This window comes from Triticum aestivum, chromosome 1B, assembly GCF_018294505.1.
Source record: "Triticum aestivum cultivar Chinese Spring chromosome 1B, IWGSC CS RefSeq v2.1, whole genome shotgun sequence".
NCBI classification, from domain to species: Eukaryota; Viridiplantae; Streptophyta; class Magnoliopsida; order Poales; family Poaceae; genus Triticum; species Triticum aestivum.
The window spans coordinates 652,050,810-652,122,898 of record NC_057795.1 but is presented as its reverse complement, the minus strand read 5'-3'; positions in this window follow the sequence as shown (position 1 = coordinate 652,122,898).

The following is a 72,089-nucleotide window of genomic DNA, read 5'->3' as shown; positions in this document are numbered from 1 at the left end:
AGTTACAGAAGTATTCGAAATATCCAGATTGCTACAGACTGTGCTGTTTTTGACAGATTCTGTTTTCTTTGTGTTGTGTGCTTGTTTTGATGATTCTATGGTTTTCTTTGATGAGTTTTTGCCAAAGGAAAGTTGTAATACAGTATATATAATGGAAAAATAAAATAATAATAGGTTTGCAACTATACTTATAGTAGTGGTTTGCTTTCTTATACTAGCGGATCTCATGAAGGTTTTGTTGGAGTTTTGTGTGATTGAAGTTTTCAAGTTTTGGGCGATCTTACGATGGATGAAAGAATAAGGATTTGCAAAAGGCTAATCTTGGGGATGCCCGAGGCACCCAAAGATAATATTCAAAGAAATATCAAGCAACTAAGCTTGGGGATGCCCCCGAGTGGCATCCCCGCTTTCTTCCAACAACCATCAGTATTTTACTTGAAGCTATATTTTTATTGGTCACATATTATGAGTTTTGCTTGGAGCGTCTTGTATGATATCAGTATTTTCTTGTTTTGCTTTGTGTTTTAAGTCTTGAATCCTTGCTGGGCACACCCTTTTGAGAGAGCCAAAAATTATGCTATGCTTGCTCCTATGCTTCACTTAAATCTTTAGAGCCATGGATTTGCTCTAGTGCTTCACTTATATCTTTTTGAGCACAGTGTGATTTGTTATTTCTGAATAAATGCTCTCATGCTTCACTTAGATTTATTTGGGAGTTAGTAAAATTTTAATAAATTCTCTATTTCTTCACTTAGATTATTTTGAGAGAAAGAAAAAAATTATGCTCATGATCTTCACTTATATTTGTTTGAGATTATCAAAAGCAACATATAAAAATAGTCCCAACTGATAGATATCCAAGGAGGATATAATAAAAACGTTCATGGAGATCATTGGACAAAATAAACTTGATTCTTAGTAATGGTTTTGAGATATGAAATATGATATGTGAGTCATGTTGATGAGTAACTGTGCTTTAGTAAGAATATTGATGTTAAGGTTTGTGATTCCCTACGCAAGCACGGAAGTCAATAGTTATGCAATGAAATTGTGACGCCCCCGATTCAATCGTACACTAATCATACACGCAAACGTGTACGATCAAGATCAGGGACTCACAGGAAGATATCACAACACAACTCTAAAACATAAATAAGTCATACAAGCATCATAATACAAGCCAGGGGCCTCGAGGGCTTGAATACAAGTGCTCGATCATAGACGAGTCAGCGGAAGCAACAATATCAGAGTACAGACATAAGTTAAACAAGTTTGCCTTAAGAAGGCTAGCACAAACTGGGATACAGATCGAAAGAGGCGCAGGCCTCCTGCCTGGGATCCTCCTAACTACGCCTAGTCGTCGTCAGCGGGTTGCACGTAGTAGTAGGCACCTCCGGTGTAGTAGGGGTCGTTGTCGACGGTGGCGTCTGGCTCCTGGACTCTAGCATCTGGTTGTGACAACCAGAAAGAAAGGAAAGGGGGAAAAAGGGGGGAGAAAGCAACCGTGAGTACTCATCCAAAGTACTCGCAAGCAAGGAACTACACTACATATGCATGGGTATATATGTAAGGAGGCCATATCAGTGGACTGAACTGCAGAAAGCCAGAATAAGAGGGGGATAGCTAGTCCTATCGAAGACTACGCTTCTGGCAGCCTCCGTCTTGCAGCATGTAGAAGAGAGTAGAATGAAGTCTTCCAAGTAGCATCTCCAAGTAGCAACTCCAAGTAGCATCTCCAGTAGCATCGCATAGCATAATCCTACCCGGCGATCCTCCCCTCGTCGCCCTGTGGAAAAGCGATCACCGGGTTGTCTGTGGAACTTGGAAGGGTGTGTTTTATTAAGTATCCGGTTCTAGTTGTCATAAGGTCAAGGTACAACTCCAAGTCGTCCTGTTACCGAAGATCACGGCTATTCGAATAGATTAACTTCCCTGCAGGGGTGCACCACATAACCCAACACGCTCGATCCCATTTGGCCGGACACACTTTCCTGGGTCATGCCCGGCCTCGGAAGATCAACACGTCGCAGCCCCACCTAGGCACAACAGAGAGGTCAGCACGCCGGTCTAAACCTAAGCGCACAGGGGTCTAGGCCCATCGCCCTTAGCACACCTGCACGTTGTGTACGCGGCCGGTGAGCAGACCTAGCAACCTCCATTACAAAGGAAGTTGCGTTAACGCAGTCCAACCCGGCGCGCGCCGCTCAATCGCTGACGTCACGAAGGCTTCGGCTGATACCACGACGTCGGGATACCCATCACTACTCCCGCGTAGATGGTTAGTGCGTATAGACCAAATGGCCAGACTCAGATCAAATACCAAGATCTCGTTAAGCGTGTTAAGTATCCGCGAAAGCCGAACAGGGCCAGGCCCACCTGTCTCCTAGGTGGTCTCAACCTGCCCTGTCGCTCCACCACAAAGTAACAGTCGGGGGCCGTCGGGAACCCAGGCCCACCTCTACCGGGATGGAGCCACCTGTCCTTTCAGCCCCCTCATCAGAATCACTTGCAGGTACTCAACGAGCTGACCCGACTTTAGTCACCATCTGTATAGTATGTATGTATGTATAGTATATACCCGTGATCACCTCCCGAGTGATCACGGCCCAATAGTATAGCAAGGCAGACTGACAAGAATGTAGGGCCAATGATGATAAACTAGCATCCTATACTAAGTATTTAGGATTGCGGGTAAGGTATCAATGACTGTAGCAACAATGACAGGCTATGCAACAGAATAGGAGTAACCGACCAGTAACATGCTACACTACTCTAATGCAAGCAGTATAGAAAAGAATAGGCGATATCTGGTGATCAAGGGGGGGGGGCTTGCCTGGTTGCTCTGGCAAGAGAGAGGGGTCGTCAACTCCGTAGTCGAACTGGGCAGCAGCAGCGTCGGTCTCGTAGTCTACCGAAGAGAAGAGGGGGAAGAAACAATAAATACAGTGCAAACATAAGCAAGACGACGCAAGACATGACAAGGAGCGGTGCTAGGTGTGTCCTAACGCAGTATGAGGTGATGCCGGCGAAGGGGGAAAACATTCGGGAAAGTATTCCTGGTGTTCCGTGTTTTCGGGCAGAGGAGCCGGAGGGGGAAAGTTGCGAGTTTGATATGTTAGGGGTGTGAGCAACTTTCATGTACAAAGTATTTTCATCCGGGTTACGGTTTATTTTATATTAATTTTAAAAGGTTTAAATCATTTTTTAGGATTTATTTAATTACTTAATTCTAACATTATCCAAAACAGTACATGCTGATGTCATCATGACATCAGCATGATGTCAGCAGTCAACAGAGTTGTTGACTGGGTCGCTGACGTGTGGGTCCCACATGTCATAGGTATAATAACCAAATTAACCTATTAATCAGTTTAATTAGATAACTAGGTACCTAATGTTTAATTAGTTTAATTAAACAGGATTAATTAAGTTAATTAATTTAGTTAATTAATTAATTAATTAACATTTTTATTTACTTATTACTATTTTTTTATTTTTAATTAATTATATATATCTTTATAAATCGTTTTCGTTCTGGGTCTAGGCCCACCTGTCATTGGCACATGGGGGGTGGGGCCTAGCTTTCATAGGCCCAGCGGCCTTAACGGGCGCTGGGTAGACGGGTTTTAGGCGTTGGGGCTGACGCCCATCCCGTTTGGGCGCGGTTGGGGAGCGGCGGCCACGATGGGGCGGACGGGGCTCCGGCGAGCCACCGAAGAGGCGGCGACTAGCGCTGGGGTGAAGGGCAACGGCCCTGTGGGCACCGACGGTCGCGGTCGCAGCCGGAGCAGGGCGGCGCGGGTAGTGGAGAGGGCCATCGCGGCAGATGGCACACGGCAGCGGAGCAGCAGTAGCTGCAGGCAGTGGTGGCGAGGCGAGTTGCAGGGCGAGGGCAGTAGGGGGGAGGCCACACGCGGGGCACGGACGATGCGGCGCATGCGCAGAGCACCAACGAGGAGGGTGGCCGGAGTAGGGCGTGTGCGGGGCGTGGCTGGCGTGCAGGTGACGCAGCGCAAGGCACGACCGACGAGCTGAGGCACGTGGGCCTGCGCGAGCGCGCGGTCGGGGGAGAGCCGCGGTCGGCGTGGTGGTGGGGGCGCGCGCGCGGAGGCGCGGCCAGATCCGGTGAAGGGAGAGAGGGGAGGGGCGCAGCTCACAGGAGGGATGTAGGGGACGGGGCAATGGGGCTCGGGGAGGATGCCAGGGACGTCGTCGGCGTGGAAGCAGACCGGTGGGGGGGGGGGGCGTGGTCGAGGCGGAGCGATCCGGCGAGGGAGGTCCGACGGGGTGGCCGCGAGGTCCAGCGGCGTCAGAGGCGGGGCGGCATCGCGCGTGTAGAGGTGGGGATCGGTCCCCCGATCCAATCGGGGGCAGAGGAGGGGATGTGGATCGAACCCCTCCCCGATCCAGATGGGGATCGAGAGGAGTGGGGGAGGAGACGTGGGTGTGGGGGGGAAATGGGGTGCGGTAGCTAGGGTTTCGGGAGTGGGGAGGGCCATATAGGCCAGGGGGGACTAGGCCGGCCAGTTGGGCCGAATGGCCCAGGGGAAGGGGGGGCCTCTCAACTTTGTTTTGTTTTGTTTTAATTTCTGTTGAGTCGTTTCTTTCTATTTATTTCTCCCTACTTTATTTTAGTTACAATTTATTGTTTAGTTTTTTTGTGAAATATATACTTGGCATCTAATTTGGTATTTCAATTTAGTCCACTGCCACAAAAAGTCTAGTCCCCAAATAATTTAGTGTTATATTTTATTTAATTAGTGAAGGCATTTACATAATTAGTTTTGCTACTATTTAAATCATTATGGTGTACTTAAGCATTTCATAAAAGTTTGGTTTCACCACCCCATTTACCTATGATTTATCCGACACATTTAGAATATTTTAGTTTCATTTTTGGAAAACTTTTGTTGTTTGGCTTAATTTCAAATTTGAATTTGAATCGTTTTCGAACTAACACGAGATTAGCGACAGTAACGGAGGTGACGTGGTGTCATTAGCAGAGGTTACTGTAGCTTGATTATCCGGGCGTCACAATTCTCCTCCACTACAAGAAATCTTGTCCCGAGATTTAGGAGCAGGAGTAAGGGGTGAGGGATCTAGTTACGAAATGCTAACGGATCTTCTCAGTCTTGGTTGCTCTTCTCGAAGAGGTCGACCCATTATATTGATGTCTTCCTTTCTCTGCTTCAGGTCATCATGATGAAGTCATCATCCTTTCTTTGGAAATTTCATCGTACTAACGAAAGATTAAGGGGGTATACCGAAGAATGGATCTCTGCAGGGTAGACTATCTGGTAGACAACAACGAGGAAGGTGGCGGAAAGTAACCCTCGAATTGAAATTTAAGACAATATCGAGAGCAAAGCCAGAAGGTGCAAAATAGAAGTTTCAAGCGCATAGGCAATCGTTCGTTGCCTGAAGCGAAGTGTGAAAGGGGTTCAGAGCAATGGGAATAAGTATTGCGTCTGATACCAGATTGATGATCTCATCGGAAGGTGGCTCATGAATTACACACGAGGCCACGCGTGAGGAATAACTTTGGGAACAGGGGGTGTACAGGAGAGTCAGGTTTCGATCCTGTGGAACTGTGGGTTATGGGCCCACCATTTGGGTTAAAAATAGGAGCGGTGACATCTCGCACGGTCACAATAGCAAGGCATGTCAGAGGGTAGCCTATCAGTTATGTCGGCACAATGTCGGTACCAGGGGCGAGGGACGAAGAGAACCATTTTCCTGCTCGTTGAACAAGGCAGACCAATAGGCAAAGTTCTCGTCCATCGGTGGTGACTGGAATGCTATCGACAATTTCAATAGGGTCTTACTAACACGGTTGTACACCAAGGTGTTTACATAAGCAGAAGAATATTACTGCTTAGATCCTATGGATCACAAGGAAGGTTAAACAAATCAATGGAAAGGAAAATATGATTATCAGATTAAACAGGACAATGGAAAGGAAAATGTGTTTAAACACATATTTCAAGTGTATATCCTTCCCAAGGACAAGCAGAGCATGGTACCCATGACAGGATAGAAAGTAGAAAACCATTTAGGTAAGTGGGGAGGAATCTCATGGTATTACCGATACAACGGTGTTAGAATAAATGATAAAGAAAGTTTAGCATTGTGCTTCAAATGTTCTTGCTGAAGAAAGGAGTACCATATACATGCTTCGAGATAGCATTGACATGGTCAATAGGTGAAATTCAGACTTTGGAAACAAAAAGGATCCATCAGGAACAACTTATAGAATAAGTCTTACAATTTCCTCATGGAGGAATGTTTAACCTTGTTAAAAAGGAAACTATAACCACAGGTCCTCCGGCCAGGTGTGCTAAGCAAAGAAACCACCTTACCAGGTTATGTAGAGACCAAAGTTATAACTTTTGGAAATATGCCCCAACCATCATATCTGGCCGAGATTCAGATCTGATCGGTGTTAGGATATCTCCGACTTAGTATGCCTGAGAAGAAAAGGGTGCAACACAATTGACGAGATGACAAGTAAGATTCTCGGGAAATGAACTATGAAGTGATTTCCGTTAACAAGAGTTCATCATTAACCCAAGGAGAGGACAAGGAGGTGTCTGGTGAACTCAACGGCAATTCATCGAGATTTCCAAAAGATGGATCTCCACAATTAAGTGAACAAGGAGATAACATTTGTCAGATCAAATGATATAAGGAAGTATGCTCGATGAAAACATAAACAATTAAATATTGGATGAAAGGGGCACCCGAAATATGGGCTGGGTTGCACGACCAACGTCGAAATGGAAATTTAGCAACCAGCACACTACATTGGAATTATTGTCCATTAACTCTGAAGTAACGAGGTTGCTAGAGATATTAAATTCTCATAACAGAGTTCACTCAACACGGGGACCAAGAGGAGAATTATGATGGTGAGAAGCATCACTGTATCAAGAATTCCTTAAGAGGTGGTGAAACTCTCACGACATTCTTGACATAAAAGATGGTAATACTCCAATGTAAAGAAGAACAATTGCTGGATAGCAAGGAACTCAAGGTATAACACAAAACAAGAACAAGTTTGTGTTGGAGGAAAAGTAGCAGAGTGGTCGATAATAACACTAATCATCAAGGGCAAGGATTGTATTTCTCATCATGAATTCCATTGATATCCTGGAAGAGCTCAGAATGCTGATGATGAGCATGACACATTTGTCGAGAGAATTCATGAAGATGTAATCAGTTGGCGATGAAATCAAGTCAAAGGAATGATGAAGCAAAAGGTTATTGAAACCATGGGTACGACACAAACTCTAAACCAAGCTTGCTGTCCAAAGCGAAATGATATGATGAGGAAGATCGACGTAAGCTTAGCTCATCGTCAAAAATTGTGCTCTGGGAAGAAGGAACAGGTAGCACAGTTAAAATCGGCACGACAAGGATATAGCCAAACAGGCTAGGAATGACGTGATTGAGTTCAAACTCGTAAGTAATGAAGGTTACCAAGAGTTGCTTAATCGCGAAGCGGACTCGATTCAGTTATCGGTGTCTTTGAGTGTTAAATAACTCAGAGCCCGTGAAAAATTGGAACCAATGAGAATGTAGCACTTGATGAAGAACTCATAAGAAGTTATGCAGTTCCGTGATAATCTCGAGATACCAGGGGGTAATACTCGATGACAGATCAAAGTAGAGGTTGGACTGGGCTATTGCTCTATAGAAGACCAGTGCTTAAACTTGCACGAGAAATGGTATTTAAAAGAGAACATGGTCGGAACCACGATTGCAAAAGGCCAGATCCCAGATATAAGATGAACTTATACCAAAGGGATAATTAATTTAAGAGAAGCTTTAATGATACGATCTACATCGTGTCCATGGGCATGAACACAAAGGTTCAAGGTCGACTCCCACTTCCTCAATGCATAACCTTCCATTCACTTCTCTCAGTTAAGAATGTTTAGAGTTTGAAAGTTTAACTGACAGAATACCAGAAGGTTATGACCCATGAAGACTTTTGGGTTCACAAAAATTAAGGAAGGCATACGTTCAACCCATCGGGGCATCTTAGAAACATATACCACAATCTTCAGGATTAAGTAACACAAGCTCGAAAGTAGAGCATTGTTCAAAGGCAGATGATACAATTTACCAAAGGCATTATATACCCAGGGAAAGGCTCTCAAGGTTAGTCAACATGAAGGACACTGTTGGATAAAATCCAACAAAGGAACCGATGGTCCACAAGGGATCTGATGTGAGCATCGGTACTCAACCAGAGGAAGAAACAATGCAAGGAGATCAAACTATAGAAACAACTGACTAATCCAAAGTTCAAATGCAAAAGAATTATGATTTCCAAATCAGGGGATCAGAAGCAACGCTCTGATCAAGGATGGATAAGTTGAGTAGGCTTAGGGGTACAATCGATGGCAAATTGATTGGTCGATAACCAGCCCATGTTCAAAATAATGTCTGAGCCGGAAAGATAATTTAGAAGGGTTGATAGATGATTGTGTGCATTCGCACACATGTTGAATCAAATAGGATCAAAATGACGGTGTCAAAAGATACTAGTGAATATTGCCAGATATATGGTAAGCATCCATAAAGCAAGTAGACAAGTATTTTGCAGAACAATAAAGATGCTAAGGATTTTCGGAGGATTGAATAGTATTTCAAAGACTTTTGTGAAACACCTGAACAACTGGGGATGAGCGGATACTCGGTAAGTGCGGGTATTATCCGTAGGGGTATTCAGGTGACAAGGAACAGCAAGGCAGTAAGCTCAAAGGATTATCGAAACAACGACGAGTATTTCGGGGTATCTTGTAATAACAAGACCAACTGGGGATGAATGTAAGAATAACAACTGCAAGTAGTTATCCATAAGGGTTGACGATGGAAGGGGAATTGCAAACGCGATGAACACAAGTTCTCGAGTTAACAGCGGAGAGTATCTTCAGGGTCTTCTGGTGCAGCCGACGATCATCAGTAATAAGGGGCTCTCTGGGTGAAAGTGATAACGAGATCCTAATGTTAGATTTAGCAAAGTTCATTTAACCCGAATAGAAGAGAGATTAGAGTCCTAGAGTAAGATCGAGGAGTAAAAGATCCTAATACCACCCAATGGCGACGTGGGCCCGTAAGGCACACAGCCAAGTTAGTAAAAGTTTTGCAATGACTAGACTCAACTTCGGCCAAGGAGTTGGAAAGGGGGATTCCTACAGGCAGTCGGCTCTGATACCAACTTGTGACGCCCCCGATTCAATCGTACACTAATCATGCACGCAAATGTGTACGATCAAGATCAGGGACTCACGGGAAGATATCACAACACAACTCTAAAACATAAATAAGTCACACAAGCGTCATAATACAAGCCAGGGGCCTCGAGGGCTCGAATACAAGTGCTCGATCATAGACGAGTCAGCGGAAGCAACAATATATGAGTACAGACATAAGTTAAACAAGTTGCCTTAAGATGGCTAGCACAAACTGGGATACAGATCGAAAGAGGCGCAGGCCTCCTGCCTGGGATCCTCCTAACTACTCCTGGTCGTCGTCAGCGGGCTGCACGTAGTAGTAGGCACCTCCAGTGTAGTAGGGATCGTCGTCGACGGTGGCGTCTGGCTCCTGGGCTCCAGCATCTGGTTGCGACAACCAGGTAGAAGGGAAAGGGGAAAAGGGGGAGAAAGCAACCGTGAGTACTCATCCAAAGTACTCGCAAGCAAGGAGCTACACTACATATGCATGGGTATATGTGTAAAGGGCCATATCGGTGGACTGAACTGCAGAATGCCAGAATAAGAGGGGGATAGCTAATCCTGTCGAAGACTACGCTTCTGGCAGCCTCCGTCTTGCAGCATGTAGAAGAGAGTAGATTGAAGTCCCCCAAGTAGTCTCTCCAAGTAGCATCTCCAAGTAGCATCTCCAGTAGCATCGCAGTAGCATAATCCTACCCGGCGATCCTCCCCTCGTCGCCCTGTGGAAAAGCGATCACCGGGTTGTCTGTGGAACTTGGAAGGGTGTGTTTTATTAAGTATCCGGTTCTAGTTGTCATAAGGTCAAGGTACAACTCCAAGTCGTCCTGTTACCGAAGATCACGGCTATTCGAATAGATTAACTTCCCTGCAGGGGTGCACCACATAACCCAACACGCTCGATCCCATTTGGCCGGACACACTTTCCTGGGTCATGCCCGGCCTTGGAAGATCAACACGTCGCAGCCCCACCTAGGCACAACAGAGAGGTCAGCACGCCGTTCTAAACCTAAGCGCACAGGGGTCTAGGCCCATCGCCCTTAGCACACCTGCATGTTGCGTACGCGGCCGGTGAGCAGACCTAGCAACCTCCATTACAAAGGAAGTTGCGTTAACGCAGTCCAACCCGGCGCGCGCCGCTCAGTCGCTGACGTCACGAAGGCTTCGGCTGATACCACGACGTCGGGATACCCATAACTACTCCCTGCGTAGATGGTTAGTGCGTATAGACCATATGGCCAGACTCAGATCAAATACCAAGATCTCGTTAAGCGTGTTAAGTATCCGCGAACGCCGAACAGGGCCAGGCCCACCTGTCTCCTAGGTGGTCTCAACCTGCCCTGTCGCTCCGCCACAAAGTAACAGTCGGGGGCCGTCGGGAACCCAGGCCCACCTCTACCGGGATGGAGCCACCTGTCCTTTCAGCCCCCTCATCAGAATCACTTGCGGGTACTCAACGAGCTGACCCGACTTTAGTCACCATCTGTATAGTATGTATGTATATATAGCATATACCCGTGATCACCTCCCGAGTGATCACGGCCCAATAGTATAGCAAGGCAGACTAACAAGAATGTAGGGCCAATGATGATAAACTAGCATCCTATACTAAGTATTTAGGATTGCGGGTAAGGTATCAATGACTGTAGCAACAATGACAGGCTATGCAACAGAATAGGAGTAACCGAACAGTAACATGCTACACTACTCTAATGCAAGCAATATAGAAAAGAATAGGCGATATCTGGTGATCAAGGGGGGGGGGCTTGCCTGGTTGCTCTGGCAAGAGAGAGAGGTCGTCAACTCCGTAGTCGAACTGGGCAGCAGCAGCGTCGGTCTCGTAGTCTACCGGAGAGAAGAGGGGGAAGAAACAATGAATACCATGTAAACAGATGCATATCGATGCATGACAAGACAAGTAACGATGCTAGGCGTGCCCTAACGTGGTATGAGGTGATACCGGTTAAGGGGGAAAACATCCGGGAAAGTATTCCCGGTGTTCCGTGTTTTCGGGCAGAGGAGCCGGAGGGGGAAAGTTGCGAGTTTGATATGTTAGGGGTGTGTGGCGGACGAACGGGCTGCGTATCCGGATTCGTCTCGTCGTTCTGAGCAACTTTCATGTACAAAGTATTTTCATCTGGGTTACGGTTTATTTTATATTAATTTTAAAAGGTTTAAATCATTTTTTAGGATTTATTTAATTACTTAATTCTAACATTATCCAAAACAGTACATGCTGATATCATCATGACATCAACATGATGTCAGCAGTCAACAGAGGTGTTGACTGGGTCGCTGACGTGTGGGTCCCACATGTCATAGGTATAATAACCAAATTAACCTATTAATCAGTTTAATTAGATAACTAGGTACCTAATGTTTAATTAGTTTAATTAAACAGGATTAATTAAGTTAATTAATTTAGTTAAGTAATTAATTAATTAACATTTTTATTTACTTATTACTAATTTATTTATTTTTAATTAATTATATATATCTTTATAAATCGTTTTCGTTCTGGGTCTAGGCCCACCTGTCATTGGCACATGGGGGTGGGGCCGAGCTGTCATAGGCCCAGCGGCCTTAACGGGCGCTGGGTAGACAGGTTTCAGGCGCTGGGGCTGACGCCCATCCCGTTTGGGCGCGGTTGGGGAGCGGCGGCCACGATGGGGCGGACCGGGCTCCGGCGAGCCACCGAAGAGGCGGCGACTGGCGCTGGGGTGAAGGGCAACGGCCCTGTGGGCACCGACGATCGCGGTCGCAGCCGGAGCAGGGCGGTGCGGGTAGTGGAGAGGGTCGTCGCGGCAGATGGCACACGGCAGCGGAGCAGCAGTAGCTGCAGGCAGTGGTGGCGAGGCGAGTTGTAGGGCGAGGGCAGTAGGGGGGAGGCCACACGCGGGGCACGGGCGATGCGGCGCATGCGCAGGGCACCAACGAGGAGGGTGGACGGAGTAGGGTGTGTGCGGGCGCGGCTGACGTGCAGGTGACGCAGCACAAGGCACGACCGACGAGCAGAGGCACGTGGGCCTGCGCGAGCGCGCGGTCGGGGGAGAGCCGCAGTCGGCGTGGTGGCGGGGGCGCGCGTGCGGTGGCGCGGCCAGATCCGGTGACGGGAGAGAGGGGAGGGGCGCAGCTCACAGGGGGGATGTAGGGGACGGGGCAATGGGGCTCGGGGAGGATGCCAGGGACGTCGTCGGCGTGGAAGCAGACCGGTGGGGGGGCGTGGTCGAGGCGGAGCGATCCGGCGAGGGAGGTCCGACGGGGTGGGCGCGAGGTCCAGCGGCGTCAGAGGCGGGGCGGCGTCGCGCGTGTAGCGGTGGGGATCGATCCCCCCGATCCAATCGGGGGCAGAGGAGGGGAGGCGGATCGAACCCCTCCCCGATCCAGATGGGGATCGAGAGGAGTGGGGGAGGAGACGTGGGTGTGGGGGGGGAAATGGGGTGTGGTAGCTAGGGTTTCGGGAGTGGGGAGGGCCATATAGGCCAGGGGGACTAGGCCGGCTAGCTGGGCCGAATGGCCCAGGGGAGGGGGGGGCCTCTTCAACTTTGTTTTGTTTTGTTTTAATTTCTGTTGAGTCGTTTCTTTCTATTTATTTCTCCCTGCTTTATTTTAGTTACAATTTATTGTTTAGTTTTTTTGTGAAATATATACTTGGCATCTAATTTGGTATTTCAATTTAGTCCACTGCCACAAAAACTCTAGTCCCCAAATAATTTAGTGTTATATTTTATTTAATTAGTGAAGGCATTTAAATAATTAGTTTTGCTACTATTTAAATCATTATGGTGTAGTTAAGCATTTCATAAAAGTTTGGTATCACCACCCCATTTACCTATGATTTATCCGACACATTTAGAACATTTTAGTTTCATTTTTGGAAAACTTTTGTTGTTTGGCTTAATTTCAAATTTGAATTTGAATCGTTTTCGAACTAACGCGAGATTAGCGACAGTAATGGAGGCGACGTGGTGTCATTAGCAGAGGTTACTGTAGCTTGATTATCCGGGCGTCACAGAAATTTATATCCTACTTATGGTGTATTATTCGGTGTTACTTATGCTTAATGCTTGGGTATGAGTTTTTTCGCTTTTTGGTTGGTCGCTTCTCAATCTTTTTGCTAGCCTTCATTTGGCACGAAGTATGATCACTGCTTGTGCACCCAAAACCCTTTAAACCAATTTTTCCTTATGAGTCCACTATACCTACCTATATGCGGTATTTCCATGTCGTTCTAAGAAAATTTGCATGTGCCATCTCTAATTTTCAAAATAAGTTTCCCTTTTGTGTGCTCTACCGCTCGCGAGGCGATGAAGGGTGACCAATATTTTCCATGCTAGATGTGTTATTCTCACGATGAGTGTTTATTCACTTGGCATTGCACGAGAGTACGACAAAGGTATTATGGATGCCCAGTCCCGAAATGAATAATGAATTTACTTTATGTTGTCAAATAATAAATTCCATGGAAAGTGTTGGTATGGAGGGCACCCGTGGATACGGTTAGCCATGGAAAGTGAAAGTAATGGTGGAAAAAGGGATAAACTTTCTTTTTCTGTTTGGGACCGCCTATTATGTATCTAGCATGGAAAGTGTTGGGGATCTCTAAGTTGTTTTCGTTGGTGGGAAAGGAATGCCTCTCAAAAAAAAATTATCTCTCAATTTAAGCTTTGAGCTCTGGCACCTCTACAAATCCCTACTTCCCTCCGTGAAGGGCCTTTCTTTTACTTATGCAATTTTTATTTTGAATTTGAGTCTCCATCTTCTCTTATAAAGCACCAACTAAGGGGCACTATGATCGTATTTGAGCATTGGGTGTAGCTAATATCCGAGTGTGTTTCATGAATGGATCAATGATTGAGCATAATGGGCTAGGGATAACTTGCTTTAGTGTTGATATTTTGGAAGATATGGTTGCTTGTTGGTATGCTTGAGTATTAAAGTCTTCATGTCAAAATTAGACTATTGCTTTGAATCATATAAAAGGTCCAAATGTCCATACTATAAAGAAAAGAAATGTGGTGAACATGTTAGGCAGCATTCCACATCAAAAATTCTATTTTTATCATTTACCTACTGGAGGAGGAGCATGAATTCAGCTTGTGGATGCTAATACGTCTCCAACGTATCTATATTTTTTATTGTTCCATGCTATTATATTATCATTCTTGGATGTTTTACAATCATTTTATAGTCATTTTATATCATTTTTTGGTACTAATCTATTGACATCGTGCCTAGAGCCAGTTGTTGTTTCCTGCATGTTTTTTAGATCACAGGAAATCTATACCAAATGGAGTGCAAACGCAGCGAAACATTTTGAGGAATTTTTTTGGGCCAAAAGACATCTAGTGCACTAAGGAAGCACCTGGGGGGTGCCTCAAGGGGGCAGCACCCACGAGGGTGCGCCGGGAGGCCCAGGCGCGCCCCGGTGGGTTGTTCCCACCTCGGGTGCCCCCTGAACCGCCTCTTTGCTCTATAAATACTCCAATATTCCTAAAACCCTAGGGAGGTAGACAAAAATCAATTCCAGCCGCCGCAGAGTCCAGAACCACCAGATACAATCTAGACACCATCACGGAGGGGTTCACCACTTCCATTGGTGCCTCTCCGATGATGCGTGAGTAGTTTTTTGTAGACCTACCATCCATAGTTAGTAGCTAGATGGCTTCCTCTCTCTCTTTTGATTATCAATACAATGGTCTCTTGGAGTTCCATATAATGTAAGACTTTTTGTGGTGTGTTTGTTGGGATCTGATGAACTTTGAGTTTATGATCAGATCTATGTTTTTATCCATGAAAGTTTTTTGAGTCTTCTTTGATCTCTTATATGCATGATTGCTTATAGCCTCGTATTTCTTCCCAGATATTAGGGTTTTGTTTGGCTAGCTTTATCTATTTATCTTGCAATGGGAAGAGGTGGTTTGTGATGTGTTCTATCTTACGGTGCTTGATCCCAGTGACAGAAGGGGAAACGACAGGTATGTATCGTTGCCGTTAAGGATAATAAGATGGGATCTATTATGGGGTCTATTTCTACATAAATATATCTTTTATACATCATGCCATCATTCTTATTGCATTAATCTGTTTCTCCATGAACTTAATACACTAGATGCATGCTGGATAGCAGTTGATGTGTGGAGTAATAGTAGTAGATGCAGGAAGGAGTCGGTCTACTAATCTTGGACGTGATGCCTATATAACGATCATTGCCTGGATATCGTCATGATTATTTGAAGTTCTATCAATTGCCCAATAGTAATTGTTTTCCCACCGTTTGCTATTTTTTCTCGAGAGAAGCCACTAGTGAAACCTACGGCCCCCGGGTCTCTTTTCAACATATTTGCCTTTGTGATCTATTTCCCTTTGCACTTATTTTTAGATCTATTAAACCAAAAATACAAAAATACCTTGCTGCAATTTATTTGTTCTATGATATATTTATCCTATCTACCACTTTTACATCATGTTATTTGCCTATCTTGAGGCGCCATACCCGAAAGGGATTGACAACCCCTTTAACACGTAGGGTTGCGAGTATTTGTTATTTGTGTGCAGGTGATGTTTACGTGGTGTGAGGAGGTTCTCCAACTAGTTCGATAACCTTGGTCTCATCACTGAGGGAAATACCTACCATCACTATACTGCATCATGTCTTCCTCTTTGGGGAAATACCGACGTAGTTCTAGTAGACATCAAGTATGTGGACTTGCTGAAAAGCTCTTATATTGACTCTTTTCGATGTTATGATAAATTGCAATTGCTTCAATTACCGGGATCATTGTTTGTTAGTTTTCAATGAAGTTTCTGGTTCATACTTTACATTGTGAATAGATTATTACTTTAGCATGAGAAATCATATGACAATATATGTTGTTCTTCTAAAGATGATCATGATGCCCTCATGTCCGTATTTTATTTTCTCGACACCTCTATCTCTAAACATGTGGACACATTTTTTTCGATGTCGGCTTTCGCTTGAGGACAAGCGAGGTCTAAGCTTGGGGGAGTTGATACGTCCATTTTGCATAATGCTTTTATATAAATATTTATTGCATTATGGGCTGTTACTACACATCATGTCACAATACTTTTGCCTTTTCTCTCTTATTTTATAACGTTTACATGAAGAGGGTGAATGTCGACAGCTGGAATTCTGGAATGGAAATGGAGCAAATATTAGAGAACAATTATGCACAACTCCAAAAGTCCTGAAACATCACGGAGATTAGTTTTGGAATATATTAGAAATATTGGGCGAAGAAAGCACCAGAGGGGGGCCACCAGTCAGCCACGAGGGTGGAGGGCACGCCCTATCCCCTTTGGCGCGCCCCTTGCCTCATGGGCCCCCTGGCAGGCCCCCGACGTCCATCTTCGGCTATATGGTGTCTTTTACCCTGGAAAAAATCATAGAGATGCTTTCGGGACGAAGCGCCGCCGTCTCGAGGCGGAACCTGGGCAGGACCAATCTAGGGCTCCGACGGAGCTATTCTGCCAGGGGAACATCCCTCCGGGAGGGGGAAATCACCGCCATCATCATCACCATTGATCCTCTCATCGAGAGGGGGAAAATCTCCATCAACATTTTCACCAAATCCATCTCCTCCCAAACCCTAGTTCATCTCTTGTATCCGATATTTGTATCAAAACCTCATATTGGTACCTGTGGGTTGCTAGTAGTGTTGATTACTCCTTGTAGTTGATGCTAGTTGGTTTATTCGGTGGAAGATCATAAGTTCAGATCCTTAATGCTCATTAATACTCCTTTGATTATGAACATCAATATGCTTTGTGAGTAGGTACGTTTGTTCCTGAGGACATGGGAGAAGTCTTGTTATAAGTAATCATGTGAATTTGGTATTCGTTCTATATTTTGATAAGATGTATGTTGTCTCTCCTCTAGTGTTGTTATGTGAACGTCAACCACATGACACTTCACCATTGTTTGGGCCTAGGGGAAGGCATTGGGAAGTAATAAGTAGATGATGGGTTGCTAGAGTGACAGAAGCTTAAACCCTAGTTTATGTGTTGCTTCGTAAGGGGATGATTTGGATCTATATGTTTCATGCTATGGTTAGGTTTACCTTAATTCTTCTTTTGTAGTTTCACATGCTTGCGAGAGGGGTTAATCATAAGTAGGAGGATTATCCAAGTAAGGACATCACCGAAGCACCGGTTCACCCACATATCAAATTATCAAAGTAACGAACGCGAATCATATGAGCATGATGGAAACTAGCTTGATAGTAATTCCCATGTGTCCTTGGGAGAACTTTGCTTTATATAAGAGTTCGTCTAGGCTTGTCCTTTGCTACAAAAAGGATTGGGCCACCTTGATGCACCTTGTTTACTTTTGTTACTTGTTACCTGTTACGAATTACCTTATCACAAAACTATCTGTCACCGATAATTTCAGTGCTTGCAGAGAATACCTTACTGAGAACCGCTTGTCATTTCCTTTTACTCCTTGTTGGGTTCGACACTCTTACTTATCGAAAGGACTACGATAGATCCCTATACTTGTGGGTCATCAAGACTCTTTTCTGGCGCCGTTTCCGGGGAGTGAAGCGCCTTGGTAAGTGGAATTTGGTAATGAAACATTTATATAGTGTGTTGAAATTTACTATCATTTGTTACTATGGAAAATAATCCTTTGAGGGGCTTGTTCGGGGTATCTTCACCCCGGACAGAAGAGCAAAGAGTTTCCCCTTGATAACCCACAAGTATAGGGGATCGCAATAGTTTTCGAGGGTAAGTATTTAACCCAAATTTATAGATTCGACACAAGGGGAGCCAAAGAATATTTGTAGGTATTCGCAGCTGAGTTGTCAATTCAGCCACACCTGGAGATTAATTATCTGCAACAAACTGATCAGTAGCAAAGTAATTTGATAGTTTTGATAGTAGTGGCAGAAGCAATGGTAACAGTAACAGTGATAGCAGTGATATTGTAGCAGTAACGATAGAGTAGCAACAGTAGTAACTTAGTAGAAATAATATAAGATAAATTCGTAGGCATTGGATAAGTGACTTGTTGGATGATATTCATCTTGTGATAGTTATAACCTAGAGCGTTACGGCACTAGCTCCAGTTCAGCGATATAATGTAGGCATGTATTCCGTAAATATTCATACGTGCTTTATTAAAAGAACTTGCATGACGTGTTTTGTCCTACCCTCCCGTGGCAGTGGGGTCCTTATTGGAAATTAAGAGATATTAAGGCCTATCCATATTGGAAACTAAGGGATATTAAGGCCTCCTTTTAATAGAGAACCGGAACAAAGCATTAACACACACTATAAAAAAAAGACACATTCATGACATTTTGGGACGAAGGGAAAAATATTTGGTCATACTTATGACACTTCTATGACTATAATTGTGACAAAACCCGGTATCATCATAGATGTGGTGGGCTCCTACTTCTATTGACAAAAAATCATGACAAAAAATGGGCTTTTTGTCATGGGCGGGCCGGAGACGCAGTTGCATGACATTCTTTGGGCCGTCCATAACGGAAAAACCATGGTAGAAGCGAGGGAGAGGAAAATTCCAGGGAGTTCCCGGTTACGGTGGGTGGTCGGGGCCGAGCGATGTGTGTTTCTCTCATACACGTACGCGCATGTGTGCGAGGAATTGGGCTCTAACTGAACCCGAGCGAGGTGTCGCCTAACTGAACCCAAGCGATTGCACTGCAGGCTATGCGTTACTGAACCCGAGCAATCGAGCGATTCCTTTTCTACTACTGGTAACTAAAGTCGATCGATGCTGCATCTGGATGAATAGTGAGCATTGCTGGGGGGTTTGGATGAACAGTTCCTGGTGGGGGTGGATGAATAGGACCCCGTGGTGTTGCCTCCGGATGAACAGGACCCGATCGAGCCGGTTGGGGCTGGATGAACAGGACCCCGTGGAGGGCTGGATGAACAGGACGACCCTGTGGAGGGTTGGATGAACAGGACGACCCTGTGGAGGGCTGGTTAAACAGTAGCCGGTGGAGGGCTGGATGAACAGTAGCCCGTGGAGGGGTGGTTGAACAGGACCCCGTGGAGAGGGCTGGTTGAACAGTAGCAGGTGGAGGAGCGCGCGGCGGAGGCTGGATGAATAGGAGCCCGTGGATGAACAGTCGCAGGTGGAGGATGGAGGAGTGATACGTCTCCATTGTATCTACTTTTCCAAACAATTTTGCCCTTGTTTTTGACTCTAACTTGCATGATTTGAATGGAACTAACCCGGCCTGACAATGTTTTCAGCAGAACTGCCATGGTGTTATTTTTGTGCAGAAATAAAAGTTCTCGAAATGACCTGAAAATCCACGGAGCAAAATTTTGGAATTAAGAAAAAATACTGGCGAAAGAATAAAGACCAGGGGGCCCAAACCCTGTTCATGAGGGTGGGGGCGCCCCCCCCCCACCTAGGGCGCGCCCAACTGCCTCATGGACCCCCTGGAGGTCCACCGGCCTCAACTCCAACTCCATATATTCACGTTTGGGGAGAAAAAATAGGAGAGAAGGATTCATCGCATTTTACGATACAGAGCCGCCGCCAAGCCCTAAAGTCTCTCGGGAGGGCTGATCTGGAGTCCGTTCGGGGCTCCGGAGAGGGGAATCCATCACTGTCGTCATCATCAACCATCCTCCATCACCAATTTCATGATGCTCACCATTGTGCGTGAGTAATTCCAACATAGGTTTGCTGGACGGTGATGGGTTGGATGATATTTACCATGTAATCGAGTTAGTTTTGTTAGGGTTTGATCCCTACTATCGACTATGTTCTGAGATTGATGTTGCTATGACTTTGCTATGCTTAATGCTAGTCACTAGGGCCCAAGTGCCATGATTTCAGATCTGAACCTATTATATTTTCATGAATATATGTGAGTTCTTGATCCTATCTTGCAAGTCTATAGTCACCTATTATGTGTTATGATCCATTAACCCCGAAGTGACAATAATCGGGATACTTACAAGTGATGATCGTAGTTTGAGGAGTTCATGTATTCACTAAGTGTTAATGCTTTGGTCCGGTACTCTATTAAAAGGAGGCCTTAATATCCCTTAGTTTCCAATAGGACCCCGCTGCCACGGGAGGGTAGGACAAAAGATGCCATGCAAGTTCTTTTCCATAAGCACATATGACTATATTCGGAATACATGCCTAATTACATTGATGAATTGGAGCTAGTTCTGTGTCACCCTATGTTATAACTAATGCATGAGGAATCGCATCCGACATAATTATCCATCACTAATCCAATGCCTACGAGCTTTTCACATATTGATCTTTGCTTATTTACTTTACCGTTGCCACTGTTACAATTACTACAACACGACTACTGTTACTTTTGCCACTGTTACCGTTACTTCCATACTACTTTGCCACTAAATACTTTGTTGCAGATATTAAGTTATCCAGGTGTGGTTGAATTGACCACTCAACTTCTACTACTTGAGAATATTCTTTGGCTCCCCTTGTGTCGAATCAATAAATTTGGGTTGAATACTCTACCCTCAAAAACTATTGCGATCCCCTATACTTGTGGGTTAGCAAGACTATTTTTTGGCGCCATTGCTGGGGAGCATAGCTCTATTCTTTGAGTCACTTGGGATTTATATCTGCTGATCACTATGAGGAACTGGAAAGACGAAAGAACTAAGATTTTTCCCCAACTATGATGGGAGGCAAGGAACTGCCATCTAGCTCTGCACTTGATTCTCCTTCTATTTTGAGTAAGCTTGCGACACCTAAACCTGCTTCTGCAATTAATTCTGATATGTCGCATGTTATTGATAATGCCACTTCTGCTATGCATGATACTTATGATGAAACTACTTCTATGCTTGATAGTACTATGCCATTAGGTGAATTTCTTGATGAACAACTTGCTAGGGCTAGAGAGAATGAAATTATTAAAACTGATAATATTGATGAAAGTGATGATGACGATTCTCCCCCTAAATATGAATTGCCTGTTGTGCAGGAGGCTTATGTTATGGATGAAGAAACTACTAGAGATTTTCTTGCTTGCAATGATAGATCTGATCTTAAGAAGTTACTAGCTAAGCTTAAAGAAAGGTCTTTGAATGCTAGAATGAAATATGACCCTGCTTTGGCTACTTCACCTATCTGTGTTACTGATAAGGATTATGATTTCTCTGTCGATGCTGAGATAATTACTTTGGTTGAATTTGACCATTTTTATGGCTATGAATCTAAAACTATTGTGGCAGATCTTAGTAATTGAATTATATAGCCACCATATTCACTAACGATGAGAAAATTCGTTACTACTATATCCTTAAGCTATTTCCGTTCTCATTAAAGGGTGATGCTAAATCATGGTTTAATTCTCTTGATCCTGGTTCTGTGCATAGTCCCTAGGATATGATTTATTACTTCTCTGCTAAATATTTCCCTACTTATAAGAAACAAGCTACTTTAAGGGAAATATATAATTTTGTGCAAATTGAAGAAGAGAGTCTCCCACAAGCTTGGGGGAGGCTTCTCCGATTACTTAATGCTTTGCCCGATCATCCTCTCAAGAAAAATGAAATACTTGATATCTTTTATAATGGACTAGCTGATGCTTCCAAAGACCACCTGGATAGTTGTGCTGGTTGTGTTTTCAGGGAAAGAACAGTTGATCAAGCTGAATTGCTATTGAATAATATGTTGACTAATGGAAACAATTGGACACTTCCTGAGCCAACTCCTAAGCCATCTCTGAAGAAAAGAGGTGTTCTATTTCTCAGTGCTGAAGATATGCAAGAGGCCAAGAAATCTATGAAAGAAAAAGGTATTAAAGCTGAAGAAGTTAAGAATTTACCTCCTGTTGAATAAATACATGGCCTTAATATACCACCTGTTGAAGAAATACATGGTCTTGATAACCCGACACAGGTAGTGAAGGTAAATTCTCTCTATAGATATGATAAAGTTGAAATCCCGTCTACTAAGTTTGCTAGCCAATGCTTGGATGAGTTTGATGACTTTATGGCTAAACAAGAAAACTTCAATGCTTATGTTGGTAGACAATTTAAAAGTAATGCTTATATGATTGGACACTTGAGTGATTATATGTCTAGAGTTAAGGGTGAACTTAAACTCATTAGGAAACATGCTTCTATGGTTACCACTCAAGTAGAACAAGTGCTTAAGGCTCAAAATGATCTGCTCAATGAATTAAATGATAAGAAAAATGATGATGCTATTAGAGTTATGAATAGAGGTGGTAGAATGACTCGGGAACCTTTGTATCCTGAGGGCCACCCTAAGAGAATTGAGCAAGATTCTTAGGGAAATAATGTCGATGCATGATACGTCTCCATATCTATAAGTTTTTATTGCTCCATGCGACTTTATCTATTGTTTTGGACTATATAGGGCTTTATTTTCCACTTTCATATTATTTTTGGGACTACCCTATTAACCGGAGGCCCAGCCCAGAATTGCTGTTTTTTGCCTATTTCAGTATTTCGAAGAAAAAGAATATCAAACGGAGTCCAAACGGAATAAAACCTTCGGGAACATGATTTTCTCACCGAACATGATCCAGGAGACTTGAACCCTGCTCCAAGGAACAGCCGTGGAGGTCACGAGGGTGGAGGGCGCCCCTCCCCCTCCCCCCTCCCGGGCGCGCCCCCTGCCTCGTGGGCCCCCTGTTGCTCCACCGACGTACTCCTTCCTCCTATATATACCTACGTACCTTCATCAGATCAAATACGGAGCCAAAACCCTACTTCCACCGCCGCAACTTTCTGTATTCGCGAGATCCCATCTTGGGGCCTGTTCCGGAGCTCCGCCGGAGAGGGCATCTACCACGGAGGGCTTCTACATCAACACCATAGCCTCTCCGATGAAGTGTGAGTAGTTTACTTCAGACCTTCGGGTCCATAGCTAATAGCTAGATGGCTTCTTCTCTCTTTTTGGATCTCAATACAATGTTCTCCCCCTCTCTTGTGGAGATCTATTCGATGTAATTTTCTTTTTTGCAGTGTGTTTGTTGAGACCGATGAATTGTGGGTTTATGATCCAGCTTATCTATGAACAATATTTGATTCTTCTATGAATTCTTTTATGTGTGATTGAGTTATCTTTGCAAGTCTCTTCGCATTATCTGTTTGGTTTGGCCAACTAGATTGGTAGTTCTTGCAATGGGAGAAGTGTTTAGCTTTGGGTTCAATCTTGCGGTGTCCTTACCTAGTGACAGAAAGGGTTGCAAGGCACGTATTGTATTGTTGCCATCGAGGATAACAAGATGGTTTTTTTTATCATATTGCATGAATTTATCCCTCTACATCATGTCATCTTGCTTAAGGCGTTACTCTGTTTTTAACTTAATACTCTAGATGCATGCTGGATAGCGGTCGATGAGTGGAGTAATAGTAGTAGATGCAGAATCGTTTCGATCTGCTTGTTTTGGATGTGATGCCTGTATACATGATCATACCTAAATAATCTCATAATTATTCGCTTTTCTATCAATTGCTCAACAGTAATTTGTTCACCCACCGTAGAATACTTATGCTCTTGAGAGAAGCCACTAGTGAAACCTATGGCCCCCGGGTCTATTCTCATCATATCAATCTCCATTACTTTATTACTTGCTTTGTTTTTACTTTGCCTTTTACTTTTTACTTTACATCTCTATATCAAAAATACCAAAAATATTATTTATCATCTCTACCAGATCTCACCCTCGTAAGTGACCGCGAAGGGACTGACAACCCCTAATTGCGTTGGTTGCGAGTAGCTATCGTTTTGTGTACGTACGAGGGACTCGTGCGTGATCTCCTACTGGATTGATACCTTGGTTCTCAAAAACTGAGGGAAATACTTACGCTACTTTACTGCATCATCCTCTCCTCTTCGGGGAAATCCAACGCAGTGCTCAAGAGGCAGCAAGAAGAATTTCTGGCGCCGTTGCCGAGGAGTTTGCGCAAAAGTCAACCATACCAAGTACCCATCACAATCCCTATCTCTCGCATTACATTATTTGCCTCTTGTTTTCCTCTCCCCCACTTCACCCTTGCCGTTTTATTCGCCCTCTCTTTCCCAATCTCATCCTCTCTTTCTCTTTTGCCTTTTTCTCGTTTGTCTTTTTGTTGCTTGTGTGTTGGATTACTTGTTACCATGGCCGAATCAAAAGGAACTAAGGGATTTCTCCCGAGTTCTAGTGCCTTGGATAACCTTTCTATCCTTTCTAAGCTCATAAACAATCATGCTACAGAGAGACCCACCGGGATCACCAATAAGAATTTAGATGATTTTGATGATGATGACTCCGGAATCTTTCGCTATTTACTTGATGAATCTTTAAAAGTTTCTTGGGATAGGTTATTAAGGATTCGGGCTAGTTATGTGCCACAATATCAAATCGATGTTTACTTAGAAAGTTTCTATGTTGGCTTGCCCGACTCTTTCAAACAAGTTCTAGACTCTATTTTTGAAGAAGGTTTTATTGAAGGGGATGCCATAGATACCTATGAAAAAATAAAAACCATATTGAGCACCTTTAAATGATAAAGTTGAATCAACTACTCTCTTGTGCTTTTATCAGAATGAAATTATTAAAGAGATGAAGTCTAGCTTGGATGCAAATTTCCGTAACGTGCTTAATCTCACCTCATCCATTAATGGCAATGTTCTTAATCTGAATAGAAGGATGAATGACTTAGAAAGGAGATCTTCTCTTGCTACTTACACATCCGGTGCCAAAGATGGCAAAACTTAGATCTATCTTCGCTTTTATGCCTAGCTAAGGGCGTTAAACGATAGCGCTTGTTGGGAGGCAACCCAATTTTATTTTGTGTTTTTTGTTTTTGCTTCTGTTTAGGAATAAATATTTCTTCTACTTTCTGTTTATATGTGGTTTTATGTTTTAATTAGTGTTTGTGCCAAGTAGAACCTATAGGATAAGCTATGATGATAGTTGATTTGATTCTGCTGAAAAACAGAAACTTTGCGCTCACGAGAAAAAATTCAATAAATCACAGAAACGTGCTTTTTCATTGATTCTTTTTGCTGCTGATCAACAAACAAATTTTCCAGTACGTCCTATTTTGGTAGAAGTTTTAGAGTCCCAGAAGTTTGCGTTAGTTACAGATTGCTACAGACTGTTCTTTTTTTGACATATTCTGTTTTTCGTGTGTTGTTTGCTTATTTCAATGCATCTATGGATAATAAATTAGTTTATAAACCATAAGGAAGTTGGAATACAGTAGGTTTAACACCAATATAAATAAATAATGAGTTCATTACAGTACCTTAAAGTAGTCTTTTGTTTTCTTTCACTAACGGAGCTCACGAGATTTCTATTGAGTTTTGTGTTGTGAAGTTTTCATGTTTTGGGTGAATTCTTTTGATGGATTATGGAACAAAGAGTGGCAAGAGCCTAAGCTTGGGGATGCCAATGGCACCCCCAAGATAATCCAAGGATACCAAAAAGTCAAAGCTTGGGGATGCCCCGGAAGGCATCCCCTCTTTCGTCTACTTCCATCGGTAATTTACTTGGAGCTATATTTTTATTCACCACATGTCATGTGTTTTGCTTGGAGCGTCTTGTATTATTTGCGTATTTGCTTGTTAGTTTGCCACAATCATCCTTGCTGTACACACCTTTTGAGAGAGCCATACATGATTTGGAATTTGCTAGAATACTCTATGTGCTTCCCTTATATCTTTTGAGCTTGATAGTTTTGCTCATAGCGCTTCACTTATATCTTTTGAGCCTGATAGTTTTGCTCATAGTGCTTCACTTATATCCTTTGAGCGTAATAATTTTTGCTCTAGTGCTTCACTTAGATCTTTTAGAGCACGGTGGTGGATTTGTTTTAAAGAAACTATTGATCTCTCATGCTTCACTTAGATTATTTTGAGAGTTGTTGATAACATGGTAATTTGCTTAAAATTAATATACTTGGTATTCAAGATTTGTGAAACTTTCTTTTGAGTGCGTTGAATACTAAGATAAGTTTGATCCTTGATAATTGTTTTGAGATATGAAGGTGATAATATCGAAGCAATGCTAGTTGGGGTGATTATGAATTTAAAGAATGCTTGTGTTGAAGTTTGTGATTCCCGTAGCATGCACGTATGGTGAACCGCTTTGTGATGAAGTCGGAGCACAATTTTACTTATTGATTGTCTTCCTTATGAGTGGCAGTCGGGGACGAGCGATGGTCTTTTCCTACCAATCTATCCCCCTAGGAGTATGAGTTTAGTGCTTTGGTTTTTGATGACTTCTAAATTTTTACAACAAGTGCATGAGTTCTTTTGATTAATGTTGAGTCCATGGATTATACGCACTCTCACCTTTCCACCATTGCTAGCCTCTCTAATACCGCGCACTTTTTGCCGGTATCATGCACCTACCATATACCTTCCTCAAAACAGCCATCATACCTACCTATCATGGCATTTCCATAGCCATTCCGAGATATATTGCCATGCAACTCTCCACCGTTCCGTTCATATGACATGCATTACTTTTTTCATATTGCTTTTTGCATGAACATGTAGTTGACATTGTACTTGTGGAAAGGCCACCTTCATAATTTTCATACATGTCACTCATGATTCATTGCATATCCCGGTACACCGCCGGAGGCATTCATATAGAGCCATATTTTGTTCTAAGTATCGAGTTGTAATTGTTGAGTTGTAAGAAAAATGAAAGTGTGATGATCATCATTATTAGAGCATTGTCCCAGTGAGGAAAGGATGATGGAGACTATGATTCCCCCATAAGTCGGGATGAGACTCTGTACTTTATGAAAAATAAAAGAGGCCAAAGAAGCCCAAATAAAAAAAAGTGGCCATACAAAAAAAGGAGAAAGGCCAAATAAAAAATAAAAAAATGAGAGAAAAAGGGAGAAGGGACAATGCTACTATCCTTTTTCCACACTTGTGCTTCAAAGTAGCACCATGATCTTCATGATAGATAGTCTCATATGTTGTCACTTTCATATACTAGTGGGAATTTTTCATTATAGAACTTGGCTTGTATATTCCAATGATGGGCTTCCTCAAAAGTGCCCTAGGTCTTCGTGAGCAAGCAAGTTGGATTCACACCCACTTAATTTCTTTTTGAGCTTTCATATACTTATAGCTCTAGTGCATCCGTTGCATGGCAATCCCTACTCTCTCACATTGATATCTATTGATGGGCATCTCCATAGCCCATTGATACGCCTAGTTGATGTGAGACTATCTTCTCCTTTTTTTGTCTTCTCCACAACCACCATTCTATTCCACCTATAGTGCTATGTCCATGGCTCACGCTCATGTATTGCATGAAAATTGAAATTTTTTGAGATTTCTAAAGTATGAAACAATTGCTTGGCTCGTCATCGGGGTTGTGCATGATTAAATACTTTGTGTGATGAAGATAGAGCATAGCCAAACTATATGATTTTGTAGGGATAACTTTCTTTAACCATGCTATTTTGAGAACACATGATTGCTTTAATTTGTATGCTTGAAGTATTATTGCTTTTATGTCAATATGAACTTTTGTCTTGAATCTTTCGGATCTGAATATTCATGTCACAATTAAGAAGATTTACATTGAAATTCTACCAAAGTATCACTCTGCATCAAAAATTCTTTTTTATCATTTACCTACTCGAGGACGAGCAGGAATTAAGCTTGGGGATGCTTGATACGTCTCCAACGTATCCATAATTTTTGATTGCTCCATGCTACTTTATCTACTATTTTGGACTATATTGGGCTTTATTTTCCACTTTCATATTATTTTTGGGACTAACCTATTAACTAGAGGCCCAGCCCAGAATTGTTGTTTTTTGCCTATTTCAGTATTTCGAAGAAACAGAATATCAAATGGAGTCCAAACGGAATAAAACCTTCGGGAACGTGATTTTCTCACCGAACGTGATCCAGGAGACTTGGACCCTGCTCCAAGGAACAGCCGTGGAGGTCACGAGGGTGGAGGGCGCCCCTCCCACACCCCCCCCCGGGCGTGCCCCCCTGCCTCGTGGGCCCCTTGTTGCTCCACCGACATACTCCTTCCTCCTATATATACCTACGTACATCCGTTAGATCAAATACGGAGCCAAAAACCTAATTCCACCGCCGCAACTTTCTGTATCCGCGAGATCCCATCTTGGGGCCTGTTCCGGAGCTCCGCCGGAGAGGGCATCTACCACGGAGGGCTTCTACATCAACACCATAGCCTCTCTAATGAAGTGTGAGTAGTTTACTTCAGACCTTCCTGTCCATATCTAATAGCTAGATGGCTTCTTCTCCCTTTTTGGATCTCAATAGAATGTTCTCCCCCTCTCTCATGGAGATCTATTCGATGTAATCTTCTTTTTGCGGTGTGTTTGTTGAGAACGATGAATTGTGGGTTTATGATCCAGCTTATCTATGAACAATATTCGATTGTTCTCTGAATTCTTTTATGTATGATTGAGTTATCTTTGCAAGTCTCTTTTCATTATCCGTTTGGTTTGGCCAACTAGATTGGTAGTTCTTGCAATGGGAGAAGTGTTTAGCTTTGGGTTCAATATTGCGGTGTCCTTACCCAGTGACAGAAAGGGTTGAAAGGCACGTATTGTATTGTTGCCATCGAGGATAACAAGATGTTTTTTTATCATATTGCATGAATGTATCCGTCTACATCATGTCATCTTGCTTAAGGCGTTACTCTGTTTTTAACTTAATACTCTAGATGCATGCTGGATAGCGGTCGATGAGTGGAGTAATAGTAGTAGATGAAGAATCCTTTCGATCTACTTGCTTTGGATGTGATGCCTGTATACACGATCATACCTAGATAATCTCATAATTATTCGCTTTTCTATCAATTTCTCAACAGTAATTTGTTCACCCACCGTAGAATACTTATGCTCTTGAGAGAAGCCACTAGTGAAACCTATGGCCCCCGGGTCCATTCTCATCATATCAATCTCCATTACTTTATTACTTGCTTTGATTTTACTTTGCCTTTTACTTTTTACTTTACATCTCTATATCAAAAATACCAAAAATATTATTTATCATCTCTATCAGATCTCACCCTCGTAAGTGACCATGAAGGGATTGATAACCCCTAATCGCGTTGGTTGCGAGTAGCTATCGTTTTGTGTAGGTACGAGGGACTCGTGCGTGATCTCCTACTAGATTGATAACTTGGTTCTCAAAAACTGAGGGAAATACTTACGCTACTTTACTGCATCATCCTCTCCTCTTCGGGGAAATCCAACGCAGTGCTCAAGAGGTAGCAATGCACCTAGTCCTTCGAAAAATAAGAAGAAGAAAAATGATAGGACTTTGCATGCTTCTAGTGAACCTGCTATAGACACACCTGAGAATCTTAATGATATTTCTATCTCTGATGCTGAAACACAATCCGGTGATGAACATGAACCTAGTGATAATGTTAATTATAATGTTCATGTTGATGCTCAACCTAGCAATAATAATGAAGTAGAGATTGAACCTGCAGTTGATCTTGATAACCCACAATCAAAGAATCAATGTTATGATAAGAGAGACTTTGTTGCTAGGAAGCATGGTAGAGAAAGAGAACCATGGGTTCAGAAACCCATGCGTTTTCCTCCTAAACCATCCAAGAAAAAGGATGATGAGGATTTTGAGCGCTTTGCTGAAATGATTAGACCTATCTTTTTGTGTATGCATTTTACTGATATGCTTAAAATGAATCCTTATGCTAACACTATAAAAAAATACACTTCCGTGATGATACGTGTTTGTCACAGCAGGTCGCGTTTTTTGTCATGCATGTACATCCATGACAAATTTATGACAGAATCAAGATAGTCATACCTGTGCCGTCGTAGAAGTGTTCCATGACATTACCAAAATTATCATCGCGGAAGTGTCCACTTCCATGACGATAAATCGCGCGTCACAGAAGTGCTTTCGTCAAGGGTGACCGACACGTGGCATTCACCGTAACGGAACACAGTTAAGCTATCGGGTCGGATTTTGGATCCGATAACCCGTTAACAGCCACGACCAATGTCGATTTTCCACGTGTAAAATTCTCATTGGCTGACGGATCCACGTGTCAGCTCCGCGTTGGCACATGTGTCACTCATTCCATGGTCGAGATGGGCCTATGATATGTTGACACATCGACCGGCCCAAAAGTGGCCCACAAAGTTTAAATGGGCCAGACCAACCGAAGGCCCATAAGATTTAGCGGACCATAATGGGTCGGCCCAGCTAAAGGCCCACAAAATTTAGCGGACCATAATGGGTCGGCCCAGCTAAAGTCCCACAAGATTTTGCGGACCACAATGGGCCGGCCCAGCTAAAGGCCCATAAGATTCTGTAGACCATAATGGGCCGGCCCAGCTAAAGGCCCAACATTCTCTGTCAAATCGGCCCGTCAACGGCCTAGTCTAAACTTGTCATCAATGCGGCCCATGGTCACTTTTGGCCCGTTAACAGTCCGCTAAGTAATTGGGCCGAATTACGGCCCGGTGTATTTCCGGCCTGTTAAAGGTCCGGCTTCATTTGGGCCCATTTACAGGCCATCAAAACTTTCGGCCCATAAACGACCGTGAAGGATTTGGGTCATATTCGGCCATGTCTGTCATTCGGCCTGTTAGAGGCCCACTATAGATTTGGGCCACTTTCGTCCTATTGCCATTTTCGGCCTGTTAACGCTGGACGTAAACCATGGGCCATATGTGGCCCAACTTCATATCGGGCCCATTAACGGCCCATATAAAAATGACGATAATCTAGCCCGACCGAAGTTCCGGCCTGTTAAAGGCCCGTGTATTAGGTCGGTGCATTTACGGCCCTTCCGAATTTTAGCCTGTCAAATATCCGCTTCGTAAATGGGCCACCATTTCGGCCTGCTAAGTCGAGTGGGTTATTTGGCACAATCAGGGCCCAATCTCACTTTCGGTCTATTAAAGGCCCATGTTTTTTATGGGCTCGAGATATTTACACCTGTAAACGGCCTATTTTTACTGAGGGCCCAAATTATGGTTAGGCCTGTTAAAGGCCCACTATGGGCACATGCCTACCAGAAAAATTTGAAAGCTTATGCTAATTTAAGCCTAGATATTTTTAGTGGGCTACATGCCAATTTCGGCCCGTAATCGTTTTTAGCCCAATTGGAATGGGCCCGACGAATGTTGGCATGTTGGGCTCCTACGAAGCTTTCAGTCGAATACATTACTAAGATAGACCTACACTATACAAAAATAGCGCCGTAATTACTGTAGCCTGTGGCAGCATCATAAATTTTGTATCACAACAAAATATATTCCAATCATACAACAAAAGGCATGTTGGCATAAAGTTTACAGTCTTTCCAAATAAAAGCACCATCAGATGTATAGAAGCACATATCATTTAACATGAGTGCTAATGTTTCAGGTTGTAGAATCTGATGGAGCAACACGATCTCCACCTTTTTCCGCCATTGCTCTTCAACAACGAAACGAATGTCTGATAGTCTAGTTTCAAAACCATTCGTATCTTGACGACATTTCTCAACCACTATTCTTGTTTCCGAAACAACGTCCATTAGGGATTGGACTTGTGTCTGGAGCACAGATATATCACTCTGTCTAGCAGGAAGATTTTGTTCAGTAGACGATTTGGACGAGGTTACCTTGACAACCAACCCAGAATTACGCAGGAAGGTGCTTTTTGCACTGTTAGTGGAGAGATACTGACGCACTGCAGCAAGAGGTGACATTGTGCCTGTAGTAGCCTCGTCACCTTCAGGTGGTTGTGGCTATTCAATAATTTGTTCCATAGCTTCCTGAAAGTTTCAACTTGTAGATTAGTGTACCAGATAAGTTACTAATGAGACAAAAACAAACAAAGTAGGTTAAACGTTTATACATAACTTATTTTGGTGAACTACTGTAATACATTAGCATGTATTGTAGTGCCAACTACATAATAAAATCACTTCCGAAACATATGTCCATGTAGCATGCCTACTGTATTGTCTATTTCCTCACATTCGTTGACATCTAAGGATAAAGAGACATGGTTTAAAGTAGGATGAACATAGTATGACATCATTCATATCATGGGCAAACAGATATAAAACAAACATGCTATTTTATCATTGTGTGCGCACGTGAACATAACAACTAGATTACAAATCAAGACCAAAAGAATATCCTTCATCTCTTTTAAACCATGTAAGGTGAAATGATACGTTAAGACAACTGTGTAAAAAAGTGAACAGAGTAACTGACATTGGCTGCAAACCAAGTAGTTAAATGAACACATCACATTACCAATCAGTTCAAGGTAGGAGGAGTAAGGACTTACAACAGCGGCTTGAGCTGGTGTGCTCATGCCCTTCATCTTGCTGGTGTGGCAATCCTTGAAGATTTGCACTGCATTCGGTTCAGGTTCTTTTTGGTCTGCACGGGCTTTCCTCTGTATTTGGCACAAATCAATATAGATACGATAATATGGCACAAAAAAAGAAGGAAGTAGCAGTTATTTACAAGAGCCTCGCAGTGTGCAATATAGCAACAAGATCCTGTTGTCTGTTGGAATTTCACTTTAGAACGGTTGGTTTTGTTCTTCAAACGGTTAGCCTAGAAGAAGATACACTTCTAAGGCACATACATAAATACAAGTTCAATATGTGGTCTGATCAAATACATATAGCCTACCTGATACTTTGGATCAGACCAGTGTTTAACGAGGGCTGTCCTGTCTTCATCTGTAATATATTCCACTAGAGATGTTTGGGCGATTTCATTGTTAGCCTTGCCTTCAAAGTGAGATTTTCTAAGGTGGTACCGATACTGTCGCAGAGCAGACTGAAAAACATGAGTGCATGCTAGTTTAGTTGCATCATCTTTAGGATCCAACTTGAACCTCATCTGTTGAAAAAAGAATGTGAGTCTTATTAGGAGGAAGCTAGAAGGTATGGGACATAGCAAGACAATATTACTAGTTGCGATGAATAACATTAATTACGGATAAATGGTCAAGGAAGGTGTTAAAATGGGTATTTTCTTTCTCATTCCTGTACTAGATCCACGTTGGGAGGATACGCGCATGACACCTAACGACAACGGCTGCCTCTGATACTAACTTGGCTGACTCTGTAGCATCACATGGCCTTTTTAAACCTGCCTCAAAATGGATCTCCATTCTTCCTCCTTTAGATTTTGTTAATCTGTCAAGCATTATCTCTGATGTCTGTTTCCGCTTGCGCCGTGGTGCTAGTTCAACAATGAATATGGAAAGTGTTAGTGTACATCAAACTGTGAGAGTACATATAAAGGAGCATGCAACTGCAACTTGACTCAGTCAGGTACCATCTTCGTGTTGATGCTCATGAGGTTCATCTGATCTTGCCAAGTCCTGTTGTGTCTGCAGTGCTTCGGAAGTAGTGTTAGGTGTGAAGGCAGCTTGGGAATTGGCCAGTTCCGAAGCAAACGAATGAGTAACTGGTTGAGATGCTGGTACAGTTGAAGCGGATGCTGCAGCTGGTGGAGCAGGTGATACTGTGTTTGTAGATTTAGCCGGTGGACTTGGACCTTCTACTGCACTATAAGTACCAGCAGAATCTCAATGGCAGAACATTTTCCATTTCACTCGACAAGTAACAACACTCCCTACTATATTATTTTCCTTGCTCTTTTTTGACTTTGCCATGTCAAGCTATACCCACAACACAAAAGAATAAAATCACTCTTCAGAACTCATTGATGCATGATACAAACAAGCAATACTTTGATGTAAGACAACCGTATGAGGATGGAATATGTAAGAAAAACAGGACGACATGACATATTCACAGCTACGATGTGCAAACTAAGCAGAAGGATTTTCAAGAAAATAGAAGTAATGCAAGCTAGACACCATATGAAAGATGCAACCAATATTACTCTGCCAAGTTAAAAGTGTCTTGTCATAAGTGGCAATTCGAAAAATTAGAAGCAGTACAACATAGAAATCAATGCAAGATGCAACCACTATCAAACTGCCATGTTAAAAGCGTCCAATCATGAGTTACTGATGTGGATACACAACAACAGTACTTTGATGTAAGAACATGGTATGATAGATAGATGCAGTGTATTCTAGACACATAAAGCCATGTCATATGCACATGTATAACATATAAACTCAGCAGGTGCAATTTAATCTAAATAGAAGAAATACAGGCTAGACAACATATGCAACATGAAACCAATTATGATACTATCAACTTAGAGCAAGCACCTGCGATGGTGCAGTGCGGGAGATGAACTCATCATGTAGATTTGGGACTTCAACTTCATTAGCAGTAGCAGTGGCAAATCTAGAGAGTCTCTGTTTGCGTCGGTGCGGAGTACCACCAACATCCCCTAACTTACTCTTTTCCTTTCTATTTTCTGATATTCCTTATGAAGTCAAAACCATAAGAAGATAACTGGTTGATGCATGATATAGATGAACACTACTTTGATGTAAGGCAAGCGCAGGATAGGAGGATGGAATATATACAAAAAAAGACATCATTTCATATTCACGCGTACGATAGGAGGATGGAATATGTATGAAAAAACAGTAAGCGGAAGGCATTTCAACAAAATTAGAAGAAATGAAAGCAAGGCACCATATGAACATGCAACCAATATCACTCTATCAGGTAAAAAGTGTCTCGTCGTAAGTGCCATTTCAAGAAATTAGAAGTAGTACAAGCTAGAAGACAATGCAAGATGCAACCTACATCACAGTCCCAAGTTAAATGTGTCTTATGGGTAAGTGATCATTGCAGGTATAAGTTGTAAGCTACGCAGATGCAATTCTACATAATCAGAAGCAATACAAACTAGACATCATACGGAAAACACAACCACGTATAACAGTTCCAAGTAAGAGCAAGCACCTGTGATGGTGGAGTAGGGGAGATGTGCTCATCATGTACACGTATGTTCTAGAAACAGGAACACGTGTCATATTCACAGGCATTATGTGTAAAGTAAGCAGATGCAATTCAAGTTAGAAGCAATACAAGCTAGACATCATACGCAACATGCAACCACATATAATAGTGTCAAGTTAGAGGAAGCACATGTGATGGTGGAGTAGGGGAGATGTGTTCATCATCTACACAGCTACGTTGACTGTCCAGCCTTGTGTTGTCTTGCGAATCTTGTTGGGAGGATGGCGGAGTAGAATCTTTAGAGACCCCCTGTTTGAGTTGCTCCGAAGGACCACCATCATCCACTCCCGGACTAATTTCCTTCAGCTGTAATGATTTTGCATTGTGAAGTCAAACTGATAAGAAAAAGGAATAAAATTGGCTCTTCAGAACTCATTCATGCATGATACTGACGAACACTACTCGGATGAAAGGCAAACACATGATGCGAGGATGGAATATGTATGAAAAACAGGATGGTGTGACATATTCACACCTATGATGTGGTAACTAAGCAGAAGGCACTTCAACAAATTAGAAACACTCATGCATGATACTGACTAACACTACTCGGATGAAAGGCAAACACATGATGCGAGGATGGAATATGTATGAAAAACAGGATGGTGTGACATATTCACACCTATGATGTGGTAACTAAGCAGAAGGCACTTCAACAAATTAGAAACACTGCAAGACACCATATGGAAGGTGCAATCAATATCACTCTGCCAAGTTAAAACTGTCTCGTCATAGGTGGAATTCATCAAACTAGAAGCAATACATGCTCAAAATCATATTCAAGACGCAAACCAATATCACACTGCTAACTTAAAGGTGTCCCATCATAAGTGACTGATGCAGGATACACAAGAAGAGTAGTTTCATGTAAGAACATGGTGTGATAGACAGATATAGTATGTACCAAAAACAGGAAAGCGTGTCATATTCACATGTATCATGTGTAAGCTAAGCAGATGCAGTTTACACTAATTAGGAGCAATGTGAGATGGACACCATATGCAACATGCAACCAGATATCACACTACCAAGTTAGAGCAAGCACCTTGGATGGTGGAGTAGGGGAGCGGAGACTTGGACCATGTAATGCACTATCAGTACAATGAGAATCGGTACAGATGCTCCGTTTACGTTGCTGCAGAGGACCACATCATCGCATTCCTTACTCTTTTCCTTCCTCTTTCTTGATTTTTCCTTGTCAAGTCAAACCCACAAGAAAAAGGAATAAAATTTGCTCTTCAGAACTTATTGATGCATGATACTGACGAACACTACTTTCATGTAAGGCAGCCACATGATAGGAGGATGGAATATGTATGAAATACAGGACGGCGTGACATATTGACATGTAGGATGTATAAAGTGTAAACTAAGCACAAGGTGCTCGAACTTGTTACAATTGATGCAATCTAGAAACCATACGAAAGATGAAACCAATATCACTCTGCCAAATTAAAAGGGTGCCCTAACAAATGTATTTGACGAAATTAGAAGCAATACATGGCAACAGGCTAGAAATAATATGCAATATGCAACGAATAAAGGTGACTCATCGTAAGTTATTGATGCAGGATACAGAAGAGAGGTAGTTTCATGTAAGAACAAGGTTAACACATAGATGTAGTGTGTACCAAAAATAGGAAGGCATGTCATATTCACAGGTATAGTGTGTAAACTAAGCAGATGCAATTTACCCTAATTAGAAGCATTACAAGCTAGACACCATATGCAACATGCAACCACATATCACACTGCGAAGTTGGAGAAAACACTTGTGATGGTGGTGTAGGGGAAGTGCTGTCTTCAGGTACGGAGCAACATTCAATATCTTCATTTAGGCTTGCTCTTTGTTGAGAATCATGTGGAGAGGATGAAATTGCGTTCTTTATAAGAGTATTGCGTCTCATATTAACCCATGCGCATGACTGTCTCATCATAAGCGATAGACGCAGGATACACAAGAACAATTGAGAGAGTCCCGGATTAGGGGGTGTCCGGATGGCCGGACTATGACCTTTGGCCGGACTCCTGGACTATGAAGATACAAGATTGAAGACTTCGTCCCTTGTTCGGATGGGACTTTCCTTGGCGTGGAAGGCAAGCTTGGCGATTCGGATATGTAGATCTCCTCCCATTGTAACTGGCTCTGTGTAACCCTAGCCCTCTCCGGTGTCTATATAAACCGGAGAGGTTTAGTCCGTAGGACGAACAACAATCATACCATAGGCTAGCTTCTAGGGCTTAGCCTCTCTGATCTCGTGGTAGATCAACTCTTGTACTACCCATATCATCAATATTAATCAAGCAGGAGTAGGGTTTTACCTCCATCGTGAGGGCCCGAACCTGGGTAAAAACATCGTGTCCCTTGTCTCCTGTTACCATCCACCTAGACGCATAGTTCAGGACCCCCTACCCGAGATCCGCCGGTTTTGACACGGACATTGGTGCTTTCATTGAGAGTTCCACTATGGCGTCGCCATCAGGAAGGATGCCACGTCCCGTCTTTAAAGACGGCACTCTTGCTAAAGGAGGTTTGGCTATCGGCCAAACTCTCCAGCTAGGCGGTTTTCTTATGACCACCTGTTCGGCCGCCGCGCCGATGATGACTTCTCGGGTCATCGAAAGCAATCTCCATGTCGACTCGGAACTCGCCGAGCTGCTAGATCCGATGGAGCTCTCTTCCTTAAACGATCTCTTGGATCACATCGCCGCACTGGGCGTCGCTACGGACTACGATCGGATTGGGCTTTAACCCGATCCAAGGGAAATTGACTCTCCCTAGGCCACCCACCACGTCGCAGTGGTGGAGGAACAATGCGGCGAATCTATACCAATCTTAAGGACCAAATATGTCCGGATTCCCGAACCCCCCAAGCCGGATACCCGCGGAGGGGAGGACGTCACTCAAGCCCTGAACCTAAAGTCAGGCAGCTGGCCAGATTCATTGGACATCATCCAAGAACCCAAGCTTCTGAATTCGGAAACTCCTTGGCCCCTGAGCCTCAGATCGGGCGAGGTTCCGGATTTAACTCCACCCGCCCACCCTAACATAAGGGATCTATCCCAAGTTCGGCAAAAGCCCATGGAAACAGTACATCATTACTGGGCCAGATTCCTCCTAGCTATGAACAGGATAGAGGACTGCCGCGAGGAGGATGCAATTTCATCCTTTTGCAATGATTGTACGGACATCGGAATCCTCAACGCCATAAGTTGTTGTGATATTACACGCTTCACTGACTTGGCATCCATGGTATGAAAATACTGTGCGAGGGAAAGCGTCCGGAAAACCGAAATAAAATTCTGGGACGTTCCGGCCCTGAATACAACCCCAGTCCGAAATAAAAGGGCGCATTATCGCCATGCATGGAGGTTAATCACCAAAAAACAAAAACCCTCTATAGGGTATGGAACCGTACTGGAGGCATGGCCTAATGGACCCTGTAAAATTCATAGTACAGAAGCCGTCACACCAACTCATAGCCTTAGAGCATGTTGGATACTCCGGCAGGTAGCCAGAAGTGGCGAGGAGCTTCTAACTCCAGAATCCACAGAGCACCACCCCAAGAATACCAGTACGGTATCAACAGTCTTCAAGACTTTCACATCAAACAATGTGCGGAAACGAACACTCCGCAGCCTTACCGAAGTCTACCAGGTAGCAACAATAAACCCATGGAGTGACACGGCTATTACCTTTAATGCCATTGACGAACCTAACTTCCGAACAGCCCGAGCACCAGCCGCATTGGTCCTCAGTCCGATAGTGGATGACTTTCGACTTACAAAGGTACTCATGGATGGTGGCAGCGGATTGAACCTCATTTATGAGGAAACCCTTCGAAAAATGGAAATAGACTGGAGCCGCATTGAGCGAAGCAACACAACCTTTAGAGGAATAATCCACAGTCAGGAAGCGTGTTGTACAGGAAAAATCACACTCGATGTGGTGTTCGGCACGCCGGATAATTACAGGTCCGAGGAGGTCACATTTCATGTGGCCCCGTTCAGCAGCGGATACCATGCTCTGTTAGGGCGAGAGACATTCACAATTTTTCAAGCTATACCCCATTACGGGTACATGAAGCTCAAAATGCCCGGACCCAACGGAATCATCACTCTTGCTAGTAACCCGGACATAGCACTCCGCGCCGAAAACAAGACAGCCGCACTGGCCCTTGAGGCATTATCCGAAGCCCTAGTGGCCGAGGAACTAACTGTGCTGCGCTCCATGGTGGACAGGGATGACGTGATACTCGACAAAAGATCCAAGTCCACCTCCTTTAAACCGGCAGACGAAATAGTCAAATTCCAAGTCCATCCAACGGACCCTACAAAAACGGCCTTCATCGGGGCACAATTAAACCCTGATGTAGACGCCGCACTACGAGAATTCCTATGCAAAAATTGGGACATCTTTGCCTGGCACCCTTCAGACATGCCAGGAATCCCACGCAGGCTGGCCGAGCACAGCCTAAACATCCTAAAAGGATTCAAGCCTGTTAAGCAGGCTCTTCGGCGTTTCTCTGAACCTAAGAGACAAGCCATGGGAGAAGAGCTAGCCAAACTACTGGAAGCCGGATTCATCAGAGATATAAAACATCCGGACTGGCTAGCAAACCTGGTGATGGTACCAAAGAAGGACAAATCCTGGCGCCTATGCATCGATTTCAAGGACCTCAACAAGGCTTTCCCAGAGGATCCCTTCCCCCTCCCCCACATTGATCAAATCATCGATGCTACCGCGGGACACGATTCATTGTGTTTCCTCGACGCATACTCTGGCTACCATCAAATTAAGATGGCAGAGCTAGACCAAGCTGCAACGGCATTTATCACCCAATACGGCCCATTCTGCTTCAACACAATGCCCTTCAGGCTCAAAAACACTGGCGCAACATATCAGCACATGATTCAGACATGTCTGGCCAACCAGATCGGCAAAACAGTTGAAGCATACATGGATGACGTGGTCGTCAAAACCAAGCATGTCGAAACTCTGATAGACGACTTGAGGCTCACGTTCGATAACCTCCGAACATGTGACATCAAGCTTAACCCGGAAAAATGCGTTTTCGGTATACCAACCGGAAAGCTCTTGGGCTTCATTCTATCCGGTAGAGGAATTGAAGCAAACCCAGCCAAGATCCGAGCACTGTCACAATTGGATATTCCAAAGGACCTCAAACAAATACAAAAATTGACTGGATGCGTAGCGGCTCTAAGCCGCTTCATCTCCCGCTTGGGAGAAAAGGCATTACCCCTTTATCGCCTCCTCCGGCGCACCGAACACTTCGAGTGGACGGATGCTGCCACAACCGGACTTGAAGAAATAAAAGCCATGTTGGCAACAAACCCGGTCCTGGCCGCGCCTAACATCGGTGAACCAATGATATTATACATTGCGGTAACTCATCAAGTTTTAAACGCAGTGCTCGTCGTCGAACGAGAAACGGACGGACACAAATCCCCCCTTCAAAACAAGTCTACTACGTGTCCACTGTCCTCACTGCATGCATGTCACGGTATCCGCATTACCAAAAGATAGCGTAAGCAGTGTTCATGGCGTCCCGGAAGCTACGACATTACTTTCAAGAGTGTTGAATAATAGTAGCCTCCGAAGTGCCTCTTAATGATATTATAAACAACCGCGACCGACGGGCCGGATTGCCAAATGAGCCATTGAGCTCCTCCCGTTTGACAGAACCTATAAGCCACGGCGAGCTCTCAAGTCGCAAGTTTTGGCCGACTTTGTCGCTGAATGGACTAAAGTCGACCTCCCTAAAGAGTACGGCACATATTCCAACTGGATCATGCACTTCGACGGCTCCAAAATGCTAGCGGGTCTAGGGGTTGGTCTCATTCTGACGTCCCCAACAGGAGATACAGTTCAATATGTACTCCAGATAATGTATACAGACTCTAACAATGCAGCCGAATACGAGGCCCTTCTACATGGTCTCCGGATTGTAGTCTCCATGGGCATTCAATGCCTAGAGGTGCATGGGGATTCGAACCTCGCGATATCCCAAATAAATGGAGACTTTGATGCCAAGGATCTGAAAATGGTAGCGTATCGCAATGCCGTCCTAAAAATGTCAGATCGGTTCGAGGGGCTCGAATTTCACCATATAGCCCAGGAAAATAATCAGGCAGCAGACGTCTTGGCACGCATCGGCGCAAAGCGCGATGCAGTTCCCCCCAACATTTTCTTGGAGAGGCTATTCAAGCCATCCGTCCAATGGGAAGGGCAGTCCGGAAATAACAACCCGGACTCAGCCGCACCACCTGACACCGAACATTCTGACACAACGGGAGGCTCTGCCAACGAAGTAACATCCTCAGCCCACGTAATAATGGCAGTCATTACCCCGTGGACAGAACCATTCTTAGCCTACCTAACTAGGCAAGAACTCCCCGAGGACCAAAGCGAGGCACGCTACATAGTGCGGCGATCTAAATCCTACAAAGTCCATGAAGGAGAGCTTTATAGGAAAAGCACCACCGAAGTCCTTCAAAGGTGTATCTCCGAAGAGGAAGGGCGGAACCTTCTGGCTGAAATTCATGCCAGACTCGGCGGGCACCACGCCGCAGCCCGGGCCCTTGTAAACAAGGCCTTCCGTACTGGATTTTATTGGCCGACGGCTCGGGCAGATGCTCAGGACTTAGTCCAATGATACGTCGGTTGCCAATTATTTGCTAACCAAAGCCACATGCCACCTACCGCCCTCCAAACTATACCCATTGCTTGGCCCTTTGCGGTCTGGGGGCTTGACATGGTTGGACCCCTTAAAGGAGGAACCCACAAGCAAAAATATCTACTGGTCATGATGGACAAATTCACCAAATGGATAGAGGCCAAGCCTGTTAAGACGGCCGAATCCAGACCGGTGATAGACTTCATATCAGGGGCCGTACACCGTTACGGCGTCCCTCACATCATCATACTGATAACGGCACGAACTTTACGGCCGACGAGGTTAAACTCTGGTGCAAAAACATGGGCATCAAGCTCGACCACGCTTCAGTCTATCACCCACAAACTAACGGTCAAGTCGAGCAAGCAAATGGTCTAATCATGAGCGGCATCAAACCCAGGTTAGTGCGATCCCTCAAGGAATCTAACACGCACTGGGTAGAAGAGCTCGACTCCGTACTCTGGGGGCTGCGGACCACGCCAAATCGCACTACCGGATTCACACCATTCTTTATGGTATACGGCGCAGAGGCAGTCCTGCCTGCGACATAATTCATGACTCACCTCGCGTGCGCATGTACGAAGAAAGAGAAGCCGAGCTCGATCGGCAGGACAGTTTGGACGCATTGCAGGAGGAGCGCAACATGGCAAAAGCCCATTCCGCATTCTATCAACAGCAGCCTCAAAGATATCAAAGCAGAGAAGTACGGGCCAAAACTTACAATGTTGGCGAACTAGTTCTACGCCTGCTGGACAAGAAAAAGGACAAACTCAAGCCCAAATGGGAAGGTCCCTTCATAATCGACCATATCCTAACTGGTGGAGCGTACCGTCTGTGAAACGCATCGGATAACCGACTCGAGCTGAACCCATGGAACGCAGCACGCCTACGAAGATTCTACGCCTAGCGCCGGACTCTGTGTTCGTCTCCTTCCTCTATCTATTTTTTACAGATTAGCTGCCTTATATTTCTCTCGTTCTCCCTCCTTTTTTCTTACAAGCCTTTAAGGGCTCGGTTGCGCATTGTTCGCACATAATTGACACGCTACCCGCGCTCATTATACCTGGGGGCTTCTTTATCAGAAGCTTGTATATACGGGCCTCATGCCCAACACATGTGTCACACTTCTGCATGTACCTTTTATTCACCATTATATGCATCGATATGACTTAAGTTTTGACCAAGCTGGGTTGCCTAGCTCCTGTGCTTACCCCTACGTTCCCGATTGTTCCGCTAGGTGGTAAAGGGAGCACCTCTGCGATTGTTACTGCCGGGTCAATCGGATGTGTACCTCAGACTAGGTGAAGCCGAAAGCTACCGTTCTTAAGGGAATATTCGGTCAGTGAACTAAAATATGATTTTTCACTTGTTTATTTATCCGCCCCCAGATACTTTTCTGCTTTCTTCGCAGTCCGGACATGCACTTTAGGGCATGCCTCCCAGGGAAAGCAACCCCTAACGGAACTATTCTCTCCGGAAGATGTTTCTTACTAACCATGTAATATAACATAACTAGTTAGGCACTTGTCTGCTAAAGCACTAATTACCCCTACGCCTGGTCTCCACGCATGCCCCGGTTCTTACATAACCGAGAGGGTATTCGGACACACTCTGGACTATTGGGTCGAGAGGTTGAAGCGAAAAGGTCCGCAATGACAAATGATCTACAATCCGGCTAGAAGGCATTTTACATGTCATTTTCAATTACATAGTCAATTTGACTGGGTATATTCTTCTTCAATACCATCCAACAGGGTGTCCAATTTACAGTCCTGTTGGGAATACTTGGCGGCCAGCTCTACCTGGCCGTACACTAAACTGACAAGGATCTCCTTCCCATCGGGCCCCATAGGTCTGACCTTGGCCATGTGGTTTGGGTCAGCCTTCGTGTACCGCGTCTTCACCATGGCCTAGGCCTCCTGGCGCCTTGACGGCAGGCCGATATCTTCCATAATCAGAAGCGCTACCGCGCTCCCTTTAGCTTCTCTTCGAGCTCTCCAAGGCCTTTGGGCATGGAGACGGATGGCCACAAAGCCTGGACAAGGCCTTGCATCGCCTGTCGAACTCGTTCGTGCAGTTGCGATAGCTCGGGAAGAAGGTCACCCGTAGAACCGGGAATTTCCTCCGTAGGCCGACCTGTGAGCATACCTACAGACATAACTCTATCAATCGACTTCCGCGCCAAACTCTTTTTCAAAGGTTCGTTCAAGCACTTACTAAAAATGCCGCGTCGAAGCCGCCGATTCTCCTTTACGGAATCCGACAGCTGAGCACGAACATCCTTTAGTTCCTCGCCCAGCTGGGTGTTGGCATCTTGAAGCTTGTTCTTCTCTTGCCTCACCCTCGTAAGCACGCTCTCACTGGCCTTTAACTGGCGCAAGAGTTGCTGCTTGTCCGGATCCACTCCGGCGCCATCTGCACTGTTATTGTCAGAATTGCACACATGCCGCACTTCACAACATACTCATCTTTCGAAGCATATATTACTAGAGGGGGTCTCCTTGGCCTTCCCTGTTGTGGCTAGTGCGGCCTCAAGTTGGGCCTTGCACTCTTCCAGCTCCTGGGGCAGTTGCGTATTCTTTTCTGTAAGATCTAAATCAGTTATTTTAGCTGTTTCAAGTCTCGGGGGCTACTGACATATATAACCATCAGATTTTCTCACCCGTATGTCTTTTACATATTGCTCTGTTGCTCCGGCTAGACCATTTTGAGCGGCACGGAGGTACGCATCTCCCGTATTAAAGGCATCCAACGCCTCTTGGGAAAAACAAGCGTCACGAAGAATAGTCCGGCGGCGCCTGTGGTTCATGGCACTCTCCACCTCGGAATTCGTGGCAGACAGCCTATCCGCATCCTCTGTCGGAGGAGCATCCGGTGCACGCCCCGTGTTCGCCTCCGCTTCTGGACCCGGCCTTGAAGCCTGGCCGATGGATATAGTCCGGCGAGCGCTCTTCTTCCTGAAGAGAGCATGAGGGTTAGTATGCCTTGAGGGCATAAACCATGGGCATTAAAATTGCACGCCGTACCGTTGCGCCGGCGTCTCGATCCGGTCCGCACTTCGTTTTAGCCCGCTGGGCCTCAATGGCCCTTGTTGGCTAGCCGCCGCGGGCTCGGCCCTCCGCCTCAAGGACTTCCCCTGCAGAAAATGCCATTTGTATACGGTGATCAAAAATACGCACGGATGGAACCTCTTGAAAATACTAGGGACTTCGGTCTCGGTTACCTTTGAGGCTGGAAGTAGTCCGGGATAATCGGCCGTAATGGCCACTAAGGTGTTGTCCTTATTCAATTGATGAAACACTCCATCAATCAGCTCCACAGCCAAGTCCGCGTCCTCTTGGGAGTCCGGATCAAGGGACCGTTCCGGGTCCTCAGGTTGTGGAGGAGGGTTGTTTATCTCCTTTACAGCCTCGCGTAGCTCTTGTGTTGGAATTACCAGACTAAATTACTTAACTATGGGAATATGAGACGGATAGACAAGTTAAAAGTATTCGCTTACCCAACTCGGAGGATTGTACATAGAAAATCCGCCCCGTGGGTTGACGTGGAGGAGTTCCTCCTCTTCTCCCTAGTACAAAGTGGACAAGATCTCTATTAGAGTGGTAGCTGATTCTGGCCCCTTACGGCCGCACCGGGTTGCGTCGTCCTCCCCGTTGAAGTCCCATATAGGGTGGCCTCTATACTGAAGCGGCTGCACCCCTCGCATAATGCATGTGGCCATGACTTCGATCATGGTCAGTCCGGAATGAGCTAACAACCTTATCCAGTTCATCAGGTAAAGGACGTTCCTGTCATCTTCCTTCTGATGGCTCTGTGGGCGCCAACTTAGGCGCTTCTTCAAAGGAGCATTATTGAACTCAGGGAGGCTGATCCGAACAGGGTCCGGCAGGGGGACATCTTCTATATAGAACCATTCTGAAGGCCAGTCTTCAGACGTCTTCTTTGGGGTTCCGGATAGATATCTGGTCCCGGCGATGCGCCATAGTTCGGCTCCGCCCACTTGATATATCGACCACTCATAAGAACGGGGCACAAGGCAGAACAACTTCTTCCACAGTGCGAAATGAGCCTCGATGCCCAGAAACAGCTCGCAGAGGGCTACGAAGCCCGCAATATGCAATATGGAGGCAGGCATAAGGTTGTGCAACTGGAGGCCATAGAACTCCAGCAGCCCCCGAAGAAATTGATGAATTGGAAATCCTAGCCCTCTTATCAAATAAGGGACAAGGCATACCCGCTCTCCTCTGGAGGGATTAGGGACGCTCTCCGCTTGCTCTCCACCATTATAGGTGGCAAGCCCGGCTCGAACCGGGACCATGTATCCTGGGGGGAGAAACCCATTGGCTTGGAGCGCCACTAGGTTGCTGTGCGGGACAAAGCATCTCTCCCAATCTCCAGGCCGAGGGCTGGGAGCACGAGAGGAGGAGCCACGTCGACTGGCCATGATGGAATGGATCTCTGTCGAAAGAGCTCCGATGAATGCTCGCGGAGGAAATATGGTGTGAGTTGGATCTAAATCCTCGTCTCTTTTATGGGCAGCTCATTTATGCAGCTAGGGGGATAAATGAAAAAATACCCTGGCTTTTTGCATTCGTTTGACACGTGGAGGATGGCCATTATTGGGCGCGGAAGCTAAGAAGCACAACATTCACCAGAAGCCGGACATTTTTCAACAGCTATATGGAATTTGGAGAAGAACCCGCCTTGCAATGCCGAAGACAAATCTGCGCGCCGGACTCATCGTCATTGAAGCCTGGTTCGGGGGCTACTCAGGGAATCCCGGATTAGGGGGTGTCCAGATGGCCGGACTATGACCTTTGGCCGGACTCCTGGACTATGAAGATACAAGATTGAAGACTTCGTCCCGTGTCCGGATGGGACTTTCCTTGGCGTGGAAGGCAAGCTTGGCGATTCAGATATGTAGATCTCCTCCCATTGTAACCGACTCTGTGTAACCCTAGCCCTCTCCGGTGTCTATATAAACCGGAGAGGTTTAGTCCGTAGGACGAACAACAATCATACCATAGGCTAGCTTCTAGGGCTTAGCCTTTCTGATCTCATGGTAGATCAACTCTTGTACTACCCATATCATCAATATTAATCAAGCAGGAGTAGGGTCTTACCTCCATCGAGAAGGCCCGAACATGGGTAAAAACATCGTGTCCCTTGTCTCCTGTTACCATCCGCCTAGACGCATAGTTCGGGACCCCCTACCCGAGATCCGCCGGTTTTGACACCGACAACAGTAGTTTGATGTAAGAACATGGTGTGATAGGCAGATGTAGTATGTACCAAAAACAGGAAGGCGGGTCATATTCACATGTATAATGTGTAAGCTAAGGAGATGCAATTTAACAAATTAGGAGCATTGATGAGGGATACACAAGAAAAGTAGTTTGATGCAAGAACATGGTTAATAGAAAGACGTAGTATGTACCAAAAACAGGAAGGCATGTCATATTCACAGGTATAATATGTTAACTAAGCAGATGTAATTTACCCTAATTAGAAGCACTAGGAAAAGTGCCCGTGCGTTGCAACGGGAGAAAATAATACCACACGTCCTAACCCAATAAATTAAACCAATGACATTACAATGATTTATATACCACACAAAAGGTGTAAAAAGGTGTAATCAAAAGAATAGTTTATAAGTCGGCCATGAAACATATTTTTTGAGTTTCCTGTGTGTGCCCTGATCAGTGTGTGTATTAGTGCAACAATGCCTAATCCTTATCCAGATATGGATGGTGTTAGTCTCCTTTTTAGTTTTTATGTTCTAAAGGCAAGAGCTCCTCTCTCCGAGCTGTGTGGCGAAACAGGACGCGAGCAAGATGCACCGTTGTTGCACTCTCTCTACTCTCCATCCCTCCTCTCTTCTCCCTATCTCATCATGACATCGATGATATTCAGAGTTGAGGAATATCTTGATGGTCAGCAAGTACCAGTGAGCCTCAAATATTTTCTACCTTAAGAAATATTTCTTTCCAATATTCACTCACTTTTAGTCAGTCTATCTGATAATGTATTCGTAAGATGTGGTAGTCATGAATATTAAATTATGACAGTAACAAAAAACAACAGCAAGTAATTATAGTATGTGCTCATTGCGTAAAGAAAATGTAATCGGTGTTAGCACGCCTAGCATCGAGTCAAGGTTTTGTGTTTTGTTTTGAAAAATTTACTGTCCTTGAACAGATGGGCGGATTTTGGAATTTTGTACTTTTTTGGAAAATCTCGGACGAAAAGGACAATTAAATTTGAATTTTTGGATGAAAAATGGACAAAATATGAACGAAAAACGACAAAAATTGTATAGTTTTTAATCCTGCGGCAATGGGCTAACGCAGAATCAAACTAAACAACACCGATCCCAATGAAATTGTACAATTTTTTTTTGAATCCTGCAGCAATGGACTAAAGCAGAATCAAACTGAACAACACTGATCCCTTGATTGATATACACCCACGAGTAGCTCTGAACAATTCGATTTAGCAGACTACCCCAAACTTCAATCAGCAGGAATACCATAGTAATTACCATTCATCTTGGTCTGGTTAGTACTATATCAATCTCAGCAGGAATGCCTAGGCACGTGCATCTACACCACATTTTGGTCCCGTTCCAGCCGCCCGGATGAGCACGTCCGCATCCAGCAGCTTCCGATACAATTTTGATTAGAAAAAGCAACACGCACCCAAATTCCCCACCGAGAGCTATCTCATCACCACTGCATGCCCGTTCGGCTGTTCCATAGTTCCACTATCCACACATCACCGTTTCTCTCATCCGCTCAGGCGCCGCTCCGCCTCCATCTTCCTCCTGTGACCACACCACCCAAAGCAGCTCGCCCTTCTCTTCTCCATCCACCTAACACCACCCAAGCGCTGCTCTCCTCTTCTCGGCCGTGGTGGCTGCAGCTGGCCAGCCACTTCCCTGCTGTGTTTGCTGCAATGGCTGGGGCGGTGGCGGCCTGCTCGTCGGTGCACGGGGACCGGGGCGGAGTTCCTGTGCCGTGGTGGTGGAGCCCCTCCCGGTGGTTGGCTGGGGGCAACGGGGCCAGTGTGAAGTGGCTCGGTTGCTCATCAGATCTGACGGCCGGCCAGCACGCATGGGGGCTAGCCGGGGCGCCTATGGCGGAGGCGCGATGGGCAATCTTCTGGTGCTGCTGCCCGTTTGCCGTTGGCCGCGGATGTGGACGTGTCGAAGCTGCCTCGCTGAAAGCCCCAAAACACTTTTCTCTTCCGTTAGCTCGTCTCTTCAGATCGGCTGTCTCTCCTTCTCTAGGATTATTAGCTCAAATGGCAATTTATCTGGCCCTCTGCTTCAGAAACGCCCTACCTGTAGTTGTGCCCGTCTTCGTCAGTCTCCAACGGAGATGTCCCTGCATGTCAGGTAGTGTCGTCCTGCGGTGGCGCCGCGGTCACCGCGTAGCTGGACTGGAAGGTGACCGGCGAAAGCCTTGCACGACGGAGCCTCCGCGACTGACTTGGACGCCCGACGCCGGCGGCGACGGCCTCGTGGCTCTTGGAGACACCAAGCCACACCTCTCCCTCTCTTCCAGCCTCCTCTCGCGCCCGCCAAGGCACGTCTTGCCCTCTCCTCCAGCCTCCTCTCATGCCCGAGTGCATCTCCCGAGCCAGCCCCGTCCGCCTCCGACCACCGCTAGAAAGCAGAGCCGTCGTCCGTGTGCTCCGGCCAGCTTTCCGTCGCGCCCAAGACCGCCTCGAGTCTCCTGCCGAGGCCTCCACTGCAACCAGCCTTTAACATGGGTCTCCTGTCCGGCTCGGCGTGGACGCCCACCGCGACGCAAGCGGCAAGCGGCGGCACGTGCGGCAAGAAGCGCGGTGGTGAGCCAGTCCAATAAGAGATTAGGGTCGTGGGCATAATTTCTAACAATGCAGGGGGTTTTATGCAAAACTTAAATGTTTTTCCAGGGTGTCTCGTAAACAGGGACTGTGAGTTAATTTCAAAGAAACATAGGGTTTTTTTCGCAAAATCACGCGCGACGACGTAATAGTTAGAAGCATTACAAGGTACACACCATATGCAACATGCAACCACATATCACACTGCCAAGTAAGATCAAGGACCCGCGATGGTGGTGTGGGGGAATTGCGGTGATCAACTAGAGAGCTACGTTGACTATCTTCATTTAGCCTTGCTGTTTCTTGAGAATCATGTGGGGAGCATGACACTACACTCTTTAAACGAGTAGGGCGTCTCACAGTAACCCACCCGGGTGACTGTCTCATCATAAGTGATTGACGAGGGATACAAAACAACATTAGTTTGATGTACGAACATGGTTAATAGACATATGTAGTATGCATCAAAAACAGGAAGGCATATCATTATCAAAGGTATAATGTGTAAAGTAAGCAGATGCAATTTAACCAAATTGGAAGCAATACAAGCTAGACACCATATGCAACATGCAACCACATTTGACAGCGCGAAGTTAAAGCAAGCACCTGGGATGGGTGTGTGTGGCAATTGAGATGATCAACTGCAGAGCTACGTTTACTGTCTCCAACTGCTGACACTGCACCCATTAGAGCGCTGAAACGCTTAGTGCTTATCTTTGAATTACACTGGAGCGACTTCTATCTTTTCTTTTCTGCATTCATCAACACTGCGTCAGAGTCTGAAATACCCATGCATAAGAAAACAATAGTGTGAGTATGAGTGAAGTGTGTGCACAATTAGTACAGCGCAAAGGTAGCAGATAGCAGGTCGGTGAGAAATAAATGACGGGAGACATATGATAGCTCTAGAACATGCATGGCACACTCAATTACTACAGGATTCTCTGAAAATAATAGTCAACTGAAAGCAAATAGGTCAGTCCATTTTTTCTGCAACGTCCAATGTACAAAGAACGGGCAGATCGCCTTCATCTACCTCCAGCCAATCAGTGTTGAAGATCTTCCTCGAAACGCCAGCGACCACCGGCCCAGTACTCCTCCCCTGCGTGCGCCCTCCCCTCAACCTCACCGCATGGCCGTTCTTGGTACGGCCCCCCATCCATTCAAGCCCCGTCGACCTCCAGATTGGGCGCAAGCAGCACCTGCACCCCACACCCCAATGATAGACACTGATGCGCCGCTTCGCCAGGGAACAGGCGGACTAGGTGCTCCGCACGCGGGGTGCTGCTTCTTTTAATTGCGGTTCGACTGACCCTGAATTGAAATCCAGGAGGGCTACTGACCTCTAGCAAAGGTGAAATAGTAAAAGGGAGGAAACCTTGTGCATTTAGTATCACAAAGAAGATGCAGTAAGAAGCGCTCAACTAGTTTCTTTCGTGGGATGAATACGGTGTGAGCGGAGACGTAAGATTTGCACGAATAAGGGAAGAGGAGTACCTCTTTCTGCTAGCAGTGTTGTGTCCTCCTTCTGTTTTTCCGATGATCTTGTTGTTCGCCGGAAACCAGAAGTTGTGGAGGACGGTGCAGCCTTAGACGAACCCATGGCCAAGTTGTTGAGTGTGGTGCGGTGGCCGTCTGTCGGCGGCGGGGAAGCAGATCCGAGGCGGCGAACGACGGCGTAGCGGGAACAGCTCCGGAGCGGTGGACGGTTGCGACAATGGAGCCGCAGCAGTGAGGCGCAGGACGGCATGGTCGGAGTGGTTCTGGTACGGCGCACGTCAGCGTCGGCGTCATGGAGGCAGCTCTGCCTCGGCTTCAGCTGCTAAGTCCTTGAGGGCGTTGCGGTTGCGGTTGCGTTGGACGACGACGTCGGGGTACCGGCTCCGGCGTGATGGAGGAGGGCGGCGGTGGATTGGCCGCTATGTGGTGGAGGATGGAGGAGGCTGGGGTTTCGCGGCTGGTGGAGAGGGCATTTTCGCGCCCACGGAGTATGAATGGGGAAACGGAGGGAGGTGGGGAACTAAGGGGGAACAATGTTTCGGTTTGAGACGCGCTTGTTTAAAATTTGGGGAAAGTTACAAACTTTGCCCCCATCTAAAATTTCGGACATATTGCGGGTTGGGGGTAGGACAGTCATGTGAGGTGTCCCAAATGTGGGCGGGATAGATTTCGGCCGAGCGCATGAGTGTTTAGGCGCCCATGGCGTATGAATGCTTCTCGGAGGCGGTTGAGACTGGCGTCTTGGTTAAGTTACAAACCTACCCCGGTTTAGACCTTTGGACATCGGGCCGATAGGCTACACAGGCCAGAGTCAGGACATTAATTTCCTACCACCAAAACATTAGTCTCCTGCGGTTTCGCGTGACCAGAGGCCTATTTGGCGCTCGTTCAATATTTGGGAGCAGAAGCATTAACGTTTTCGGTTCTCTTGACTTGAACTTTCAGGATTTGTCAAACTTCACAAATCTTTGGTCTTGAAAATTCTAAAGCTATGTTTATTTTGGAATGGAGGGGGTACATTTTAATATACATTGTACACGAGTATATATTAAAAAATATGCAACTTACCTCAGTTCATGCATGGTTCCAGGTATAATCTCCTTGGTTGCAAAAAAAAGTTAGATATGCGTATGAATATATATAGCATGTTCAAAATCACAACAAATATTGAATCCCCCTTTTACATTTGATTTACAAATGTCATTATCTCGGGTTCAAATAGATGAATGCACTTCCTATGAATTCGAATCTTCGAAACCCCCTTTATGTTGAATTCGACATGTATTTTATTTCGTAGCTAGCAATTTGGAATGTATCCATGCAAGTGACAAATGTATAAAGTGCTTCTTACTAACAACATGGAGTGCACTAATTAATGTTTATATATGAATTGCAAAAGCATCCATTGCCTGTATTTCAAACCGCTCTCACTTTATGGATCGATAATATGAAATAAACACATGCACATGCTAGAATTCAATAGAGTATGGGTGTCTGATAGACCGATTTTTGTCCATACGCAAATTTCCAAAATTCATGATCTCATCCAAATATAATAATGCCATTTATATTTTAATTTAATGCGTAGAACCTCCTTTTACATGTAGATGCACTATGCCGCGCCCCGTTCTCACAAACGCCTTATATCTCTCTCTATCTAATGCATAAGTGCACGAACTTCATATGCATCGGCATTTCTCTTTCACACATGCTCACAATCTCTCTCAGGGTGTCGGGGTGTCTCACACACATGCTCTCTCTATTTCTCTCTCTCTTTCTGACTACTATGTACCACTCTTTTCACTAATCTCAATTGGAAAACACTATTTCTCTCACATGCATATATACACATGCACGGTCTCTACTAGCCCTCTATACGCACATATATGTGCCTACGTGTCTCCCGCACACATTGCCCCCCCTACACACCTCTCTTATAGTAGTTGGCAGATATGATTTCATCATATCATTCGGTACGATATCCCTCGTTGTTAGGCTAGATGGTAATACGAGGCAAAGATTTACCCTAGTTCGGATTGGACCCTTGCAGTTGAAGAAAGAGCCTACTCCTGGTACTGTATATTAGTGATAGGGGTGTGTACAAAGTACATGTGAATACCAGGCATTTTGTGTGTGTGTATACTATCGACGAACTAGCCCCCAAGCTTGTATAACACACTAAGGGCCTAGGGTTACAAATCATATATAGTTGGCTTATCACCAGTGGGGATAGAGTCCTCCGTGACTCTGGTAGCTTCGTGTTGTATGCCGAGTCCTCCACATGGGTCTCTGTATAACACGTCTCGGTCCAACCTATATGTGGCGCAGGATGGAACCGACCCATGAGTCTTCATGTTGACCCACCACAACTAGAAATGATGTGCCCACCACACCACAGACGCAATCGTTCACTAAGAAAATAAGCATATACAGTAGTACAACGGTATCTAGCTCACGATACGTCTCCATATTTTGTTGATGACACTGACGGCCTTTGCATTTGATGCGTGCTCTGTATTTTGTTGACGACACTTACGGTCGTTGTATTTGAAGCGAAAGCACGATATGGTCACTGGACTTCAGAATAAGCTCATCACGGTCACCACATACATTTGGTCGTGCTAACCAACATGCGGTTGGATGGTTAGAGGACAGTGGTTTCTCGAGCCCACCAAGGTTAAAGTCCCGGTGCTCGCATTTATCTTGTGTTAATTTCAGTATTTTCCGACGATGTATGTTCAATGGGAGGAGACGTTCCACTCGACTACGAGGCACCTATGGTGACTTCGTAAAATCTCAATATCATATATGTTGGCCCACTCTCTCGAAGGTGCTCATAGGGGTAGGGTTCGCGTGTGTGCGCTTATAGCGGTGAGTGCTTGCGCGTATATATGAGCCCTTGCGTCTGTACCATGTTAAACAAATACATCTCATGATTATACTGTCACTGGCAAACCCGTACAACTCCGTATTTTGTTGATGACACAATCAATTGACCAGTCAAACGGCACAACTAGTGTTGCACCATCGGGGCGCGTAACTGTGGGGCCCACCTGTCAACCCGTATATGAAAGAAAGAAATGGTAGTTTGAGTCTCTACTCTGTTAATAAAATAGGAGTACATTTTAGGGTGATCATACGGTCACTGGCTCACCATACAGCTCCGTAATTTGTTGATAACACGATCAATTGACCAGTCAAACGGTCCACATTCAGCAGCACACATTACCATAGGGCCCACCCGTCAGCGCGTATATGAAGGACATAAATGGTAATAAACTAGTGGTCGGTGGGTATTCGAAGTCATGAGACCTCTGGTTGGCAGTCACCGGCGGTTGGGGGGGCGTTCATTCGACGGTGGGGTGGGGATCCCCGGAGAAAAAGCTCGACGCGGGGGGGGGGGGGGCTAGAGGGATGGCCGGTGCAGCGGCGAACCGGCGGTGGGGAGTGATTTCGGAGAGGGAGGGCCGGCCGCGGGCGGCGGGGGCGGGCGGTTCAGCAGGGGGGGTGGAGTTTGATGATAAACTGGAGGCCCTTGATTTCGTATCCAACGGCTGGAAAATCTAATGACCGGAGATGAAAAAGCCAGTCGACTGACGTGTAGCCTCACCCGCACGTACACATGCACACACGCAAGACATGCACGCATGTAGGCATGAAACACTGACACGTACACATAACGTACACACGCACGCATGCTGGCATGCAACACTGGCATGTACACATGCACTCACGAACACACGAACGTACGCACCCATGCATGCAACACTGAAACGCACCCTTGCATGCACGCAACACTCGCACGCCTGCATGCACACAGCACACGACGCAAGACACACGCTCAACCTATACGTGCATGCACCCTTTGTTAAGGACATGGATTGTTACGGGTATTAATCAATCTTATCTGTGATAAGCAGAAGATTGATGTTTGCATCGGTCTTTATGAATCACAACGTATCGAACGGGCTATCTACATAGTAGGCTTAACTACATGAAAAAGATGACGTCACACTCAATGAACAATCATCGGTTTATGAAATGCCCGCTTCTGACTGCCCTGGCCCACCAAAGGTTCCTCTGCTGTGCGCTGCCTGCATTGGGTCACTGACATGCAAGCCATGCACCCAAAGAGCCCACACGTCAGTGGAAGAACGGCGCGGTGTCCTAGGTCAGAGTCGAGGGCTCCACTTGCGGCACGCCCGGCTGAACACGCATCCGTGCCGCATTTAAACGCCTCCATGAAACCCGCCCGTGTGGAAGCCGAGAAACCCACTCTGGACACACGTCCATCCATGACCGGGCCGGTGTTAAACGCAACACCGGCCGAGCTCCTGCCGTCCGCCGTCTATTTAATCTCCTATTTAAACGAGGCCAAACGCCAGCCAAGAATCGCACACCTCCGCCGCTCCCCTATCTCCTCCACCATTTTTTCCACTCTTACAATGGCTTATGAAGAGTAGTATTCCGCATCCAAGCCGGCTGGGTAGCCCGCCAGATACGAGCTATGCAGCTTGCTGATCCACCTCCATCCCCTCGCCCGACGGAGCCAGTTGCCGCCCCAAGCCGGTGCGCGGTTCAACTACTCGCCGCTCCAGGCCAGCTCGACAAGGAGCGGCGCACGGGCGTCGTTGCTGCCGTCCACGCTACCGCCTTGTACCGCGTCTCCCGTTTCTGCGGCCGAGACTCCCATGCCGGTGCCCGCGCCATACAAGAAGCAACAGAAGCCGGGTGCGCGGAGAGCGACGAGTTGGTGGCCAGCGCCTCCGCGTCCGCCGCCATCATCGAGGATAAGTAGAACACGGGATGCCGCCGTCGCTTGGGTCCCATGAAGGCCACCATGGAGGCGACGCCGGCATACACAGCAGGTGTCTTGCCGGATCCTTTTGTTGCGAGGACCTTCGTCGACCCCGCATGGGCTCCACGGAAGAGGGGAATGTTAGGATGAACTCGAGCCGGTGCCGGCCATGGCGAAGTAGTGGCCGGTGATGAACTCGAACCCGTGCCGGCCACCATCATCTTCGGCACCAGCCAATGATATCAGTTGGGCAGTGGGGAAGCGAGCCATCCTTTGCGCGGAAGCATATACCTCCGGGGCTCCTGGCACTCCGGTGATCGTACTGCCGGACATGAGGAACACAAATTGATCAGCGGGCGACCATTTAGGCCAGGTATTATATACCTGTGCTGTCCAAAACTAGCACCGCATAGTTCATTTGAATGTAATGAAATCCGTCGTGTTTGTGTGAAAATCCGGTATTTTATATGATTTCCGTCGTTGTTTATATGAAATATCAGTTTGTCTACGTGTTTGCGTGAATTTCGTCTGGTTGGTTGAGTTGATGTCATAATGTGTGCGGCTACGGTTGGATGGCGTAATTTGCGGGTCGCCGGTCGGTCTGCGGGCGGCTCGGGCGGCGTTGTGGGACAAAAAACACAGCTCGTGCAAGCTCGTCTCCAACGTGCGCGCTGGAGGATGCATGAAAGCATGAGCACCCGAGCCATTCCTCGTTTATCGGTGGCAAAGGCACCGGTGGACAAAAGGGTCGCCAATATTTTGGCTACCCCGGGCAAGATCCAAACAGCCCCTCCCAACAGATTCAAATTCCTCGTTCACCGTGGAATTCTGCGATGTGTTGTTTTCATGGACTAGCAAGATGCACGTGCATTGCACGGAACATCAAGATGCATTTTTTTACAAACTCCCGCATGCATGGAAGGGATAATTAATGTCCTCCTTTGCTAGTACCACGAGGCAAACACCATTAATATTGCATCGATTAGTGTTATTGGCCTTGTATATCTGCAAATTGTAATTTTGATAGCGGCCCCTTGTATATAAAAATGGAGGGAGAAATATGAGAGATAAGGTGAGGAGGAGTGGGGCGTGGTGCCGTGGTGGTGACTGGTGGTCGGACTGGGCGGAGGCATGGGGATGGACAGCGCATTATGTCTAGGTTTGTATCTCTCTCACACACACCCACGTAGGTGGGGGACGTGCACGAAGAGAAGAGGTGCACGCACGGCGCACGTACTCCCGTCTCTTTCCCAACCACACCCGCGTGGGTACACGGTGGAGCTCATTTCTGTATGAAAAGGGCAGCCCACGTGGTAGTTTGGCACGTGTACTGGTTGTCCACTTGGTGGAGGGAGGATCGTGTACCACGGGTGAACAAACAAATTGCGACTTGACGCGTTATGTTAAATTAAAAAAAGAGGCAAACCATGTGGGGCCTGCCTTAGAGGCAAGGCTCTATACACTGGAGTACTTTTGATGTGTCCAGTCAACACGCAAAACAAGGAGAAACTTGCTTAGTACGCCGTCTCCCCCACCCATGGGTGCGGTGACTCACAGGTTGAGGTGAATCTTACTACTACTATACGCCTTTACGCCTGCTCCCTCGCCCACGCGCGCGGTGGCTCGCAGCACGAGGAGAAAATTTTACTACTCCCTCTGTTTACTCCTCGTCCCTACTACATACGTACTTTGGTTAGTACTCCCTCCATTTACTTATACAAGGCCACTATAAAAAAATACATTTTGCATCTATACAAGGCCACAAATAATAATCGAGCCTTTCCAGTTTATGGCTCAATTTCGAAATCTCTCCAACCAAGGTAGACGGTGATTGGTCGAATTAATTTCGTAGTTTGCACAGTGCGCTCGTTTTTCTCAAGAAGTTATGTTACCGAGGCATTAATTAGAACGAATGCATGAATGACCACTAAATTTCCATGAACTTGTACATGCATTGGTTAGTTTCCTCTTGACACTGCTTCCGTCGGGTGATCTAACGCACCTCGAAATCCAACATATAATGGTACTACTACTAGTATAGTAGAATTGAAACTTATCAAATGGAAAAACGAATGTTTTTTAGATGAGCCCTATAAACCCTAGTTCGTACGTACTCCGTAAAAACAGATTTTTCCAAAACTAAGTCCCTCCCTTTCATGAATTCTATAGTATACTCCTCCGTCGACGCTCCCTTTCCTGAATTCTGTACTTCCTGTCGCTGACATGTGGGACATATAGAAACTGGGTCGACGTGTCAAGCACCAAATAACAGTGCAGAACAGCAGGAGGGATGCACCCCACTCGTACCGGCCCAGTAGTAGTAATGAGAAATGAGACGTCAAATCACAATGCCGCACCTTCCCAGACGGACGAAGCAACCATTATTTCACACTTCGGTTCGACATCATCTCAAACCACGTACTAGTATTGCTTCTGCCTCAAGAGGGACACGCGCATCGCCTTGGTACATCATGACACGTGGTACCGCATGACAAGCCATGCTCCCCTGCCGATCGCTCAGTAAAATCACCTCATTTTTACTATACTTCCTCCGGATCGGTTTACTACATGGCATGCACGTCGTTCTAGGTTGAGAATTTAACTGGCTATATATATATACATATACATATATATATATATATATATATATATATATATATATATATATATATATATATGATGAACAGTACGCTAGCCTTTTAAAAAATGTATACTTTTTTACAGTAGTACTCCACTATCGATGGATTGCGCCATGGAGCAAAAATTGAAATTTTAAAAAAAGATGATACATATAAAGAGCGCTCGTCGCCAAATTATGCATATAGTACTATTAAAAAAGATAGTACGTGCTTAATTGGGGTGCTAAATTCTATTAAAGAAATACTAGTACTAGTCTGTACATACTGAAGAGTTAAAGTAACGAGAAGAAACATAACATAGTTTTGCCGGGGGCTCAGCACAACACACCCATCAAATTAAACTAAGCACACCTGAAATTAAACTATGCAACTAATCCGTTAGACACTGCATTAGAAGTTTAGAACCACCATGAGCAACGGCACTGCCACCTTACTCGGAGTCCTCGTCCACGTCCTCGACTTCATCCTTGTCCCTCTTCCTCTTGGCCGATACTTCTTTGCTTGAACCGCCAACTTGGCTGTTGCCCTTCATCCAACCCTTGTAGATATTGAAACAAAGGTAGCCATCCATTGCAGCATACTGGATGTGGTCTATATCTAGTACATTCCGCTGCCATGCATGACGATAAAACGTGTATGGAGGTTTCTCCAGTTTACCATATGAAGGATGAACCATGGCTCCTACCAAGGTCAGCATTGAAGGCCGATGAGAGGGCACCAGCCGATTATTCTGGAGGTCGAAGGGGTGCCTACAACGAGGCCTATCCGACGCAGGAATTCTTTGTCGTTCTTAAAGTCTACAGTAACGAATTTGACTGTTTTGTCCTCGAGGAAGTTCTTAAAATCCTGGCACTCAACGTCGGCATGGCATATGTGGTAGACCAAGAAAACGTTATGTACGCAAACTTGGATCACGGCAGGCTTCTTCCTCTCTTGGTCCTTTAGATCCTTCTCTCGTCCCACGACTGTGGTGTACTCAACATCTAGACTAGCGACCCACTCATCATGTGAGTTTTCGAACATGCATCTGAAGCGAGAAAGGCATCCTTTCACCATCGTGGAAGTACGGGTGTAGATGACGTCGAACTCATCACAGGTGATGGTTCTAACCTTGTACTCACTGCCGATCGGGGAGATTTGGGATGCCATGGATTTGGGGGGAGGGTTAGGATTAGTGGAACTACCGTAATGTGAATGGACGAGACGACTAGGAGCGAACCGCCATAGTATTAAAGGACGTGCGGGGACGAGTAGGAGCGAACTGCCAGCGTGTGAACTACAGGGTAGTGGCTTTCCATTCTCCCATGATACGGGCTTCTGAGAGCCCTTGGATATGATATCGAACGGTTGCATGGCGTGATTCTAGACCTATGGGTGAATATCCTATCCTGGAGGGTTATTCTTAAAATTTTCAGCAACTTAGCATGCGACTGTTTGATCTCAGATCCAAGGGCTGCCAGCAGCCCGTATCATGGTCGCGCCTACCACGACCATCGTGTCGCTCGCGTGGTCGCGCCCTTGGAGATTTAACACGGTGCGTTAGGCTATCTGATGTTGGCATGTCATACATAGTCATCACTTAGTCACTCATACTACAACCAGGTTGGCTATAAGTGTATTTTTTTACTCCTCTCTATCTCTTTCTTCGTACTCCCTCTGTCCCATAATATAAGAATGTTTTTGGACACAGGGAGTACTAGTATTTATTGCATTTGCCAAGGAGTGACCTCTTCCAATGAAATGGTGTTGCTAAGTTTGCTTCATTTAATTAGCTATAGACTCAAAATTGTCTTTTCACCTAGGTACACGCGCTTAGCACCATTTCTTCCTTGGGTCACCAAACTAGACTCTCTCATCTTGATTAACTTGCCACATCAGACTTTATGCCTATGTGGCAAGCTTAAGCACCTGTAGGAGCAAGTAAGTACAATAGTGCGCTTTACATGGCATTTTTGCATATGTGGAGGAAAGAGAGGCAAGGAAAAAGTGGAGAAGTGGGCTCTCATGCAAGAGCCAGCCTCTACTACTACATGGTGGAGCATTGGTAGAGGCACCTGTATGGAGGTGGTCAGGAATCGGGAGACTCACGTCGGTCGTAGCGCCGCAGTTAAAATGATAATGGCAAGTCAAATCACGGGACCCACCTGTCCAGTAGTAACTCGCTGTCAAATCACACAGCCCTACATTTGTAGCAGCCTACTCCCTCATCTTCTCGCGTCTCTGTCGAACCGACTAGGCGGAACTGCCCCGCCTACCGCGCAGGAAAAGCCCCGCCCTCGACTTTTAAATACAACTACTCCCTCTGTCTAGGTGAGTAAGTCAACTTACGAAAATCAAATAATCCCAAAATACTAAGGCGCGGTGCATTAACTTCTACCTCGTTTCTTGTTTCTTCACACATCAACCAATAATAATCCAATGATATACTTTTTGTGACATAGTAACTCAAATTTTGTTAGTCAAATGTATGACGTAGAACTACATGCAGGCCCTATAAACCGAGACGCCTACAAATAAAAAACCAAGACGGAGAGGGTAGTTCGGCACGTATCTTTTTAGATCAATATAGTCAGGATTCACCAAGGAGCAAAACCAAGTGGTAGGCTACTCCTGTCGTGTTGGCGTAGCAACTCAACCAAGGTCAGTCCGCACACGAAATGGCAACACACTTAACAGGACCCCTTTGGCAGACATGTGGCTCATCCACCGTCTTGTTCCACGTGTGATGCACCAAATTACACATCGGAGGAGCGGTTGGAATTGGAGGCACCCCGGTCGTAGCGTCGCAGTAGTAGAAAATGAGCGATGAGGGGTCAAATCACAAAGCCCCACCTTTCCCGCATTAAGATGGACGGACGAAGCAACCATCATTTCACTCTAGCGCGCAAGAGCATAAAGAAAAGAGAAAACAATGATGCGTGCGGCAGCTACCTAGGGCACCCTAGGGTAGGGGCCTCCACTACAGATCCTTTTTTTTTGAAAGCGCCTCCACTACAAATCGGCTTCTCCCTCGTCCTCTTGAAGAAAACCGATGATGAGTGCGGCGGTAGGGTTTGTAGGAGTACTACGGCGTGCGGGGCCACGTCGTAGTAAACGGGTTCGATTCGACGCCTTAAATATGTGTGGTCCGCTTGGTTTTACGGGAACGAGGCAGCATTTTGGGTTCGACAACCAGTGGAGATATAGCACATACAAAAAATTGTGGAGGTAGGTTCGACCGAAAGGCAATGATGCATGGGCCCTGCATTTTGATATACCCGGCGCCGCGTGAAATTTGCTACTCTACTCAAAACTAGTAAGGTACACATGTATTGAACGCATGAGATTTCGAAACCAAATTATGAATAAATACACACTATAGCATGTAAAGCTTTGAGTCATATATGCATGATGTAGATGTTCATTTAGTTCTTATAGTTCATCTCATTCAAAATCAATTAGTTTTATAAAAATGTTAAGATTCATGGGGTTGTGCATTGTAAATCATAAAGTAAAAAACAAATAATGGCAATTCATTCAGAAAAAATAACCAATTATGATACAGAAGAATCTAGAACAAAGGAGAAGTGCTTGTGTTTTGAGGTTTGTGCATTATGCTTAAGTTCAACCATGGAGTCTTCTAAATTGTACATGTGGCAGATCTGGTGGAATGTTGATGATATCCAACGGCCAGTAGTGCTCGGATTTGCCCATCTCTGCACTGTCGGGTTAGCTTCATCCAGCGACCATCTTTCAAAGTTATTGGCACACTATATAGTTCTTGTGCCATAGTTGCATGTTTTGGAAAAAAGCTACTAGTGGGTTGTACTATCTATTTAGGAATAGAAGATGTATACATGGAAGTTGTAGGGAAAGAGATGACATGGAGGATCTCAATTCCTATGAGTAGGGATTGGAAAAGAGATGTCATTTGGTTCACATCATAGGAACTTTTCTATTGAATCTAGAGATGACATGTATCTCAATTCCTATGAGGAGGGATTAGTAAAGAGATGTAATTTGGTTCATATCATAGGAACTTTTCTATTGAATATACGCTAATGTTTATTTTCCTTTGAAATTAAGGGAGTATAGGAATCCATTCATATGAACCAAGTGGCTCTAAAGCTATAGAAATGATATCATGTTTATTTCCTTTGAAATGTAGAGTATATGAATCTATTCCTATGAACCACTTGGCTCTAAAGGAAAAAAATCCTATAAAAATCATATCATATAGAGTTCCTATGATATTCCTCGACACTAAAGGATGGTTGAAATTGCTGCGGGTGATACGATGGTCTTTCTTTGTAGACTCCTCACCCATATTTATAGTTACCTCTCGAAGATGAATGAAATGATATATACAGGGTATTCTACATGTGCAATTTGGTACACGAAAACTCGGTAAAAGTTTGCGAGGTTCTAATTTTCAATAAAGCTATATGCACAGCATTTCGGAAAGGAGGGAGCATACGACAGTTGCTAACACTCACGTGGAAGATTTGTGTGTACGAGGAGTGGCTGTTCTGTTAAATGAGATGGCAAAACTGACATTGTCGAATGTCGATCTAACGGTTCTTGCGGCGTTCGTCAGGAAAAGGCTCGTGGCGAACATTTGTCGGATAATGATTTACGGACACATGCATTGCATTGAGACGTGCCCCCCTCTCTCTCATGCACATGCACCCTCACGAGTCACAACTCTCCCGAGTCCTCTCGCAGACTCGCACGTGGCACCCATCGTCTAGCTGCAGGTAGACGTCATGCACATATGTGCTCTTCACACCCTACCCTCAGAACTTATAAAAAACAAAAGATGGTGCGCACATTTTATTTTAGCTCACACGTCACACACTTATATTATTACTCTTGTGGCGAACGTTCTTTGGGCATAGTATATATTGTACTCTCACGAAGAGAAGCGGTGCACGCACGCACTAGTTCTCTCACACCCACTCGCGGGTACACGTAGGAGCGCATTTTTTTGAAGCCGGTACAGCAAAATCACTCCACTATATATAAAAGCAGGAGCCTTAGCGCTTGCTTTACTAGGGTTCCTCTCGTTCCCTCTCTCATGCTCCCCAGATCTAAGCAAGACATAGGTGGCCACACTCTCTCTCTCAGCTCACGGCTGGTCACAAATCCGTCCGGACAACCTCGACTGGGGCAGGGGGTGTAGGTGCATCGTTCACGCTATCGTCGGCGGCGAGGGAGGAGACCAATGGCTGCCCGCGCGTCCTGATCGGCGGCCGTGCCGTTCTCTCTGAGAGAGCGCCGGCTTGGGAGGGCCTCCGACCCCTTCTTCCTCCCTGTAGTATTGTGGCCAAGATGCGGCCTCCCGACGCCGTCTTTGCCACATGTCGACGACCCTCAGGTATATATTCCTTCGAAACCTGCCTTGCTCTACTGCCCCAGCTCTTCCCCCTTCGTGTGGATCCTTTTCTACTTCCGTCCACTATTCCAAAGCCACCTAGACTTCTACTATTATTAGAAGTAAAGCTAGTTCATACGGTTAACTCAAAGCGTTGGTTCAAACAGGGAAGAAAGTGGGAAAGCTATAGCGACTTGGTTCTAAGAGCAAACGGGGGAAAGTAGTAATATCTGTCACTGTTTAAATAACCGTATTTCGTATTTGCACAAACAGGGATGTCTGTCTCCATATCATTTCGGGATGTCTGTCTCCGTATCGTTTCTATCCACGCAATCAAAAGCACACACCTTAGTTTTAGTACAACTGCGCAAAATGAGATGGCTATCCCTCGTTGTCGTCGTCTAACCTCCAGTCTTCAAGGTATTCCTACATTGGTAGTAACTAAGGTAGAATGACCAACGCAATCTAAAAGAAGCTGATTCGTACGTTTTACTTCCTGATTGCAGTGCAGGGATGAGCAAAAACAACTACATCCTAGTCCGGAATGCACTTTCTGCCAGCTCTTCCACGGACCGAGGACTAGCTGGCACGGCTGCACGGCGGTTTTTTGGACAGGTGCGCGGACAAGAGGCATTGTGGTCTGCTTATTTCTGCAAATAATGGTGCTTAAATTTAGTGGAATGCACAAGCATTTCAACTGGTCAGTACACTGCATGGTTCAGTTCAGCATTCCAGCTGAGACCACAATTATAATTGGTTATTCTGGAATGAGAGAACCTAACCCTGGATGGTGGCAACAAGAAAAGCCAGAGTGGACTCCAGGAAATTTAAGCCTGCCGGGAGGCCCTTTGCTCAGAGAAGCCTTGCTTGTTTTTTCCTGATTTGTAAACCTTCTCACAACTTTGTCTTTTGCTATGAACTAGTATATGTTTGTTATGTTCTATGAATCATTGAGATGTATAAAACTGCTTAACTTATGCTTTTCAAGATTTTTATGAAGACGAGTTTAATGTGAGTGTTCCACATGAGCGCTGGACTAGCGTTGAACGTTTGGAATTTATTACATTGTGGCCTCAATTAACTGCATGAACCACTGTAACAAGATACATAGTTGCTTATATGTCAGACAGCAGATTGTTGATTGTTAGCTGGTCGATAGCCTAGTGTTGAAGCGAGCTGAGCCAATGTGCCGTGTTTTGCACAACTGCTTACAAGTGGGGTAGCACCAACAGTGTTTACAAGTACTTATGTATACGTCGGCGCACGGTTCTCGAACGAGTGCTCTATTTCATCAAAACACACACTGCTCGTATGATAAACCGTGACAACTTATGTCTTACCATGCCATATTCATGAAAAAACTAGTGAGGACGCATCTGTTTCGGCAACAATTATGATGGTTCTCACATGATTCACGGGCACACAAAAGTAGCAGCAGTTCCCATAGACGGATTCAAACAGAGTACTAGCCCCAGAGGGGTCGATAACAGGCAAGGTTCGGATAATTAGACACAATCCAAACTACTATTAAACACTAGCTGGGGCAACTATTTCATGCCTCGATCTAATTTGGGCTGGACACAAGACGGACCTTGCCATGAACATCATCGAGGACGTCCCGCAGCAGCTCAATCCTGTGAACCTTCATGAAGACAACCTTGTGGCCTTGCCACTGATAAACTTGTTTGTGGAGGCATGCCACGTCATCTTCCTGCGTAAGCTTGACAAGAACAGTATGCCTCACAAACGAAGGAGTAGCTTTGAACTTCTTGTGCTTCAGTACACCCTGGACAACACGCCTGACAACAGTGAGGCTGGAATACACCTCTTCATTGGTATAACCGCAAATGGCTTCCAGGATCCAACAGCCTAAGAACTCTGTTTTCCCAGTGCGTATATTCAGGTCGTCCGCCTCATAGCGAGTGACATGCACAACCACACAATCCTTGTCTGCATCAGGGCTCTAATTGAAACAGAAACAAATTCTGAATTACTTTTCAGTATAAGAAACACAAGTTATTTAAACCACTATGTATAGCATGGCATCGAAGCTAATAAAATTTTGCATTATTAATCACCACATACTTCCTTTTCTAAAAAAATCACCACATACTTAGATGAAAAACCACAATCGAGATCGGCAAAGAAGGAAATCACCTTGGGCAGCTCAGCGGGGGGGGGGGGGGACACATCCTCGAAGGGGGAAAACTGCTCCTGCAGTGCCACGGGGGCTGTAACCTCAAACGGGGCGTTGACCATCTCAGTAGTGGCCGTGAGCGTATCTGGGGTCGGCTCGGTGGTTGCCTCCATCTTCTTGGAGCTCTCTGTCTCGTGGGGATCAGCCTCCCGCGTCTGCTCCAATATCGGCAGATCTTTGCCTGGTTCTCCTTGGTCCATCATGAAACTGACGAATACTAGGAGACCACTGAAAGGAAAACACAATCGCAATGACAATGAAACAAAAAAGAGAGTGAGGATCGGTTACTGCTTTGCAAAAGTTCTTTTTTTTCTCTGAACGAAAATATACCAACATCACGGATCCGCTTACCTTCCCTTCGTTGGGAGAGAAGAACAGTGGCAGATGCGAGTGTTGCCTTTCTTGAAGACGGTGAGGGAGAAGGGGATTCAGCGAAGAGTGAAATGATGGTTGCTTCGTCCGTCAAACTTAGACTGCGGGGAGGTGGGGTTTTGTGATACGACGGCTCGTTACTGCCGCGCTACGACCGGGGTGACTCTCCGCCTACATACTGCCTTCTAATTTGGTGGATGGCATTTGGGCCCGCGCGCTGCATGGCCCGCATGTCGGTGAACAAAAGTATAACGACATTCAGTAGAGGGAGACGTTTCAATGACCTAGGAGGAGCCAGAAGCGGTAGAGTGTCTCCACTGTACTAGTAGTAATTGTTTTTCTGGGTAGCTGTAGAGTGTCTCCACTGTACTAGTAGTAATTGTTTCTCTGGGCCCAAGACAAAACAGCCAATCCACACTAGTAAATAGTAAAATCAATTCAAAAGGCGCTACCCACACCCAGCACACCCCCCCCCAAAAAAACCTGGGTGCTCTTCTTCCTCCTCGCTCCCACCCACCTCACGTCAGCTCGCTCCACTCGTACCCCCAAATTCCTCACCTCACTCCTACAGAAAACCCCAGCTCCCCTTCTTCCTCACTCCTACAGAAAACCCCCAGCTCCCCTTCTTCTTCGCTCGCACTACAACTAGGCTCGTCATTCGTTACTCTGCTCAAATCCGTGAGCGCGACGCGACGCCCTCGAGGAAAATGGAGTCGGCTGACCCCAGCGCCAAGAAGATGAGGCTCCCGCCAGCGGCGACGCCTGTTGTAGATCCCGCACCCGGCAGCGCGGGGAGAAGCGGCGACCCCGCCCCCACCGGATCCCAGGAACCCGTAGAATCTCGGGTGGACCGCATCAGCGATCTCCCGGACGCCGTCCTTGGGGAGATCATCTCGCTTCTCCCCACCAAGGATTGCTGCCGCACCCAAGTCCTCTCAATTCGGTGGCGCCCTCTATGGCGCGCCGTGCCCCTTAATCTCGACTGTCGTCAGCTATCTCTCTTCAATGATTTTGAAATCCCCAGAGCCATCATCTCCTCCCACCAGGGCTCCGTTCAAAGCCTCTGCATCCCGTCATGCTACCTGAGCAAGCATACCATGCCCTGCACGGTGGACGCCTGGCTGAAATCCCCTGAATTCACAGAACTACAGCTGCTTGAGTTCTACTATTCCCCTGGAAATCACATACCACATACCGAACGCCATGAACTTGTGCCCTCAGCACCGATGTCCATCTCGCGGTTTTCCTCCTCTCTCCACACCGCCACCTTTGCGTTGTGCTACCTACCAGACAATCTGGTACTAAACCTTCGACTCCCATTTCTCAAGAAACTTTCACTTGTGCGGGTTCGTATATCGGAGGCCTCATTGCACAGCATCATCCACTCCAGTTGCCCTGCGCTGGAGTGCTTGGTGCTTGTTTTCACAGTTAGAATCGGTTGTCTCCAAATAAAGTCGCCTAACCTTGTAAGAATTGGAATTTCTTTTGACGGAAGGCAGCTCATCATCCAAGATGCCCCTTCACTTCAAAGGTTGATCCTTGATTCTAGTTATTCACCGTTGCAAATAACCGTCCTCTCTGCGCCTAAACTGGAGACCTTGGGTGTAATACATGATCTCTGTGCTCATTTCAATATGGTGTTTGGCTCCACAGTTCTTCAGGTACTTTATATTATCATCTACACTTGTAACCATAAGCTGCATTTTAAATTTCTGCGCATAATTTATATATCATCTTGGAGTACACATTTTGTACTAATATTATGTTCTATGCTCAATGAAGAGTTTCTCCATGGATGGCCTATCAATGGTGCTGGATTCTGTCAAGATCTTATATATCCAAATGATTAGTTTTGATCTGAACAAGATTATTGGCTTGCTGCAATGCTTTCCATGTCTGGAGAAGTTGTATATAAAGGTGATAATTTCACGCACATTGGAAGCCCGCATATAGTGTACTAGAATTAACCGTTCAGCTGTTGCTCTTTCGACACTCTTCTTTTAGACCTTAACTGTTTTCAATCTTCATGTCTATTTAGGCAACAGGACGGGGTAAGAAAGTTATAACCAATCGGTGGATTCGTAAGCATCGGGATTTTCTCACTTCTCATGAGATTCGATTGAAGACAATAACGCTAGAACGATATGTAGCCAACCGTGCAAACACAAGATTTGTCACATTCTTCCTGCTGAATGCGAGGTTACTATTGTCCATCAGGCTTAAGTTTATCAGCAGCATGGTTTTGACGGATGGGTATGTCGAAGAGCAAAAAAAGGAGTTTCAGGTGGGCAAAAGAGCTTCTGAACGTGCCGGGCTTCTATTTACAACATATTGTGGTCATAATCCAGTAAATTTTACGACCCAGGATGTTCATTCTATGGACCTGACCGATCCATTTGACTGTGACTGCCGAAAACAGTGCTGGAGTTAGATGTTGTTGCCCTTTTCAATCTGGTTTTTTTGTAAACCTGATGAACAATCAACCCTCGTGCTTTTGTACAGTTTGTAAGCTGGAGTTAGATGTTCCTGCCCTTTTCAACTCGGCTGTGACTGTCATATTTTCTTTGAAACAAGGCAAATGGCTTGCCATTCGTTTAATTTAGAGTGAAATATTGTAACAAATCACAACCAAGGGAAATAACATCACTCACGCCGGCTGCTTGAGCTCACTGTGCATTACAGAAGCCAAGTGATTAGCCCCCACCAGCACCCACAAACTTATTTCGAACTAGCACATCAAATGGGCTGTAAATTTTCATAGGAAAGGCTGCATGACCGTGACAGATTTGGATTCTGACATTTGGGACCCGCGAGGAAATAGCCTATCCAAGGTGGTGTCGACTTACTAGCCAGTCAACAAACGATTCTGCCTACCAGCCGTTGGATTGACATCCAACATCTGTCGTGTATCTTCTATCTCTTGTCTTCTTCTTCCTCCAGCCGCCCAAACCAAACCACCCCGTCGGCTCCGCCTGCTCCCACCTCCCATGGCTGGCTGCGCCTCCGCCGCACTACCGTACGTACCCTCCAACGTTGGCTAGTCCCTCCCTCTATTCCCCCACACGTCCTGTTATTCTCCGGCGATGTCAGCCCCAACACGCACCCGTGCCCGAACCAGTCAACCCTCGTACTCCCCTCCGCCTGCGACTGGACCGACGCATCTTCAACGGCTCATGTTCGTTCCGTCCGAGGCCTCGCCGTCGTCCTCTGCCTTGCAGCCTTGGTTCGCACGCCGTGCGCGGTGTGCCGCCTTCTTGCGTTGTCAACATCGTCAACAACCAAGAGGAACAAGGAGATGACTGTACGTGGAGAGGATGACAGTAGGGACCCACCAGCGTCATGGCAGTACGCAAGCAAGTGCCTCTATAGTACAAGCCCAAAAATATGGTTCTCCTTCCTAATGGTTGGACATCTGGGGCTCACGCCATTGTCAACGTAGTCAATAAACGAGAGAATTACACTACGAGCGGCTGACACCAGGGACCCAACAAGTCGCGCAGTTTTTTTTGAGGAACAAGCAGTTGTTATTTATACTAGTTTTAGCGACGGATCAGGGTAACAACGGGGCTGTGCGGGGGCTGTGGCCCGTCTAGCCAGGGTTTTATTTATGTTTACCACATCATGAGCCCAGTTGTGTTTTTTTCTTGCTGAAAATGGCTAGCCCGGTTCTATTTTTTTAAAGAAATACCCAAACAAGGCCTACTTGCTTTATCGGCCCTGCTGGGCTGCAAATCTTTCAAGACGATGAGAGTTTCATTCGGTTTGCCCAGAAATGGCCTGTACATTTTTAAAACACATCAAACCGGGAATTAGTTTCAATTTTTTTTCATTACAAGATCTTAAATTCCATTGATTTTTATGCGTGGACAATTATTTGGATTTTATATTTATATAAATTATTTTTCAAAGTATTTTGAATCTGAATCGATATTTCTGGATTAAAAACAAATGACTGCACCGAAATATGCAAAATTTCGTATACTTTTTAACCGTGGCCACAATATGGTGTGTAATGCTAACAAAAAGAAGATGGGCTCCAAAAAATCTTAAGAATTAGCAAATGGGTTGTACATTATTAGAAATAATGACAGATGGGTTGTATGCTGTTTTCCATAGATTTGAGTCTGACTTGTGCGCCTACTACAGGTTGACGTGTATGCTTTCATAAAAAAAGGTTGACGCACACGCAACGCCCTGTCAACTTAGTTAACACACGAGAGTAGTGACTGTTGGATGTCCATCCAACGGCTGTCGTGCTTCTTCAATCTCTGCTCTTCATGCTGTAGCCGCTCAAACAAGCGTCGGCGGGAATGCCTGCTCCCTCCTCCCCGCGGCCAGCTGTGCTGCCGTGCAGGCCTCACCGCCCCACCATACTCCCATCGCTGGCCTAGCCATCCCTCTACTCACCCACACCTGCTGTTATTCTTCGGCGACGGCAGACGAACCAGTAAACCCTCGTACAATCATACTCCCCTCCGTGTGGGAAGCAACTGCCGAGTCTTCCCTGCCTCCGTGTCGTCCCCTTCTAGGCCTCGCCGTCGTCCACCGCCGTTATGCTCTCGGCGCAGCATGGTCAATGTGGTCAACGACCGACTTCCATCGGAAGAGTACTGTGCGTGGAGAGGTTGACAGCTGGGTCCACGGCCACAGCAAGGAAGTGCCTCCTTATTACACGCAAAATAATTATTCCTCCACCTGACAGCTGGGACCCACCGGACGGGCCACCGTATTTCGCGAAAAAAAGGTTTCCCCCTGACTGCTGGGACCCACCAGCTACACCTTCGCACACAAGGAAATGCGTCCGAAAAAAAACAATTCGCCCCCCTGACTGCTGGGACCCACCAACTACATCTTCACACGCAAGGAAGTGCGTCCGGGCAAAAAAACGATTCTCCCCCTGACTGCTGGGACCCGCCAGCTACATCTTCGCAGGCAAGGAAGTGCCTGACAGTCAGGACCCACCTGGTCGAAGTGTACGTAGCATTGTCATTTTGGTCGCGAATGTGTACATACATATATACTGGTGGATGTAGAGGCGTGCACGTGTCGTAGTAGAGGCGCGCACGTAGCATGTACACGTATGTACAACGGCCAGGGTGCAAGAAAGAAAATACGGCCACTTATGTGTACATACGGGCGGGGTCTCGAACGCCTACTCGCGCCTACGTACGGCGAGGGCTCGTGTACAAGGCTGGGTCGAAACAGAGAAACAGCGTCGTCGTCGTGTTCATGGGGAGGCAACGGAATGCGTCGTGTTCATGGGGAGGCAACGGAATGCGTCGCCTTCATGGGGAGGCAACGGAATGCGGCGTGTTCATCGGGAGGCAACGAAACGCGTGGGAGCCAACCGACTGGGTCGGAACGGAATGCGTGGTCGTGTTCATCGGGAGGGCTTGGATGGAACAGGCGATGGAAACGAGGCCTGGTGTACCGCAAAATGGAGGAAACGGACCTCCTACGTTCGGAACGGGGTCCTGTCGATTGGGAGGGGTGTGGCGT